Below are 59896 nucleotides of genomic sequence, written 5' to 3'. Positions count from 1 at the left end.
CGGATCAATACCAGCCTGTTGAAATCGATTCTTTACTTCAAGTTCTGCTTTTGTTTGCAATGCTGTGCTTTTGGCAAAGACAACAACCAGGTCTCCGGACTCGCCGCTCCTGTGTCAGCGCAGAGCAGGCACAATTTGCTCCCCCTCCCACCTCTTGTGTTTAGATGGTGCGCTGTCAAATGACGTCACTTAGACGCTTTGGGGGTTGTTAAGTTGTTTACATATTATTTATATTTTTACCAGCTGTTATTGTTGTTGAGAATTTTAATTGTAAATTTTGTATTATGGTTTCTCAACAGTACTTGTTTTAATTTGTTTACTGGTTTGCACACTTTGTAATATTTTGTTTTTGTTTTAAAAAAAACAGATTACTAAACCACCACGGCAGACCCAATGGCATTTTCATGCTTCGCAGCCTCATTTATTCTTACAATAATCACACGGTTGCTGTAGCAGTATATTGAATGTACTGCTACAGCAACCGTGTATTGCAAGGCGGAAAAAAAATTAGATATGGACAGAAAGACAAAACGAGGAAGTCCTATGTGAGCATTTTAGTTCAAGGATCATATTTGATTCTTGAGCTAAAATGCTGTTGTTTTACACATCACCACCAACAACAACAACGCAGAACACGAGGTTGTTTGCAACCAGCAGGCGTGGAAGTGAGCCGGGGCTCACAGGCAGCTGGGCAGGCGGCCGGCAAGCAGGACCACGCAGCGTGCTGGCCTCTGTTGGAAGAGAGGCTGGACCGGACAGCACGCCCCCCTCGGGCGTGGCAGGACCCCCGCGCACCTCCGTCTCCAGCTTGGAAGGTCCCACTGACGCGCCAGCCTCCGGCTCACCCCGAACCGGTCCTTCCCGTACGCTGTCCACCCTTACAATAATCACACGATGTCTCTAACAGTACATTCAATGGCTGCAGCTCGCCCGTTGCCAGCCGCACACATCACCAACAACAACAACACAAGCAGAGCGTATGTTTTAAGCCAAGTCATTTTCTAGTTTCGAGTTGAGTGAGTAAGGAGTATGGAGAGAGAGAGAGGGGTTGTACAAGAACAGGAAGAATGAGGGAGCAGATGGTGAAGTTAGGTGGAAAAAGAAGTAATTTTTCACAAAGTAGTTTTTCATGTATTTCATGAATGCTTTGCGTGATTTCCAGTAGCACACCGAAGAAAATGTAAGTGAATATTCTAAACAGAGCATGTTGACATGAATAGCAGCATTTTACAGGATTCATAACTCTCAAGATTAAATTATTTATTTATTTATTTATCAAAGATACATAATTACACATTGATACAATGAACAAGGTGTCTATAAAAATTACACATGGTGTAAGAAAAACATTATAACATACAAATCATTGTTTTATGATACTCTGACATAGTTTTAAAAGCATAAGAATAAAAGATTTAAAAAATCATGTTCTTTGATGTTCACATTACATGTATCACATTTTTTAAAGCATAACGTAGGGAGCAGAGTGTTCACAAAAACAGTTTTACAGGACTTACACGCGATTACTTTTTCCACAGTGCTTGTATGCCTCTTGCAAAACTATGCACTTTTCACCATAAGACACAATACCTCACGATTATCTAAGACCAGCCATGAAATGTCCGTCGCTTCATTACAATCATTTGTCCCCGCTGCTGCCCTCAGATCCAGTCTTCCGTACTGGGGGTAAAATGGCTTTTTTGGTAAACAATATCTCAAATATCTCAAAAAGCGATGTTGGTGAGGGGACCAGAAACACTGGGTTGCAGAGCAGTTGGTAAGGACTTGTATATTTCAGGAGAGTCTGCAAAAGCTGTTTTCTTCGTGCTCCTGATTGGATATGTGGAGCCCGGCTCTGATATCTCACTGGTGGCAGCTAAAGGTAGGCACGGCTTGGAGGCGGAGTTGGTCTCGAGCACAATCTTTCAAACGAGCCTCACGGCATTTCCAACACGTTCTCACTCCCAACTCGTCAAATGTGTGACGCATGGTCAGGCTCCCTCTGCTTCACTTATCGACGCGCAGGGTACCCCCCTGGCGTCGAGAATTGACGTGCAGGGTCTTCCTATTGAATACTATACTGCTCCCTAATCGTTGTTTATTGACGACAAGAGATTTCCGCGGAAGAGCCTGTTGTTCGTATATTTATACATTTCCGAAATCACATTGTAGTGACGTGTACTGAACACAATATATTATATAATGTAAGCAACTACCTGAGAAACAGCAGATACAGCAGATAAATAAATTATAGGCCATTACTTTTGTATCGTTTATTGCATTTATGGAGGGAGAGGTGTATGCTGGGTAATGGCACAGCTAGCGACCGGGTGACTTTATTCACCTGCTTCGGCTGTTATCAGTCCATACAATGGGCGTTATTAGCAGAAATCAGTCCCATAGATATGGGCCATCCACCTGCTAGATTGTTCAGAAGGTTGTTATCATCCATCCAGATGGAGGATCACTAACAGGAGCGTGGGAAGACTCCAGAATCCACTCTGGCTGGAATCCGGTGGATACAGCAGTGTTACAGGTAAGACCATTTAAACGGACAGCATTTATAGAATGACTATTAAAAGTCAGCGAGTGTCAATAATGTTAATGTGGTTATGTTAGTAATACACCGAGTGCTAATATAACAGCTTTAAGATGCATTTGTAGATATTATTACGTGTTTTACCGTCTTTATGGTGCTAGCTTAAAGTTACGGTGTAAACGTTAGCTTATATTGTAGTAAAGCTGTTACTGTTTAAACGATGTTAGCACAGAAATATTAGCTTCTGTCATGACTGATGAAGTTACTAATTAATAAAGTTTCCATTAAAGTGATTAATCGCAGCCACAGATTGACAGTAAAGATCCAGATTAGCTTCAATGCATCTGTAATAAATATGTGCAAGTTTCAGTGCTTCGTTGATACGTATACTGACCCAGGGTCAGTGTAAAATACAATCCTAGCTGTGTGAACAAAGCCTGGCTCCTTTAATCCTGCATGACAAACCTCAGGATGCAGGTTATTATTACTCTTTCCTGCTGGCACACCTGTCACACCTGAGAGTCAGCTAGAAACTTACAGTGACGTGGAAAATCATGCAAAGACTGCCAGACTCTGTAATACTGTAAATGATGTGTGACTCAGGTTAACAGTAAACTTTAAACAGTACCTCTGTGTCTCTGTGTGTGCTGAACATTTAGGATTGAGTCAGGCTGCATTGACTGTGGGACTTTTCTGTGTTAAAAGCAGGTTGAAGACGGCTCAGAAACATTTGAAGATTAAAATTTAGCATTATGGCGGCTGGTGGTTTGTAAAGCCTCTACTCAGCTGTATTTTTGTTACTAATTTATGTTTGTTGTTGTTTAACACAGATTTCAGAAGAGCAAAGATGAGCACTGTTGCTTAATCCTTAATAGTTTAACTGGATTGGAAATCAAAAAAATCCAGATTCTTCTTCCACAGAAGTTTCATTTGTCAGTGTGGGACTGCTGAGTCACCTGAAGAACTCATTTCATTCTCCACGATGTTGATTTACAGAAATGTTTCACAGGAGCTGATTCCTCCCAAAGGGTGAACTAGTGTGTTTCCATAGATTATCTCTGTATGAATGTACTTCTTAAATGAAGGCAAGTGTTTGTCCTTTTTTGTTCCTCAGGTACAGTACGTGATATTAAGGGCAGGCGGTCATCACTGGGGGAAGAAAAGAAGCAGACGTACTTCCAAGAGGGAGCTGCAGTGAGGACACAGCCTGGTCACTAAGGTCAGAGGTCAGAATCTGAAACAGCTCAGGTTTATATTCAAGGGGTTATAAAAAAAATTGAAATGTATTTATAAAGAAACCTTTAAATAATATTTCACATAATAGTCATAATTATGATTATTATTAGAAATATCAAACATTTAAGTGGATTTTCTGTTACACGTATTGTCTTACCCCTGCGATAACTGGCAGCTTGTCTTTGTCCTGTATCAGCTGGGATAGGCTTCATCCTCCCGCGACCTTGAATTGGATACATGAATTATATTGAATTGCATTCCAATTATGTAATCTGATCATTTACAAACTCAAGGTATCCAATCAAAATGTAAGTAATAATGTTAAAAATGGGAAAGCAGAAATAAGTGTGACATGAATGTAAATGTGTTAGCTGACATAGAGGACAGCTACATGTAGTCTGAAAAACCTTTGTTGTCAAGTTTGCAGGTCCATCAGCACGAGACATTCTTACATAGAAGAGTCTGTTAAAGTCTCTAACTCAGTGAAGCATTATTGGTCCCGTCTGTTTGGATAAATATAGTAAACTGATGTATGTCCATTTATTGACACATTTTCTCAAGTGCTTATCCAGTTCAGGATCACAGTGGAGCTGCAGCTGGATATGTTCAGTAAAGAAAACTTACAAAGGTTAACAATAAACCTGCATCTCTGTATGCTGTTGTCCACAGGATGAGAAAACTGGAAGACTGTGGAACATGTTAATAAATGTTTGTGTTTATCCCTGTGTCTTTCACAGGAGGCGCTGAAAGGTTTCCCTAATAGTTCCTGGTGAATCAAAGCAGAACCATAAAGGTTGCTGGACTGCATGATGGCCTTACCCCTGAGCAGTCATCCTGTTAAAAGAGGAACCAGTTAGAAGCTGTTTTCAAAGTAGCTGAGCAGATTTCATCTCAAGTAAGCGATTAACTGTTTGTTTGTTTGTTCTGCCACTTAAAGAGCATTTAAGGACGTCTTTTGAGTGTCCAGTTGAATTAATTCTACTGGCTCTCATGGTCATTTGTGATTATGGACATATTTTTCATGTACATCAACCATTTAGTAAATTCTATCTATTTAGTAATATCTGTTAGCTATAAAATGTAATATAAATATAAAAATATCTAAATATCTCCTGCCCCTTATATTTTAATGATGTATGACCAGACGTCTGTTATCGTGTTACATAAGCATTCCTCACATATCAATGAGATACAATCCTACTGACACAGCAGAGGGATAACGACGGCTATTTAACATCGTTGCACAACACATTCGAGCTGCATGATGCAGACAAAGTGACTAAATCATCTTTTTGTGGTCTATTGTCTTCAAACCAGCAGACAAAGCCAATGGCAGAAGATGTTTGGAGAAGAACTTCAGGCCGTGTACTGACAAGGTATTTTTTTCTTGTTATCAAAAGACATTTGGAATGACGGCTTCTACAACTGTGCTGATGTAAAGCTTACAGTCTAAGAAGTCACAGTGTTGATATTCAACACAAAGAGAAAAGCTCACTTGTTTGAATTTATTTACAATCATAGTTTTTATAAATTCTGACTGTAAACAGCTTTTACAGCTTTGATATTGTTTGACACTCGATATCAGGTGATGGTATTTAATTTAAAGGTTTCTATGTCCCAATGAGCCATTTACACTGACCAGTGTCAGTTTGACTGTAACACATTCATTATTTAGATCCAGCATTTCTAAGAGAAATAACTGAATGTAAAAATGGCAGCCCTCAGACCAGGTTTATTTGATAGAGATATATGCATGCATTATGAAATTTATGTATCCCAGATCATTTTTATTCATCTTGTCCTGGCAGACCCACCCCTTTCTCCCAAGTTAACTGCAACCCAAAAGAACTAGTGGGGCTATTTACACACTCACAACCAGTAGGGGTAAAAAGAGCCACCAAAAACCTGACAGCCTGCACAGCTACAGATGTGCTAAAAGCTAAAAGAGTTAGAAGCTCTGCTTGTGGAGAAACCCTTGGAGAAACTTTCTAAGCCTAACAGAGGACAGGTACTCCTGCCCAAATAACATGATATAACCCCACATACAGCCCAGCCATAAAGTGAACCAAGTCATTTGGTTAAAGACAGCATGTCTTGCAGACCAAATGCATGTAACCAGCCTGCACCAACCTAACATTTCTTCCTCCTGAATTAAATGAATGAATGGATGAAAGTTAAATGACTACAAACCTAAAGCCACTAGTTCCCACACTGGAGTTCCCTGACACTGTGTTAACTGTACTGAGCTTATATCAACAGTTGTAACAGGCTAAGCTACGTGAGAGACTGCATTGAACGATTGTTTCTATCTTAATGGTTTCAGCTCATATGTTCTTTTTCCTTTCTGTAGATCAAAGCAGCTCGTGCTCTTTCTGCTTCCATTTTGATGGCAAGAAGAAGAAGAAGAAGAAGACTTCAGCGAAGTGGCGTTCATGGTCTCAGTGGACAGTCATGGTCACATACTGCATGTGGTTTTAAAAGCAACATGTCTGTTCACCACAACAATCGAGATGTGTAATATTAGTGCAGCTGCAGTTTGTTCTTGAACATCAGTTCTGTTTTCTACTTTGACCACTTAGACCAAAAAAGTGTTGTTTTCAGATTCTTTCTTTTAAATCTGTAAAGCACCTGCTCATTTTTTATTACAATTAGTTTCACATAAATAGTAGTGTTTCCTTTATGGTCTTTTAATGCTTACACTAGACTGTACACGTCTACATTAGAGACATATCTGTTTATGAGACTGGGCTGCTTGACTACAATTTGGAAATGGGTGCAAAATTGTGCTATTGTTTGTTATTTAATATGATTCAATTCAATTCAATTCAATAAAACTTTATTGATCCTGAAGGTTGACCCCGAGGGAAATTCGGGTTAAGGCCAACACAGGACGTGTCTGACTAAGCAAAGATTAATCTGATCCCATTTCTACCTGTCTCTACTGTTTCAACTGTAATTGGCAGGATATATATTTATTCCAGCTCTCATAGGGCAAAGGAATGACTCAGACGTGTCAAATGTTCTTTGACTTGATAAACAATTTGAAGTTCACAATTTTCTTACAAATAAAACTATAATGACAAACATGAACAGCTGTGGTTATTTCTGAGACATGATTTTTTTGAATGTGTTCATATTTAGACAGTGTGCATTTGTATGCTGAAACTGTAATGGTGAACCTGAGGTGATGGTCAACACAAGACAAATATATATAAATATAAAACAATACTGAAGTAATGTCTTTACCCTGTGCAGCGTGTGGACGCTGTGCACACAATCACCTTAATCACTGTAGTAAACATGCACCGCTAGCTCACGTGACTGACTGTCTCCATGGTTACATCGTATATTATTAGCTATGCAAACAGCTTCCAAAGATACCGCCATAGCTCTCTGCAGCTGTAACACTTTCATGCTTTTATGTTTTTAAAGTCATGCTAGGCTGTTGCTATGGTGGTTGCTGTGGACTAGGGTGGACCGCGCGTCCGATTCCTGTTATTAGCTGTCCGCCGTAGGAAGGCTGCGTTCCATTTAGAAGTAGCGGCAGTCTGCCGTAACTCGAACTCAAACCCCGCTTTGTTCTGTAATTAAAGGGCTTTTACAGCCGTTCATGACACACACGCACACACACATAAAGCACTTTGCCTCACCATGAGAATGCAACTTTACTAAAACCTTTAAAGTATCTGATATAGGATAGAAAAATGAAGCAATTTAATGATGAAGACTCTGGGTTCTGTAGTTCACGTTTTACAGTCCTGAATGACTCTCTGCACATCCAAATAATTTATTGAAGAGGAGTTTAGAATGCACTTTAAATTTAGACTGTTGCTGTTTAATTTTTTACATTGTTACTGTGTTATGTCATGATAAGGTTTACCTGCTGGGGGTTTGATGGATCAGCTGGACAATACAGTCAAAGACTTCATCCATCATATGCAAGAATCCTAGTTGGATTTTTGTTTTCACTCATATTTTAGAACCAAATATTGAAAACAACTCCGACAGACTGGATACCTGGTCAGGGTGTACATTACCTTTCACTCAAGCATCCCAGGACAGAGCCCTGCCCCACCATGAGCCTGGGTGGATATGTGGTTATAATATAAAATGACTGATACTGAATATGAATATTTCATGAAAATCAAATTATAATATGAATTCCTAGGTGTTTGTTATATCCAGCAAGAGTAATATGTCAGACATATGTCTGAATTGCTAACCCTAACCCTAGCTCAACAGACCACAATGCCCTGGACTGTCACTATTATTACATGCTGTGAACATAAGTAGCTTTGATCACAGTTTATGTTGTAAAAGAGAAGGAATATTGAAAAAAAGATCTACATTGTGATATTATTTCTTCCAAACTGACCAGAAACATGCTTGTCAGACTCTCACAGCACAGGATCAGACTCACTGTGCATGACGGCTCAGGCCAATAATGTTTGTTAGATTGTCAGTTGTTTAGTATACTTCTGTACAGTTAGGGTCACCATCTCTATTTCAGTATAATTAATATGCAGAAAACACTAAAAGTTGATTGTCTTCCAATATTCTAGCATAATTAAAAAACTTTGACTTTGTTAGTACATATTGTTACTGTCCTAATGCCAATATGATTCTTCATAACTCCTGCTTTGAAATACTGAGCTTTAAAATTGACCTGATGAAAGATAATTTACAGTGGCAGTCTGTCAGGATAATTCTGACTGTAAGATCACTGTATTAATCTGAATCCTTCTGAAATGTGCTGTGAATGAATGCTGATGCAATTCACTGTGTGAAAGCTGTTAATAAAATGAATCTGTGACACATGCAACACATTCACAGAGGAAGAGGACACAAAGGGAGGACACGCAGAGGCTGTGTTAAAGTCAGAAATCCAAATCTTTAGTCAAAAACAGGCGTCGGTTACAAACAGGAAGACAAGCAGTCCATCAAACAGTCTACAGGGTCAAACATACAGAGAATTTAAACAGCAGTAAAAAATAACTGGACACTGAAAAACTTAAAGCAATGTGTGATGCAATAAAAGGAAGCAGTGCAGTATATTCACTGAATTACAAAATTACAAAAGAGAAAAACGACGATTTCTAAGGTTTGATTTCTAAATGCAGGTAGAGTGTGGCTGGTAAAGATGGAAACATACAGAATGTAAACTGTGTGAGTTTGGTGAACTTTGTTAGTAACAAATGAGGTAAAAAAACAACCCAAAACAGACAAAACACAGAAAGAGGCTCTCAGTATTCATTAATAATTAGAAAGCATCTAAACATTCTGGTCGTGGATTTTTACAGTCTTAGTTCCGCTCGCTGTCATCATTATAATCATCATGATCAATGGCGAGGTCCTGAGGTGGGCGGGGCTGTCTCTGGTGATGAAACCATGAAGGAACACCATCTGGCACGTGTTGGTGAAACATCCCAGTACACTGGTGTAGTTTCCTCTCCAGCTGTTTGACATTTGACACTTCAACATTAAGGGGAAGAAGAAGAAACAGTGTTAGGTCAGGTGACCACATGGTTTCTAAAAAAACTGACAGGAAGTAACCAGGCCGTTAGAAATGGATATCATGTGTTTATAGTTACTGTAGTTAGATAGCTCTACTTACCAAAAGCAAAGCTGCTGAATGTTGCAGGAACATGCTCATGTGTGGTGGTCATTCAGTGCTGCTCCGGCAGGTTAGACAGTCCAAGACTGATATCCTGCCCATCTGAGAGTTTGAAAACATACATGCAAAGATTTAATTGTATTACAGTCAAAGTTGGATGTTCGTTTTTGTCCTTTAAAAATGTTTGTGTATTTGAAAGCACTAACATTTAGGGATGACTCGGATCGTCTCTCTCTAAGAGTATCTCCTTTAAAGGGGAGACAAGTGTGTCCACTGATCCACGTCACTTTACCTGGATGATGACTCCTCTCTCCCTCACCCAGAAACACTCCTAAAATAACCAAGCAAATAAATAATACTGAAGATTTACTCACATTACAAAAACATCAAAAACATCTCCCTTTGATTCCATTACTCCATTCCTGCTAAACATCAGGCAACAAATGTCCCAGTAAATCACAGTAAAATGTAAAGCACATGTTTTCTCTGCTTTGTCTAACCTCTGCAGAGCCTCTGTCAAGAAAAACATATCTGTAAGCATAAAACAAATATACATTTCATAACACGTCACTGGACAAACCTCGGTCAGTTGATTTCCTCTGTGCAGTGCAGACGAGCATCAGTCAGCAAGTCAAGGTGGTGAGATGGACTGGTGCTCTTTGTGACTCTGCTAGTTCTTCTGAGGAAACACCACCGTCTCTCCACACCGTCACCATCTGTGAGCACAAACTGAAGCTCTGCTCTGTCAGCATGTAGGAAATCACATATCACACACACAAGGGTGAAGAAACATTAGAGCTCAACTTTGGATACTTTAGATCTAAACAGATCAAAGTAGCTCTTAGTCTCAGCAATCAGACAAACAATGATACCATACTGATTCTGTATGAATACAATATGGTATTTTCAATACAGGTGTCAAATTAATGTATTAAAACTAATACAGATATATGTATATATATTTTTGATAAATTAGTTTGCTAAATTAGAATATATTTTTATTTTTTTTTCATTTAACAATTGCAACTGAAAGAAATTACATATTGAACAAAAATATATTGTCACATTCTGCATTCTCAAATACAAATTTCGCAAAGTAAATTTTTGATTAACAGAAAAAATATGAATTAAAAAAAATAATTGTATATTATTAAAATATTATGCAACAGTGACCAAAGTCAGAATCATCATTACAGTACTGTGGACTTACTGCTTGCCTAATAGTGATAAACTTCAGGGGAGATAATTGATGACAGAAAACTGTAAACAACACTCTGAAGTCTGAAGCTTCTTTTCTTGTTTCTGTGACCTCAGCACGCTGACAGACTTGAAGTTGCTAAAGATTTTAAAAAGTGATAATTATAAGGAAGAAACTTCTCTTTTTCATCCGTTTAATCAAACATTTGATGCCTCAGCTGTCTCAGTCCTATAGCATTCTGCAACTACAACTAACCTGAGGAGGCTTGGATTTGGCTGCAGGTGCCCTTGTACATCCTTCTCAGCAGCACACATGTGGGTACCATTGAATCACACTTCTTCCTGAGCTTTGCTTCATCACAAGACTAAAGGTGGCATCCCGTGTCACGGTCTTATCATCATCCAATTGGAGAAGAAACATTTACGGTCATCCTGGTTTTGTTTTCTGATCCTGCAAAAAGACTGAGGACAACAAAGCCCAGAGAACAAGAGATACACAACATCCAACATTCAGACTCAACAGCCTCCATAAATGAAGAGCACCACGTTGGTCCAGTTATACTAGATATAAGCATACTTCACATTACTGTGTATGAATAATAATCAAGAGACAAACTGTGAAGATGCAGAGCATGATGTCCCATCATCAGACTGTAAACAAATATCCACCAGGCTTCTTTGTTGGCAGAGGTGATGATTCTCCCATCAGGGATCAGTAGCGTGTATTAACCTGTGGTATAAGCAGCAGTCACTGAAATGTTACTGTTTCAGATAAGAAATCTAGCACATAAAAGTCAAGATGGGAGGGATCTCTACAAACTGACTTACCTCTGCGAGTGTGAGGCTGTTCCTCCAGCTTCAACAAAAATCTGACTCTCCAGTCACAGACAAACAAAAAACTCCAGCTGGGAGATAGAAAACACTGCCTGGGTCTTGCTGGATGTTGCTGGTCAGAGTCCACACATTAGCAGAGTGCTGCTTGGTCCCACTGACCCATGTGGACAGCGACTGTGGAGAACTGTTCTGGAAAACGGAAAAGAGAATTAAAATGACAAAAAGCCAAACAGGATTTCCACAAAGACTCTCTTAGAATCAGCAATCAGAAAATCATTGGTTCATATTACAATTAAATATGACCAGGCTCCTTAAATGTAAGCAGTTAAGATCTGATTTGATTTACATCCTTCACAGAGTGCATTTGTCCAGGCTGTCAGGTAAACATAGAATTAATCTCAGGTAACATGACTCACAGTAGAGATTCAGTAAGAAAGATTGCCAGCTCTAATATTATTACCTCACCAACAGCTCAGATTTCTAGAAGTATTTTAACAAATGTCAGTCTATCGATTCATTTTCTTCTGAATATTCAATTCATGTTCACAGTGGGAGGGTGGGGGGTATCGTGGAAGTTTGTAAATAAAGTCTGCAACACAGAAAGAGCTGTGATCAAGCTATTTATTACTGTGCGCAGGAGAGCCAACACACATCAAACATCACAGTTCACAGTCATGTCAGCTCTGCCACAGAAGTTGTGCTCCTACTCCTTTATGAATTCCAAGGAAGAGAGAGGAAGTTACAAACTGATCATACCACACTTCACACGCCTCGCTATGAAACCTAACGGATCAATGGTTATGCTGTTTTGTGCCCTTGGTCTTATCAGCACCTGTAAAGGGAGTTGTTTTCTCAAACTGCTGATGCTGAAGTAAGTTCATCTAGTTTTAGAAACTTTCACTGAACAGTCTATAACAGTGTCACAACTAAGCATATGCATAAGCACTTAAATACTTTAAATGAGAATAATAGAAAATTTCTATTACAGGAGCTAGAGCCTGTCCCAGTAGTCATAGGCAGAGCACACCTGGACAAGTACCAGTCTGTCAGAGGACTAACAGAGAGACAGACATCAGAGTAACAAATCTATTTAAAATTAATGTAAGCTTGCTACAGCTGTATGTATGAACATGTGTTTCTGTGCTCTCAGTCCACCTCTCAGGAACCTGGAGTTCATTTTTAGTCTACTTTAAACAGACCTCACAAAAGGCTGATGTGGCTGGATCAGTAGTCTGATTTAAGTACGATACCTTTGGCCAGGGATTAATCTGGTACATCGCTTCACTGCAGTCTTACAAATTATCCCCACACCTGAATAAAAAATATTGATATTTACAAATAACAGATTCAGCTGATGCAGCCTGACTCAATCCTAAATGTTCAGCACACACAGAGACACAGAGGTACTGTTTAAAGTTTAGTGTTAACCTGAGTCACTGATCATTTACAGTATTACAGAGTCTGGCAGTCTTTGCATGATGTCCACGTCACTGTAAGTTTCTAGCTGACTCTCAGGTGTGACAGGTGTGCCAGCAGGAAAGAGTAATAATAACCTGCAGCCTGAGGTTTGTCATGCAGGATTAAAGGAGCCAGGCTTTGTTCACACAGCTAGGATTGTATTTTACACTGACCCTGGGTCAGTATAAGTATCATACAGTTTAAACGAAGCACTGAAACTTGCACATATTTATTACAGATGCATTGAAGCTAATCGGGATATTTACTGTCAATCTGTGGCTGCGATTAATCACTTTAATGGAAACTTTATTAATTAGTAACTTCATCAGTCATGACAGAAGCTAATATTTCTGTGCTAACATCGTTTAAACAGTAACAGCTTTACTACAATATAAGCTAACGTTTACACCGTAACTTTAAGCTAGCACCATAAAGACGGTAAAACACGTAATAATATCTACAAATGCATCTTAAAGCTGTTATATTAGCACTCGCTGTATTACTAACATAACCACATTAACATTATTGACACTCGCTGACTTTTAATAGTCATTCTATAAATGCTGTCCGTTTAAATGGTCTTACCTGTAACACTGCTGTATCCACCGGATTCCAGCCAGAGTGGATTCTGGAGTCTTCCCACGCTCCTGTTAGTGATCCTCCATCTGGATGGATGATAACAACCTTCTGAACAATCTAGCAGGTGGATGGCCCATATCTATGGGACTGATTTCTGCTAATAACGCCCATTGTATGGACTGAAAACAGCCGAAGCGGGTGAATAAAGTCACCCGGTCGCTAGCTGTGCCATTACCCAGCATACACCTCTCCCTCCATAAATGCAATATACGATACAAAAGTAATGGCCTATAATTAATTTATCTGCTGTATTTGCTGTTTCTCAGGTAGTTGCTTACATTATATAATATATTGTGTTCAGTACACGTCACTACAATGTGATTTCGGAAATGTATAAATATACGAACAACAGGCTCTTCCGCGGAAATCTCTTGTCGTCAATAAACAACGATTAGGGATCAGTATAGTATTCAATAGGAGGACCCTGCACGTCAATTCTCGACGCCAGGGGGGTACCCTGCGCGTCGATAAGTGAAGCAGAGGGAGCCTGACCATGCGTCACACATTTGACGAGTTGGGAGTGAGAACGTGTTGGCATTTCAGGCAGCCTCAGGCCGGAAACAACATCCGGTCACTCGCGGTCAAAATCCACGCAGAGCTGGTGTTTCGCAGGGATCAGGTTAACACATCTGGCTTAAATCAGAGTGTAAAAATATAAAGAAAAACAAAAAGAGTTTTAAAACACGCAAACTAGCAAAATATCAAAGGAGCATAACATAACAATAACAAGATGATATGAGATACCTGATGAGGCCATGATAGGTGATGTAGACATGTAATGTATAAGCTTTTACGGGATTTAAAGTCGAGCTTATATATATTTTTAAAGTGTATTGTACATGGGATAGGCTCCAGCGCCCCCCGCCACCCTGAAAAAAGGATAAGCAGGAGCGAATGGATTGACAGATGGTGTATTGTACATGTTACAAACCATTGTGATATTTTTTTTGAAATGAAAGGATTGACAGAATGGTCAAAAGGAAAATGCAAAAATGTAGTTAGAGAGGAAGATTAACACCTACCGACTGATATGCACATAGGGAAAGCGACGCCAGTTGTTGTTGATCCCTGGTTTGCGGTTGTTGCGAGCTCGTTTCCCGCAGGCTCTTCTGCACTTCGGGCATAGCGATGAGGCTCAAAACACCCCTGTCAGACGAAGTAAAGGCAATCCGAGGTGTTAGCGGGCCAAAACTGTCCCCTGCTTTTAGTTGATAGAAATAGATTTCACTCTCTGTGAGGTTGAAGGCATAACCCCAAAATCCGCCGGAGCTGAGACGGAATCTCTCTTGCATAGGGTTAGCGGGTGTTAGCTGAACCCTAGAAAGATGCATTCGTGTGAGTAGCTGGTTACAGGGGTCTGAGCGAGCAGGGTCAGGTGTGGCACACATGTTGTTTTAAGAAAAAGAGAGAAAAGTCTTTTTTTTCTGGTAGAAAATAAGAGTTACATTTAGGCCTATATGTTAAATTATTTATCCTGAGTGAGAGCCAGCCAGTGAACCTGTCGCAGAGAAGGTAAAACGGACCTGTACCCGATTGGCTAATCGGGGTCCCGCGGAAGCCGCCTATTTGAGTTCTGGCAGCGGGCGAAGTTAGGCACGCCTCGGAGGCGGAGTTGGTCTCGGGCGCAAAGTTTCGAAAGAGGTAAGCAGCATTCGGGAGCTGAGCCAGAGAGTAGGACAGTGGCTTTTCTCTGTGCGCTGGATGTGAGACGGCGCGAGTAAGAGGGACGGACAACTTAGGCCGTGCGCTAAATTTGAGAAAAGAACACCGTAAAATCCAATTAGTTCCCAGAACTCAAAAAAATTATGGAAACTCGTTGCCTGAAAAAAAATTGAGTAAAGCTTAGCTAAAAATGACTAAATTAGAACAACTTATTTATTTTGAGTACTCTGTACAAGCTCATTTGTTCCCAGAATTCAAAAAAATTGGATCAAGTTTACGTAAGATGACCAAGTTAGGGCAACTTACTCATTTTGAGTACACTGTACAGCCTTGTTAGTTCCCAGAACTCAAAAAAATTGAGGAAACTCGTTGCCTCAAAAAAACTAAGTAAAGCTTACTTAAGATGACTGTTAGGACAACTTATACATTGCAAGTCTGCAGCATTAAGAATAACTTGATATTTCTGACTGTACAATACTAATTGTTTACCTACTGACAAACATTTCAAGTTCAACTAAATGAAAAAACAATTTGAGGTAACCTGAATATGATTAAAAATAATTAACAACAATTTTTGTAATGATGTTAAAATCAGCCCAACTTTTATTTTCAAACACAACAAAGTATAACAGCCAACATACTGGACACTGTTCTGCTGAACAACAAACAATTATAATCTTACAATGAAACAAAGTCTCAGATGTAATTATTCTGAAAATAAGTTTAGGCCTACCACAAGTTTGTTTTGTACTTACATTACTTATATAATCAAAATAAAATATTTGTTGTTCTGTCACAAGTGCAGTCTCTAATTTAAACAACACATTTGTTTTCCATTCCAACACAGGAGCTGGAATGTTGTATTATTTTAAGGATGCTTGTTTCCAGTCCAGGCATTACTGCCTGAATGACTATCATGGATCGAGGTGATCCAAATGTAGGTGCAGAAGAAAGTCTTTAACTTCCCTTAAGTACAGTGGCAGTGGATGTGGGTTGGAGATGCAATGAGCTTGAACCTGCAGGCGACCATCTTCACTGACCACACCATCTGTGACGGAGGACTCATCTCTCCTGTTGTCCTGGAAGCAAACAATCATATTTTTGGGAACATGAACTTAATTGCTTTCTTAAAACATTTTTTTCTGCATTTGGTATAAAACAGACTCCAATTTAGACGATCTCAGGCTCCCTCCCCACCGGAGAGGTGACATTCAATGTCCCAAATTGTCAGTCTGGATAGCCCTGACCACCACCCAACATACAATAATGTCATGAAAGCATCATTTTAAAAAGCGCTATGCAAACATGGCCAATAACTTTCATTCTAATGATGTGCAAAATGATTTGGGCACAAAACAAATTTTGCTGTTAGAAAACTTGCAGTCTTCACTATATACAGTGTAGACCCTCTAAACTAAGTTTGGGGGATGTGATCTTTCAAGAAATGCAGACCAAACTGTTGTTGTTTGTTTACTTACACAGCATGTCTTGTAGAATTAACTGTGGTCACCAGCAACAGCATAGTGCAGTCATATCTCAAGTCTAATAACAGAAGACAGGAAAAGATCAGTAAAGAAACAACTTCCCCAAACCAAAGCACAAACAAAACAATAAGTAAAACAGGCTGATCTAAAGTATGATTAAAGTTCAGACTGATTAATATAAATGTCACTGACAGTTGCTAATATATTGGAAAACCAAAATACTTACTGATGTCTTTCTGTCCAACAACAGGAGTGCTGGTCCCGAGCCTCAAAGACAGTAAGAAGCAAGCAGAGGGAGAAAAAACAGAACATTTTTCAGAAACTGTTTTGATCCTTAATGGCTGTGCAATCATTGTAACATAGAGTTTGCTTATGTTGTTAAATAAAGGCTAGATTTGACATTAATAGACGCCACAGATGTTCAAAAGCTGCCACAAAGCATGAAAAAAAATGGACGTCTCTGAAAACGTTGGAGCATTTTTGCAAATATGTGATGTCTTGATAAATCGAGCAGATATTTAAACTTTACACAGCTACATTCTCGCCTGAAAATATCTTAAAAGTTTATTTTGTGACCCAGAAAAAGCAATAAGTTTTTCAGCGGCGCTCCTCCGCCATTGCCGCGCTTACAAGTACGCACAGGCTCCGACAACCATGGCCGACAAATGCGATCCTCCTTTTCCCCAGACTACCCTTTCTGGGTCACAAAATAACCTTTTAAGATATTTTCAGGCGAGAATGTAGCTGTGTAATGCTCAAATATCTACTTAATTTATCAAAATATCACATATTTGCAAAAGTGCTTCCAGGTTTTCGGAGAGCTCTGTTATCCACCCCCCACCCCCCACACCTACCCCACCCCTAACGGCTGCACCTCCCGAAGAATTTTGTCTGGGCTCTTATCTCACTTATTTATTTCAAACAATCAACAGAAAATTTCACCACATAGTTTTATGTAAGGTTTTTAAGGCTGTGGTGTTAATTTTTAAGTAACATGAGCCCAGCGGCAGCAGCAACGCTAGGCTAACACTAACTAGCTGGCAAGATCTCCAAAAGTTGATTCTGTTCATCTGGACGTAGCGTTTTGTGGGAGAAACGTTTCGTCACTCATCCAAGTGACTTCTTCAGTCTCAGCTGACTGCAGGTTTCCCAATCTTATAAACAGTACATTTGCATAATGACTGAAACCAGCCCACTGAAGGAACAATGGGCTGGGAGGTCAGTTCCTTAATCATAATTATGCAAATTCCCATGACCATTGATCAACAATCACTGACCAAAACCCACTGATCAAAGAACACTGATCAATGGCCATGAGTACCATTCACAGAGAGTTGGGGAATGGCTGCAATCACAGCGTTGTAAGATGGCGAAAGATGTACCCTTAGGCCCCCTCCTCGATTCAGAGATGGTCTTTCCCTTTTCACGTAAATGGCCTCCTTGACTCCGCGCTCAAACCAGCGTTCTTCCCTGTCCAGGATGTGAATATCCTCATCGTTGAAAGAGTGTCCACTGGCCTGTAGGTGTAAATAGACTGCAGAGTCCTGGCCTGACGAGGTAGCTCTTCTGTGTTGTGCCATCCGCTTCGCTAGAGGTTGTTTGGTTTCCCCGATGTATAAATCCTGGCAATCCTCCTGGCACTTAACAGTGTACACTATGTTATTCTGTTTGTGTCGGGGGACCCGATCCTTGGGGTGGACCAGTTTTTGGCGCACCGTATTTTGGGGTTTAAAAGCCACAGAGACCCGGTGTTTAGAAAAAATGCGTCTCAACTGTTCCGATACTCCTGACACATATGGGATCCCTACAGGTTTTCGCCTGGGCAGTGGTTGTCCTTCTCTCCTGGATCGGCTGGAGCTTTCTTTAGGTGCCTTCCCAGCTTTGACAAAAGTCCAGCTGGGATAACCACATTTACTCAGGGCCTTCTTGATGTGCTGTTCTTCTGCCTCCCTGGCCGCTGTGTCAGTGGGGATGGTGTTCACTCTGTGTTGTAGCGTCCTGATGACACCCAGTTTGTGCTCCAGTGGATGATGAGAGTCAAACCTTAGATACTGATCCGTATGCGTAGGTTTACGGTACACGTCAGCCTTTAGATGTCCCCCATTACTGATGGAAATCTCACAGTCTAAGAAGGCTAACCTGCCACTTTTCATATCCTCCCTGGTGAATTTGATGTGCCGGTCCACCGAGTTGATGTGACCACATCTAGCTAGCAAGATTTTAAACGTGGCGCTAAACTAAGAAAAGCCACAAAATCAGTTTGAATAAGAGTAAACATTTACTCACCAAGTCAGTGTATCAGGTAAAGATCCACAGCAATGACAACAATAATATCTTGAGCTGACGCTTCTCCAGGTTTGATCAACATATTCCATAAAAAAATGCACCGTGAACATGCGGACTGATCCGAGAGGGAGGAGGACGGTAGTCACGTGGCATTTTCAAAACACATCTTTCATCCTTCCGCACTGAGAAGCAAAACTTCCAGCTTACTTAGTTAAGACAACTCAAATAAATTGAGTTTATCAGCGGGTTTTTTTTCTTCATAAAAAGTACTGGTAACTTATTTAAATTGAGTTCTAAGAACAAATTGAAAAAAATTGAGTTCAGCCTATTTAATATTTTTAATTAAACACAATATTACATTTTACAGTGAAGGATAGTTTGAAGAAAAAGACTAAGGGTTTTTTAAGGGTTTCCTGTTATCGAAATATAAGGTTTTGGGGGGATAGAGTGGGAGTCCCTATCAAGTTATTCTAGGGTTTTTTTTTTTGTGTGTGTTTTGGAGAAAGACGGAGGGTTTTTCAGGGTTTCCCTGCTTGTTTGCCTAGGGGTTTGGTGGGAGCTGCGGTGTGCTGAATTTGAGAAAGAGGGATCGTTTGAAGAAAAAAGACTAAGGATTTTTTAAGGGTTTCTTGTTATTGAATATAAGTTTTGGGAATAGAGGGGTCCCTATCAAGTTATTCTAGGGGGGTTTTGTTTTGTGTTTTGGAGAAAGACGGAGGGTTTTTGATGGGAGCCGCGGTGAGCTTATGCTTGGGGGATTGCGAGAGTTTTTGGCGACTCGGTCTTTGATTCTAAATCTCCTTGTTCGGATTAAACAAATGCAAATAAATTTAGATAAAGTTTTCCCCGCCATACTGAACTCCCGCCATACTGAACTCCCGCCATACTGAACGTTACAAAAGCACAAGTTTAACTAAGCAATTTTACTCTGGTTTAAGAAATTTTCACACACACACACACACGCACACACACACACACACACACACACACAGTATGGGCCCAGACACAGGCATGCGCACAGACGCGCGCACGCACACACGCACTGACCCACCACAAGATGGCGTTTTTTAAGCATAAAAAGTAAAAACGTTTTTAATGGCTTACAAATAAAGAATGCTATTTGATATAAAAACTTTATTTTTTAATAATCAAATAATTTATTTTTGGAAAATTAATGAGTTATGAACTATCATAATTTGATGAATATTATAATTTCATATTTTTATTACTTCCTTTATTACTTCCATGAATAATTTATTGGGGTCATAAATGACTCAGTTTGACATAAGGGGTATAATATCCCTCCTCACTATCTATACTTTTAATATAACTTAATCCAAAAACACAAAATACTTGGTCACACACCCACGACTGTGAGATTTGTAATATATTGTGATAAATCAGTACATCAAAGGGATAGCTCAGGTTGTGGTTTGGAGATAAAGTTAGAGAGTTGAGATTGTTTGGAGATTGTTTGGTGAGGAAAAAGGCAAATGATTCACTGTTGCGACTCAAAAAAGGAATAGCCAGAAGAAGAAAAACAAGAGGTTATCTATATACAGAAATTACATTTATAAATTTTTTACATTTGCTGCAAATCCAGAAGGATAAAGGAGATTACATATTAAAACCAAACATAAGAACGTTTATAACTTGTTTGGATCGCCTGCTGAACAATTTGTAAATTTCAGTAAAAGTGTGCTTAGTAATTTTAAATGGAAATTTTACCTATCATTTATTTGTCATTTATTACAGCACACGCAATGAGGATCATGCTGGTCGGAAAGAACGAAGCCAAAAAAAGACTGCTGGGAAATATTATCACTGAAAAAAAAGAGTTTTGGATTCAAAGTAGTCTAACTAAAGACTTTCTGGTAGCCAGTGGTGAATGGAACAGAAACCCAATAACAGTAGTGAAATGTCCAGACTTGTTCAGGCTATCTGTGGAATCTGTGAGACAAGAGCTGAAGAAGTGCGTGAGTCTTTGTCCTCCTGGACCAAATGTCCTGATGTTAGTGAAACCTTCGGACTTCTCTGAAGAGAACAGAAAAACTCTCAAGTTCATCCTGAGTTTGTTTGGTCAAGACGCCTTTAAACATTCAATGGTTGTCTTGACACACAATGAAAAAGTGAATAACACAGTGCAAAGGCTAATCCAAGATTGCAAAGAAAGGGTGCACAGATTTGGTATTGATAAAAAAGATTTAAAAAAAGACAGACAAGAACTGATGGAGAAAATTGAAAAAATCCTGAGTGAGAATAGAGAAGGATATTTAACTTTAAATGAAGAGGCAGAACTTCTGAACCTGGTGTTGTGTGGTACAAAAGGAGTTCAGAAGACCTCAGTAATCAATGCTATTCTGGGACAAAGAAAGTTTGATCCACCTGCCAACACATCAGAATGTGTTAAACATCAGAGAGAGGTGTGTGGACGTTTGGTTTCCCTGGTAGATCTGCCTGCCTTGTATGGAAAACCTCAGAAGGAAGTGATGGAAAAATCACTTAGATGTATCTCCCTCTGTGATCCTGAGGGTGTCCATGCCTTCATCCTGATCCTACCCGTGGGTCCCCTCAGTGATGAAGATAAGGGAGAGTTAGAGACCATACAGAAGACATTCAGCTCTAAAGTTGATGACTTCACCATGATTCTGTTCACTGTGGACTCAGATCCTACAGCTCCAGCTGTTGTGAAGTTTCTAATGGAAGACAAGCAAATCCATGATCTCTGTGAGAGCTGTGGAGGAAGATTTGTTGTTCTCAACATGAAGGACAAGAAAAATGTTTTAAGCAGTGTAGAAAAAATTACTCAGAAAAAAGGCAAATTGTGCAGCTACACAACTGAAACATTTACATATGCACAAATAGAAAAGATCATAGAAAAAGAGAAACAGATCGCTGATTTGGAGGGTGAACTTAACGACCTGAAAACAAAGACTACAGTAAGCTGTAAGTAATGCAAACCTTTTTTTTTATCATAGAAATCCCCTTATGTTGATGATGTAACCATTTACCTTTTAAATTATACAATTCAAACTATTAGTATTCAAGGTATCTCTTTCCAACTCCTTTAACAGATGATGAAGAGATTAAGAGTCCAGACTGTCTCAGGATTGTGCTGATTGGAAAGACTGGCTGTGGAAAAAGCACTTCAGGAAACACCATTCTCGGAAGAAAAGAGTTTATATCAGAAACATGTTCAACCTCAGTCACAAAATTTTGTCAGAAAGCACACAGTGAAATAGATGGTCGTCCTGTTGTTGTGGTCGACACTCCTGGATTGTTTGACAGCAGTTTGACCTATGAAGAGGTTAATGACGAGATCACAAAATGTATCAGTCTTCTGGCTCCAGGACCACATGTCTTCCTACTGGTTATACAGATTGGCAGATTCACACCAGAAGAGAAGGCAACACTGGAACTCATCAAAAAGGTATTTGGAAAAAATTCTGAGAAGTTCACCATTGTTCTTTTCACAAGAGGAGATTCACTGGAACACGAGGAAATGACAATAGAAGATTACACACAAAAAAAATGTGATCATTCCTTGAAGAAGCTGATCTCTGACTGTGGAGGAAGATACCATGTGTTCAATAATTATAATAAGCAAAGTCACTCACAAGTGAATGAGCTGATCACAAAAATTGACAACATGGTGAAGAAAAATGGAGGTAGCTGCTTCACCAATGCGATGCTGCAAGACGCTGAAGCAGCAATAAAGAAGGAGATGCAGAGGATTCTCAAGGATAAGGAAGAAGAGATGAAGAGACAGCAGGAAAAGCTTCAAAGTACATATGAGGAAAGAATCCAGTCCATGAAAAAAAGAATGGAAGAACAGAAAGCAGAAATTGATCAGGAAATAAAGCTGAGAGACGAACAACTCAAAAAACTGCAGGACAGCATCCGCATTCAGTCTGAAGAGAGGAAGAAAGAACAAGAAATTAGAGACGAAGAAGACAGGAAGAAAACAGAAAAGGAACAACTTCAAAGACAGGAGTGGCAACAAAAAATGCAAGAACTGGAAAAAAGACTAAAATCAGAGTCAGAATCTAGGGAAACAATTTATAGAGATCGTGAAGTGTACAGAGAAAAAATAAGAGTGCAACAAGAAACTTGGGAGAAGGAAAGAAAAGAACTGAAAGAAAAACGTAAACAAGAAGATGAACAGAAAGAAAAGAAAATCAGCGAGCTCCAACAAAATTACAAACAAGAAAAAGAAAAAATTGAACTAGAAAGAAAGGAAAAAGAAGATAAAATGAAAAGAGAACAGGAAGGGAAGCTTAAAGACTTGGAGGAGAACTATCAGAAACAAATTGAGAACATGCAGGAGAAGTTTAAAGAAGAGGCCAGAAAAAAAGCTGAAGAATTCAATGATTTCAAAGAAAAACAGGAGAATGACTTTGCAGCACTGATTTTAAAACACATTGAAGAGGTGAAGAGTCTGAAGGAGCAATATGAGACTGACATGCTGGAAAAGAAGAAGGAATATGGAAGATTAAAGAATCTGTCAGAACACAAAGAAAATAGTCTAAAGGAAGAGATGGATGACCTGCTGGGTAAACATAAAGGGGAAATGGCTGAGTTAATAGTGATACTCCTGACTCAAAAGAAAGAAAACAAGGAAAAACTAAAAAAACTACAGAAATCGTATAGAACAGAGGTGGAAAAGTATGAAAAAAAACTTTCAAAAGAGAACCAAGAAGAAGAGAAGGAAAAAATTGGTAAACTACAGAAGAAACAAAAAGAGGAAATCAAACATTTGAAAGCAAACCTAGGAACTAAAAACAAAGAGGAACAGAAAACACAAAGAAACAGGCTGTCCATCAAACATGAACAAGAAATGTCAGATATGAAACAAAAACTCTTAGACCAACAACAACAAAGAAAGAAGGAAGAATTCTATAACTTACAAAAAGAACATGACAAAAAACTGAAGGAATTTAAACAAGAGCTTCTAGCTGAAAGTGAAACAAATCAGAGAGAAAAAATGGATGCACTATACACCAAACACGAAAAGGAAATGGATGAATTGAGAAAGGAATGTGGGATGCAAGATGAAGACAGTATCAGAGAAGAAATGGATGAAATGCAGAAAAAACATTATAAAGAGATGAGTGAGTTGAAAGAAAAACTTTGGACTTCAGAGGAGAAACAGTCCTGCTTCGTCTCATAAATAAAACTGCTAAGTCAAAAAAGAGAGCTATTTTAAGCCTGGAAGAATGCAACACATAACAAAACTTAAACCCATGAATTGTTTTCTTTGTCTTTTTTACAATCTCTTGTAACATCAGGTAATATCACTGTCATAGATACAACTTGGCCAACTTTCAATCTGTCCTAAAGAGGGAAGATAAGTTTAGACAAGTCCTAATTTGAAATTAAATAATTTCACTAAATTACATGGTCTGTTGGTACAATTAACTGCACAGAGTCATATTATTTTATTTTAATAATATTTTATTTAAAATGTTCAAAAAAGGCACCAACACCACAAATACAGTCAACAGCTGCAAGTTGTCTAAGTTAAAGCCTAACAGTTGTCAGTTTTCTTAGCATATGAATGCCATATAACATATAATTATCAAGTATGGGTTAATACCATTTGAACAGGAGGGTTACATAATGATCCCACCCCTACAATGGCACAGTTGTTGCATCTTTTGTATCAGGCTGTTTATTTCTGTTAATCTGGACATCTTAACAGAATTCTGTGGGAACTGGTTCAGTATTGGAACTGCGCAAAGAACGTGCTGTGTACACCTATGTTGTTTGTTATGTTTATTTCCATTACACTAAATGTTATTGTGTAGTATTGTAAGTGTACATTTATTGATGCTCTACTTTCAAGAATTCCCGTCCAGTCCCCCTTATTACCTTCATATGTACAAACAGTGCTGTCTTACCTTTAGTTCCTTAAGGACCATGTTTTATGCTTTGCCTTTTGGATTTCATGTTTTGAGACCAAAGATAGACCCAGAAAACATTATGTACACTGTAAATGATACTGTTTATTGTGAAAGAGATTGAAATCCCCTGGCTCATTTCCATCCAAAAGTGAAATAAAAGGACTTAACATCCATCCTTTTTATGGGTAAAGTGACACAGAGTGTTAAAACAGTCTATCTATATGTAATTCTGCTAATAGTAAATATTTTTTAATTCTAATTTAAAACTCAAATATAAATGCAATTTATATGATCAATGAGAAATGTATTTTGAGTAATAGAAATTATTGGAATGCCTACATTTGTGTGCATTAGGATAAGGGGAGAGAGGGCTTAAGTGGCCAGTGACTGCATTGTCATGACAAATGATCCCATTTATCATACCTAACCATTTTGTGGACTTTTTTTTTCTTTGCTTTTTAAAAAACATTTTAAAAAATGTGAGGCTGGCTGCAGGAATGTGGAAGTTAAGAAATGTGACTGAATAAGAGAAATTATACTAATTTTTTTGTGACTGAATGAACACAGAATCATAGTTTATATGTGACTTTGCCAGCAGTTAATCATGAATAATTCTAATCAAAATACAATCAAGTATAGGTTTAACCAACATAATGAATAAGAAAATATAACCTGAGTAATAAAATGATTTTAATAACACGCCTCTCACTGAAATTCTTTATGAAGTTGTTTGTGCTAAAGATGATTGTGCTTGGAGGCTGCGTGGGAGAAGGATGGGAAGACACTAATCTTATAGAATGTCTGACTTTAACATATACGTTTTAAAAAGAAGTTATATGGAAGATATTGTAATTGAACTACAGAGTTATGAAGAGAAAAACGTATTCATGAGTTAAAAAGAGATCAAATTGGAATCACAAAGAGTTATGATTCTCATGTAAGATTGAGTTAATAAATCATATTGAAGTAAAATGTGTAAACTGAATGAAACATGAAGGAAAGTATATTAATATGTTATTGGATATATTTATATGGATGTTATAGAGTTAATGAAACTCATGTTAAAGTACAACATAGAACACATGGCATCAAAGTTTGAACTTCAAATCATTTATGTGAAAGATCAATAAAAGATAAAAAAAAAAAAAAAAAAGCTACAGGGTGTGACTTAAAATGGGTGTTACAGACTGGAAATAGGAATGCTCGAACTATGTACAATTATACACAATACATTTATACAATTATACACAATTATTGTACATTTTATTGAAGGGAAAATCAACTTAAGCAGCGCCGATGGTGGTGCTGGACAGATGGAACGGCTCCATCTCATTCTCTAGTAACTGAGAGAGGCTTCAAAGGGTGACAAACCTGTCGCTCAGGATGTAAGAGAATTATGGGCGTATTCTACCCAAGGTAATTGAGTGGACCAGATAGTGGGATTCTGTGAAATTATGCAGCGGAGAGTGGATTCTAATTCCTGGTTCAACTGTTCATTTTGACCATTGAACTGAAGGTGAAAGCCAAAAATAAGGTTTATTTTGGCACCTAGGGCCAAACAGAAGGTTCTCCACACTTGGGAAGTGAATTGGAGCCCTCTGTCACAAACAAATTCTGAGGGTATGCCATGAAGTTGGAACACATGGTCGGTAAGAATTTGGGTAGTCTCAGTAGTTGTTGGTAACTTTTCTAGGGCAATGAAATGGGCCGCTTTGGAGAACCGATATAGAAAGGATTACTGTCTTCCCAGAGGAAGCTGGGATGCTGGTGACAAAATCCAAAGCAATGTGAGACCAGGGTCTATGTGGGTTGCTCGGCGGGTGAAGTAAGCCAGGTGGGTGCCAATTGAATTCCACCAGAAATACCTCTTTATTAATTCTGTAGTTCTACTCACTCCCAGGTGGCAAGTAAACCTCGCCGTGTGAATCCACTGGATTACAGCCAACCGCGGGAGCGAATGAGGAGGGCCACAAGTAATTCCCGGATGTACTTCTCCATAGCCTCCCTCTCAGGATGAGACAGGTTATAGAGACAGCTGGTGGGCAACGGAGCACCAGGAAGGAGGTCAATGGTGCAATCATAAGGTCAATGAGGGGGCAGTGACTGACCTCTATCTTTACTAAACACCTCCTGTAGATCATGACATTAAGGAGGAACGGTAGTAAGATCAGGGGAAGAAACAACCGGTGGAGGAGAATTAGAGGCCTACGAGGGTAAGGCGGATTTAATGCAGTTGGCAAGGCAAAACAAACTCCAACTTGCCACTCTCTTCACTGTCCAATCAATGTGTGGATTTGCTTTTGCAACCATGGGAAACCGAGGATTACTGGCACGTGGAGGTAAGAAGTGGTAAAAATGGATATATTTTCCTGATGATTGCCTGACGTGGCTAATTTGACAGAAGCGGTCTGGTGAGTAATCATGGCGAATACCTCATTATTTAAAGCAGTGTCTGGAATGGGAGGCTAGAGCTGAGTGAGAGGCAGATTCAATGATTAAGCTACCTCAGTGTGCATTAAATTTTGCTCTGCTTCAGAATCCATGAGAGCATGAAATGAATGAGCCTTAGCACTAGTTGTCAAGAAAAGGGTCAGCAAAAGATGGGGTTTATCTGCTTTAAAAATACAGCCCACATGTAACCCCGAACTTACCGGCAGCCGAATCGTGCGCTTACTGCTCAGTAAAAACACTCTCCAATTGAAAACGCTGTTCCCGGCCACCATTCATCGGTTTAAGATGGGCTTTATGTCCTCCAAAAACTGCTCACACTGTCAAGCCTATACACCGGACAATTACATGCATGCTCTTTGGTTCTGTCCAGCAGTTCAGAAGATTTGCCGAGATATGTGAAGACTTATCAACGTGTCTGACATGTAACATTCCAACTTCCCCTATAGAATGCTTGTTAGTCAACTTAGATTATGTGACTACAGAAAAGAATATAACCCATATGGTTTTCACTGCCCTATGCATTGTCAAGAAAACAGTCCTCATGAACTGGAAAAATAAAAATAATCTTAATTTTAACCACAATAGAAATTATCTAATAGATCACATTAGTCTTGATACAGCCTCCTTGCCCAGGTGGGTTCCAGAATGTCGGGGTGCCTACTGGAGTCAGCAGGGGAACTGGCCCCTTCCTTCCCTTCCCATCCCCAGCTGCCTCGCTCTTCCCGCTCCACCACAATCACCAACACTGTTTGTATGTGTCTATATGTCAGGTCGGGTATTAGACCCCACCTCTCTAGGGACATCTAGGCCTATCTCCCCTCACGACTCCCCCTGCTGGTGGCAGACACCCTCAGACATCGATCAGTGATTCTTGAGATTAGGGACAAAACATGTCCGCTAGATAAAACCCAATTTTGGGGTTAAAAATATGGATAGAAGTGTTAACCCAACTTACTAAAAGACAAACCAAGGCAATGTTTATACAACAAAAGTATGATTTTGCATTTGTTATACATATATATTTTTATTTTAAATGGTACAATACATTAAGAGTACCTTAAAAATCCATTGTCCAAAAGCAGGTGTGATAATATTAAAATGCAGAAAAAAAATTAAAAGTAATGTAAAATTAAATATCATGACTCTCGTCACTAAGTATTTAAGTCAATGCCTTAAATAATATCAAAATATGCAATTGAAAATTTATTTTTACATATTTTTAAGTGATTAAAATTGTGTCCAGAGTTTTTGTCAACACCATGAGATTTTTTTTAAAGTACAAAAAAACCAACACGTTCTCACTCCCAACTCGTCAAATGTGTGACGCATGGTCAGGCTCCCTCTGCTTCACTTATCGACGCACAGGGTCGATAAGTGAAGCAGTGAAGCAGACCACTCCCTCCAACCTCCCAGCTGCTTTCTATAAAGATGGCTCCCTCATCAGGAAGCAGCCTACAGGTCACATGACCATCCAGCATGTTTCCAGGTCTGATGAAGGCCTCTACAAGTGTGACATCAGCGGTCATGGAGAGTCTCCATCCAGCTGGATCACTGTCACAGGTGACACACTCACCTGTCTGTGTTTCTGCAGCTTTCAACATTCACAATGTGACGACAACTTAATGACTGTGTTTGCTTTATTTTAGACAAACACACCACCACACCTCCATCTACATCCACACCTCCACCTACATCCAACTCTCCTCCTGGTTCCACCTCCATCACTCTTCCTCCATCACTCTCTTCTCCTGTTCTCTCTGTGTTATCATGTGTTGGATCAGTCTGTGTTGTGGTTCTACTGGTGTTACTGGTTCTGCTGGTGAGACGATGTGTTCACAGGAAATCTGAAGGTGAACAGCAGCTACTTTTCATTGTTTTTGCAGACACTTCTTACTATGCTGTGTGCCTATTTGGCTAATAATATTACTCATGTTGTGAGAACCTGTTTGCTTTGTGCTCTGTGGTGAAGTGTAGCAGTCTGCATTGAAGCAGGATGTCACCTATATAATGCCCCAGTTCTCTGTGGTCACTCTGTGGTTCAAAGCAGAGACACTGAGGAGAGAAAACTGTGCAGTTTCTGTGGTTTTTAAACGTTATAATGTACTCTCTTCATAATGTTGCATAAAAGAATATAATCAAATATTTTGCCATAGCTGTATTGCAGTGGTGTGTGGTGAGCTTTATAGGAAGCCAAGCAGAGACAACAGCACCCTCCAAATACACACCGTTCTTCCTCCACTGTTTAACACAAATTGGACCAGATTAAAACATAATAAATTTTCTCTCTTTCATATATTTTATTTATATAAAACATATCATTTTTGCTCTCTGTCATATATTTGATATATTTGCTGACAGCTCATGCCTTCAGTGGTGTAGTGGTCAACACATTCAGGTAGCACATGAATGATTCCTGCTTTTATTCCAGTCAGAGACACAAATCCTCTTTGGGAAAGTGTCAGGAAGTACATCCGGGATAAAACTGAGGAAAACTCTGCTGTTGGGCTACCATTCTGCTATCATTCCCTCTTCACTCACCACCAGCGTCATTGCATCCTTTCTCAAGATTGCTTTAGTCACTCCAGTGCTGAAAAGAATCTTCCTTACATCCTAACAATTTTAACAACCTCTTTCTGAATCTACCTTTCATCTCTAAAATACTTGAAAAAGTAGTTGCGCCTCAACTTCATTCACATCTGGTCAATAATAACATCTATGAGAGATTTTAATCTGGTTTTCGCTCATGTCACAGTACAGAAAAACTGCTTTACTTAAAGTCACTAATCATCTTTTACTCAGAGCTGACTCTGGTCTTCTCAACATTCTCATCCTTTTGGATTTGAGCTCAGCCTTCGACAGTATCTCTCACTCTGTCCTTCTATGCAGACTTTCCTGTCTTGGCCTCTCTGACACACCCCTAGCCTGGTTTCAATCATATCTCCTTGATCGCTCCCAGTTTATTCTACTCAAATCATTCCGCTCTCTTCTCTTGTGTGTGATTTTTGGCTTGTTGTGTCTTTTCTGGAACTGAATCAGCAGACCTGGATGAGCATGTCCAAATGCAAACACTCATCAAATTTCAAAGTTTATAACCACTTTGAAATTTGATGTAAAGGCCATAACCTGTAAAGGCCTTTTGTTGTGGGGCTGGGGGTTGAAAAAGTAAGAGTTTTTGAACGGGACTACCTACAGAAAGTGACAATGAAATAAATTGCATACCTCAGTATAATGTTTTGTCTCACTTCAATTACTTCGTGTTGCATGTTGAAGCTTTAATAATTATTCATTCACGCTATATAAATCATCATCAACACACCAACTGGTTCAACATGTCAAAAAACATTTGATTAAAAAAATATACAGTACTGAAAAATAAAGAAATAAAGACTCCTAGGAAACATTTGGTCCCCATGGGTGTGAAACTTTGTTAATAATTAGCTCATATCAAAGTGAAATGAAATTTAACCGTCTCAAGAGCTGTTGTTTAAGTGAAGTAACAGACAGAGGTGCCTATTTCACGGAAGGAAAAGTTAAAGTTAAATAAAGCATCGCAGATCAGAGAGGAAACGTCTCACAGTGTAAAATGAAACCAATTAATTATTGCCCTAACTATGAGAACAATTTGTCACTCTTTTATAATTAATCAGTGGATCTTGTACAATACTAGATTAGTGATTGTCTATCATCTAAAAATGTAATTCACATTCAGATCATCACATACAGTGTCAGTGTCTGTAATTATACTGTAACAGCTGATTTCTACATTTGTAGGGTTCAAGAATTTTTATTCTTCACAATAGATTTAATCAAAATACTGACAGTGAGCACTTGGTGCCACTAAAAGAAGACATACAGAAATGCCCTCACAAAAATACTCACACTAAAACCAGGTTTATTACAGTCTGTCCTTAAAAATTTACTGCTACATTTGAACTATGAATTATGAAATGGAGATAGAAGTGTACTAGTGCAGGCCTGATTGACAGTCAGACTTTTCACTTATAGGAAAGAAAATGTAAAGATAGTAATTTAAAAATGACTAAAAAATGTGCAGCCAAATTAAAACACTCTAAGTTATCAGACAGTTTCAAAGTAGCTGGTTTAGACTGTTGATCTGCTCATGTTATTTATTCAGTCTCTTAAGCTCCAGCTGAAACTACTCTGACTGGTGTTAGTTATCCATTGTTAGCCATCTGTGATTTGAATGCTGGATGATTCTGTGAAGCTACATTAGATTTTTTCTCTATTTTTAACTAGACCTCTGATCACACACACACTCAACTCTACTCACTGACTTGGAGGATCAACTCTCAGGTAGTATAACACAGTGTGAACACATGAATGTGTATAAATAAAGATCTGGCAGAAGCGAGAGAGCAAAACAGACTGTTGTCCATCTCATCGTTTACCTGTTTTTTTTTTCAGGACCTGATATAATCGCTCACTAGGATGTGTTACACATGTTTTTGTATGCTCAAGAGTTCAGAAGAGCATTTTATCCTCAGTAGTTCCAGTGTAACTTGCTGTTTGGGGGAATTTGCAATCTTCAATAATGGCAATGAAAAGTTCTGTTGATTTTGTTTTGTGTTACTTATAGAAAGAAATTTGGAATCAGCCAAAATCGGTATTGTTACTTCAGTGCGTGTTAGTAATGTCTGTTGTATTCCAGTTTGTTATAATCCCCACACCACACAAGTCTCAACCTCAAATTTATTAAGTGTTGGATACCTGGAATTTTTTCCACGGAAGGTCTGAACAGAAGGAGGCAAGGCATTACACTTATTTTGATAAAATAGGTTGATTTCTTTGAACACTATTTCTTTCTATGATATAGATTACATCATGTTACTTTGTAACAATTATTAACTTATTACTTTATCACTTTTAATATCACTCTTGATCTTGATTTGATTTACAATATAAATCTATTTGTTCTTCACAAGTTAACAATTTGACAAGAACCACATTTTGTTACACTATTGCAGTGTTCAGAGTTCAGACATGGGTTGTTGATGAAAATTTAAAGTATATAAGCAAGTTACATAATTAACATTTATATCATCTGGATCATGTTGTCTTTTCTTTGTTTTTATTATTTAGTCTGATGATCTACAGCTGTGAAAGGTGAGACAACATTATCTCCTCCTCTGATCAAGGTGAGCCTTGCTCTTTGTAAATACTAGAAATCATTAACAAGGCAGCCTGATGATGAAACGTGTAAAACACAGTATGCATCTATAAATGTGTGTGTGTCTGTGTTTTACATAAATGTGAAAATAATATGTAAGGCAAAAACAAAAGAATCAGCATTAATGGATTTGAAAGCTACAATTTAAAACAACATGATTTAAAACCAGCTATATTGTCATTGTAAGCACAGGCATGCAATGAAATTGCAACCACCGGTGATTTTGTCATGTCCATCTGTGTGGCAGGCAGGATGTAGGGCCCAAATGCTGGACTCATAAATTAATACATTAATTAAAAGAGGTAGCTTTATTTTGACTGTAAATAACTCTACAAATACAATACAAAACTCGAAACTATAAAACTAAAACACTAGAAAATAAACCAGGAACTGAGAACCAGGAATTAACTCGGAACACAGAGGGAAGAAACACAGCATAGAGAGGATATGAATATAACAGAGAGAAACACAGGACTTCTATACACAAGCAGGACAAGGAGAGGATGGGGAACAGGACGAATGAGACCTAAGCAGACACACTGCACACAGGACAGGGACCATCAAAATAAAACAGGAAACACACAACAGGCACAGAGGCAAACACAGAGCACAAGGTCAGGAGTAACAAACTGCAACATGAGACAACTGATTGGGGAGTAAGAAAATAAGCATCAAGACAGAACTAAACCTACACTGTGAGGGGCACAGAAAGAAAAACCAAGAAGCAGAAATCTCAAAACAAAGAAGCCGCTTTTTTCTTTCCAAGCTCCCTAATTACCACTGATGAACTTTGTGCATACAGACAAACAAATAGTCATATCTTTTGAATAAAATAGTAATAGGATTATGTTCTATACCATCACGGATAAAGTAATACATAGGTAATAAAAGACTTTAATTCTATATTCTGTATTATCTATATATTTCTAACTTTTATAGTGTATATTTATTGTTTTTTTTTTTTTTACATGTTTTACCAATAATTTTAATGTAGTAAAGAAAAATATTCAACAATACCCATTTCCAGTATTGTTATATTATTGCTGTAAGTTATAAGTTACGCTGCATCTTTTTGTTCCTACTCTATTATTTTCTATGTATACATTTTCAAACTGTGGCAGAAATAAATATTTTATCATGATAGAAAAGATAAATACTGAGGTGATCGTGAACTGAATGTTTACTTAGACTCATCGATGAAGTGATTACAGTTTATTTTGGCCATAACTCGAACATAACTGAATGGAACTGTTATTTCTATTCTCGGATTTTATTCAAAGATGTTCTTCTCGTAAAGTAAAGCAGCGTTTAATTCTATCCTGCATGATTCCCAGGTTCGTCCTCGTACCTTATAAATGTAACACTGATCTCAGATCTGTGCTCGTCATCAGCGCATATTTAAAGCCCAGGTAAGTCACGTAACGCGTGACACGCACCGAAAGGGATCCACTGTGGTCAGTGTGTGTGTGGGCTTTTTTTGTTGTTGTTTTTGTTTTTTGTTTTTTTTTTGCTCTATTTCAAAACTTATAATTAATTTAATTGTGACAAGGAGACAATTTATTTTTGTTATCCATATAAAGTTCCGGTGTCCCGTCCCGCAGACCTACTTCTGAAATGTTCACTGCAACGTCTGTATCGCTCATCAGGAATGTGCTGTCAGTCTGCCTCCTCGTTTCAATACGTGCAGGTAAGATTGATCTTTTATTTCAAACAAAAAAGCATTTCTTCTCTGTTTTAGGAGTGCAGAGGGGAACGGCCGAGGCAGCTTTTTGGCCACTCAACTCGGTTCTGTTTGTTACGCTGAAACGTGTTTGTGTGTAGTTTCTTCTTTTGACACTGAGACACAAGCAGTTAATTACCGGAATAAATGTGCCGCTGAACATGTACGATTATTTTTTTGTCCGAGTTTTTGTCTTGATTTTATTAAGTCTTGCAGTTTAGCAAGTGCGTCACAAATTGTTGCGTTATAACGCTTCCGCGTTGTGACGTTGTAACTTCCCTTTGAACGTCCTATTTAACAATACAAGCACACTAGGGGATTTAAAGATTTAAACTAACTCATCTCGAGTGAGCTAAGTTTTCTATGCTTTTTTACAGAAGAAATAAAAATAAACAGATACTTTGTAAGTAAAAGCAACAACCGTTTGAACTTTTGGTATATTTCAGGTAAAGTGTTTTAAATCTGCATCACTGATTTGTGTCATGAAATTCATTCTGCATCTTCTTTCTGCTGCAGTCGTATTAGCGTATTAATGACAAGCCAGGCTGCTGAAGCAGCAACGCCTCTGTGTGGGCTCACTGTAACATCTTGACGTCTTAAAGTTGGTTTCACCAGAATGCACAGAGAACAACTATCAGTTAGTTGCCATATGTCTGCGTTTATTTCACTTAAATCAACACTGACTGCTAAACGCTGAAAGGGAAAACAAAATTGGGCTTAAAGTTATTAACTTAAACATAAATATTTAAGGTGAGAAGAACAAATCAAACTCACCTCAGTCGCAGTCCCATGCACGCTTTAGTTGTGAAGCGAAAACGCTGAAATCAGAGTAATGAAATGCGAGAGGAATGAAGTAATGGAGTAAAAAGTGTGTGAAAGGCAGCGAGGTCCTTATATAATTTGTGTTACCCGAGTTTAATTAATGACAGAAACTCAAGAACCAATCAGTGATGTCAAGAGAGCAATCAGGGTAAGTATGGTGAGGTGAGGGAGAGTGGAGAAAAGGGTAAACAGAATAACAATCTTTACATGGTTATATAGTCACTGGTTGCCAGCCCAGGAGCTCATGTGCGTCATTGTTTTAGTTTGTTAAAAATTTCTATTCCTCTTATGGTCAAATTTGGCTTAGGTTGTTTTTTTTATAGTACAGCTCCAGACCCAAGTGACAGCAAGTCAAAATGGAAAAAAAAACTGTCTGTGTTCAGCAGTAGTCTTTATTCAATTTTAAAATTGATATGGAGTCTATGTGACATTAAACGTTTGGGTGGGGGGTTAAAGTCTGTGAGAGGAGGACAGAGAGGGAGGGAAAGAGAGAGAGAGCAAAAAGAAACAGATAACAGGGGATATGTAGTCAAATTCTCCAAAATTATAAAGCTGCAGCTCCTGTTTTACATACATATAATAATTATTATACTTATATTGAGTGAGGAGTATGGAGAGCGAGAGAGGGGTTGTACAAGAACAGGAAGAATGAGGGAGCAGATGGTGAAGTTAGCTGGAAAAACAAGTCATTTTTCACAAAGTAGTTTTTCATGTCTTCCATGAATGCTTTGCGTGCTTTCCAGTAGCACACTGAAGAAAATGTAAGTGAATATTCTTAACAGAGCATGTTGACATGAATAGCAGCATTTTACAGGATTCATATCTCTCTAAACATGGCCGGACAGGATGGCTGCTACTACATCGATGCCACTACAAATCTGTTTTCCACTCATGAAATTGGGGTTCATGATGCTCTGTGCTCAGTCTCTATAATAAAGGGAGGGTTTGTATGAATTCAAAAACTTAATAGAAGCTAATTCTATTGCAAGTTTGCTTTGCGTACAGGTGTGTGTACTGGAAGGATGATTTTAATAGTGCTAATAATGCTACTTCAAGAGATTGATTTGGTGGACTGCCTCTATGTGATCAAGAGACTGAAATAATGTTGTACATGTTTCTCATCGTATCTCCTTTGCTACAAATAGTCCTTTAACTGGACTAGACTGGACATGTGTATGCATGACATAAAGACTGGGAACTGAGCCCCCTAAATGTTTGAAACTAGAATCGCCCCTGGTAAAAAGGATTGCTGTGACTGAGTATTAGAGCCACATGAAAAAAAAAATGTTTTGAAAAAAAGTTGAAACGTGAAGATTAAAGTTGTTATTTCAAGTCAAACTGCCACAGCAGCTATACAGCTATTTACAAAAAGACTTTGTAAAAACATACATCCTCTTTATTCTACAAAACTGCATCATTATCCTTTCATTTTTCACAAATCTGATCAGCTCTTCTGAGTTTGTGTGTTTTCCTTCTGGCAAGATTCATCATTGGAACCTCAAATTTGGAATAATGGTTTAAAGTGTTATTACTGAAGTCAGAAATCACACACCAAAAAATCCCCTTTTCTCAGCTCAGAAATGTTTAGTTTTATTTTAAGCTCCCAGTGTGCTTTCGCTCCATTTTCCATCTATTAATTATTTGCTCATTAAGTAAACTGGATCCTTCTCATAAATCTTTTTTTTACCTTTTATATAAATGAAATTGCTAGAGGAAGGATTTGGATGCAATTTGAAAATATAAAACTTTTGTTAAAATATTTAGGAAATTTGGAGCAGGAAGTAAAATGGAAGTAAATGCAAAACCAATTAAAAAGCATCCATTTCAGTGGCATCTCTCTAAACCTCACATTGATTGGCTGTTGTACAATAAGTAGAGACTGACTTCATCCTCTCTGCTCTGTTTTGTTTCCTCTTTCAGACCAGAAAATCATCACAGCTGAGACAGGACTGGCTGTCACTCTACCATGTCGAGCTCCAAACAACAACATCTTAGTTGTAGAGTGGAGCAGAACTGACCTGAAGTCAGAGTATGTCTTTTTGTACCGCGATGAGCAGTCTGATCCAGAAGAGCAGCATCCATCTTTTAAGAACCGGGTGGATCTGCAGGACAGACAGATGAAGGATGGAGACGTGTCTTTGATTCTGAAGAATGTGACCATTAATGACGCTCGAGCATATCAGTGTCGTGTCTTCATGGGAGATTCACGCTCATGGAAACCCATCAACAACGTCACACTGAGTGTTGTTCCTCCAGGTGAGTGAGTAGAGTTGAGTGTGTGTATGATCAGAGGTGAAGCTGCTTCCTGGTTGTTGATGTTTGTTTCTAAAGATGTTGTTGATGAGACTTTGTAGAAAGCAGCTGGTCTGAGTGATGTGATCAGAGTGCAGTAGATAATGTCTGACAGCAGTTTGAAGAGGAAATGGATTCTGTTCTGTTCTTCACTCATCACCTACCTGACAGCTGACACCTCACACCTGTTTCTCACCTGCAGGTCAGACAGGAGGACACACAGAGGATGGAGGGAAGGAGGCTCGAGAGAATGAGGGAGGAGGCAAGGAGAATGACTTTAGCCAATTTATATTTTGCTTGATAGTTTTTCTTGTATATGTTGGGATTGTTGTTTATGTGATCTCCATGACACATAAACAGAAACAGGATCCCTATTAATCTCATGCTGAACAGCAGCATGCAGAAAAGCCAGGATGTGTTTTTCAAGCAGTACTCTCCTGCAGCTTGTCCTCACTCTCAGTGTTCAAGCTGAGCCTTCAGGGAAAGACAGATGACAGAAATGGACAGGCTCGGGAACTGTATCCTGGGTAGTCGCCTTCATGATGTTGTTCATGTAAAACCTACAACATGACCAAAAGGCGCACACCAACAGGTAAAAAGGAGGAAAATGCACAAAATAAATCAGCCATGAGAAGGCCAGTAACAAGGTATGATACAGAGAGAAGCTAAACAAAGGTGTGTTATTAGGAGGGGTTGAGCCATTAAAATCAGAAAGAATTATTGCTTTCATTTTTCATTTGTAGTTTTAGGAGCTCCCAATGCTCAAAATTTACAACATTTTCACAGAAACTGTAATAATATAGTTACATGTTCTACCCTGTAGTTGTACTAAACTGTGGATGTTAAAAATAAAAAATCATTCCGATTTGATATAGTTTTTATGTCTTTTTTATGGCACAGTATTTCATTATCATACTTCATGTTCTAGTGCAGGGGTCCTCAATCCCAGTCCACGAGGGCCGGTGTCCCTGCAGGTTTTAGATCTCACCCTGGGTCAACGCACCTGAATCACATGATTAGTTCATTACCATGCCTCTGGAGAACTTCAAGACATGTTGAGAAGGTAATTTATCCATTTAAGTCAGCTGTGATGGATCAAGGACACATCTAAAACCTAGGCCGTTTCTCAATTCTCAAGTACACGAGTACGTACTCGCGTTCTCGGCCAGTACGTACTGGCCGAGAACGCACGGGAGTACGGACTCGCCGAGAACGCGAGCACGGACTCGCGATATGTACAATTGGAACACCAGCGTACGTGATGATGTCACAGGTCCGGAGTCTCTACTGCCGTCCCCTCTTAATTTAACTGTGAGTAACATGTTATGAAGCTTAACTTTAATCACAGCCAAACCGGTTTACTCAGGAACAAATAAAACACTGAAATAAACCAAACATTAACATTTAGAAGTGATCTAAGTGACTTATATATCATTTTTAACCTCAGTAGTGAAACCTCTATTAATAAAAATAGTGTACATGTACATACGTGTACATACCTTAATAAAAACAAGCAGGTGAGATGTTAGAACGCTTTGATTTTTATTTTAGTGGACACTCAATACTATAGACAGCTGCTGGGGTTTCTTTAACCTGAGTAGTGAGAAGACCGCGAGCGGTTTGGGGGGGGGGGTTGAAAACGATGTGCCGGGAGTCCGCTGTTGAGTTTTGGACGAAATGCATTCTGGGATATTTAGCTGTACCAAGTCCACACAAGTCACCACCGATGCATGCTCGATAAAATGGGCGGATCGAGAACACATCCGGGACTTTTTCGCGTTCTCGGCTTGATGCGTACTTCGAATTGGAACAGTACTTGGTCTCCGACTGATGACGTATCACGAGTACACGAGAACGCAAGTACGCACAAGTACGCATATTGAGAAACGCCCCTAAACTCCTTGTTGCTGCTTCCAATCTGCAAAGCACTCCGTTCTGTAAAAGACTTCCACAATTTGACTTTCAAACCCAAAGGCAACATCTACCCCCCCCCCCCCCAGGAAAACCTGGAAACATTACTGTGAATGTCCATAAACAGGGTGCACCTTTAAGACCGATTGTCTGTATGATCAACTCTGTCACCTATAACATCTCCAAGTTTCTGGCTTCGATCCTCAACCCGCTGGTGGGCAGCTCTGAACACCACATCCAGAACATCCTGGATTTTGTTGAGAAGGTGAGAGATGTCATTATGGAGGCAGATGAGACTATGGTCTCATACGACGTTACATCTCTCTTCACTTGCATCCCAGTCACGGAAGCGTTGGAGGTAGTCCGTAAGAGATTACAGGATGACACCAACCTCAGCAGCAGGACCACTCTCAGCATCGACCAAGTGTGTTTGCTTTTGGAACTGTGTCTTCATTCCACCTACTTCACATACAAGGGTCAGTTCTACAGGCAGAAACATGGGTGTGCCATGGGCTCCCCAGTTTCACCCATCGTGGCCAATTTGTACATGGAAGAAGTGGAAAAGAGGGCTTTGCTATCCTACCCTGGAACACCGCCAAGCCATTGGTTCAGATATGTGGCTGACACCTGGGTAAAAATCAAATCTCAGGATGTACCACAATTCACGGATCACATTAACTCGGTGGACTGATACATCAAATGAAAAGTGGCAGGTTAGCCTTCTTAGACTGTGAGATTTCCATCAGTAATGGGGGACATCTAAAAGCTGATGTGTACCGTAAACCTACACATACGGATCAGTATTCAAGGTTTGACTCTCATCATCCACTGGAGCACAAACTGGGTTTCATCAGGACGCTACAACACAGAGCGAACACCATCCCCACTGACACAGCGGCCAGGGAGGCAGAAGAACAGCACATCAAGAAGGCCCTGAGTAAATGTGGTTATCCCAGCTGGACTTTTGTCAAAGCTGGAAAGGCACCTAAAGAAAGCTCCAGCCGATCCAGGAGAGAAGGACAACCGCTGCCCAGGCGAAAACCTGTAGGGATCCCATATGTGTCAGGAGTATCGGAGCAGTTGAGACGCATTTTTTCTAAACACTGGGTCTCTGTGGCTTTTAAACCCCAAAACACGCTGCGCCAAAAAATTGGACCACCCCAAGGATCGGGTCCCCCGACACAAACAGAGTAACATAGTGTACGCTGTTAAGTGCCAGGAGGATTGCCAGGAGGATTGCCACATCGGGGAAACCAAACAACCTCTGGCGAAGCGGATGGCACAACACAGAAGAGCTACCTCATCAGGCCAGGACTCTGCAGTCTATTTACACCTACAGGCCAGTGGACACTCTTTCAATGATGAGGATGTACACATCCTGGACAGGGAGGAACGCTGGTTTGAGCGCAGAGTCCATTGTTCCTTCAGTGGGCTGGTTTCAGTCATTATGCAAATGTACTGTTTATAAGATTGGGGAAACCTGCAGTCAGCTGAGACTGAAGAAGTCACTGGATGAGTGACGAAACGTTTCTCCCACAAAACGCTACGTCCAGATGAACAGAATCAACTTTTGGAGGTTCACAAGTCGTACATAAAGCCCAACATCTCCCTCTAGTGGTCATATATAAACCATGTGTGAGGATGGTGTTAATGTAAAATGTGAATCATAGTGTTCCACAATGCAGGAATTCCAGCAACACTTCCTGACCCTGATGAAGGTGAAAGCAGAAATGAGTTTTAATATTGTAATGTAATTTATATCATTGTTCATTTTTTTAGCAGATCAGAAAGAAGCTGGAGCAGATGACATCATTACTCATGTCATGTACATCACCATCAAGATATCAAATAATCAGAAACAGCCAATCAGATGAAGTTGAGGTAGTATTTTGGTTTCCATGTTTTCTTTCTGAAGGGTTCAGTGTCGAGGTTCATGCCATTTTCAGCTCCTTGTTTTCGTAGTAAACATGTTTAACAGTGCCCTTGATTGTTGGATTAAAGTGAACAAAACTTGGGAGTCTTTGTAGAATAATTTGCTTTGGAATTTTAAGTTTACATTGGGAGAACTGCAGCTTCTGGGACTTAATGTGTCTGGTTGGTTTGATCTTCATCTTACAGTGTGCAGCTCCTTAAGGCAACTGTTGAATTGTCACGAAATAAATAAACTGTAGTGGAACCTCACTCGTGTCTATGACATGTACTATGAAGATGGATGCTGTGATGAGAGCATGAGGGTGGGAATGGATGTTTGTATCTGTGTGTGCCTGTTTGTCTGTGTCTATATGTCAGGTTGGGTATCAGACGCCACCTCTCTGGGGACATCTCAGGCCCTCCAAGGTTTGGAGGCCCATCTCCCCCCACCACTTCCCCTGCCGGTGGCGGACGCCCTCAGACATCGGTGCGTTGGTGGTTCTCTGTGTCCGGGGGTGGGCGCCCAGGTACCCACCGGCTCACTCCTTGGCGGCTGCTTATTGGGGCCTGGAGCCTGGGGCTCGCTCGGGCCACTTTGGGGATGGGGTGCCCTCGGCCTCACGGCCCGGGGCTCGGTCACTCAGGCACAGCTGGCTGCCGGCGGAGCTCACGGGCACGTCACTGCAACCCCCCCCTGGCTTCTGCTCCGCGGCTGCTGAGTGACCCCTCATCTGGGACTCTCCTCAGCTCTTTCTGGGATAGTGGCGCGGCTGCCCCTCTGTTGGCCTTCCTTGGTCTCTTGTGTTCTGAGGGCCTCTGGATGTCTGGAGTCTTGATCTCCTCCATACCTGCTTCATGCCCTGGAGGTCGGGGCAGTGGCCCCCCACACCCTCTAGCAGATCATTACATGAAGGAACCTTTTAAAAACAAGCGCGTTCATGCTCACAGGTGTACACACGGGTGATCACACACACAAACTACACCCTTTTTGGCTCCTACCTCAAAGCACACTGTGCGCTGTCGATCTCACGTGCTGCACAATAATGTTTAATATTTAGTATTTACTGCCATATTCCCATATATCATTGTGATCTTGTTTATTACTCTCGTTTTCTTCTGCTTGCTTTCTTTTTTCTTTCTCAACAGGTGATCCAGGTGATCGATATATGTATTTTTTGTCTGCTTATTCTGTTGGTTTTTGTTTTTTGCCCTTTTTCCCCGTCCCTCTTCTTAGCTGTTTTTCTTTCCCTCTTTCTTTCTCCCCTTTCTTTCCTCCAGTCAAGTCTGTCCCGTATTCAGCAAGTGAAAATAAAATAAACAATAAAAAGTTGAATCAAATGGACCATTACGGCAAGGCTGGGATGGTCCATTTGGTAAAGTAAATCCGTTGGGCATCTTTCTTCGCCTTTAGACAATAATTCTGATGGCAAAAGAACCAAACGGGACAGGTTAAAAAAAAAAAAAAAAAAAAAAAAAGGGTTCAATTGGGACTCACTGTGTGCCACCACCCAGCCAATGCCAACGTCTTTGGCCTTTTTTATGGCCAGATTCATGCAAAAGTTTCCCACCACTGGGCCTAAGAGATTCCTCCCATCCACCAGTGCCGTGGCTGCACTCTCCTTTTCCACCACTGGCTCACCATCCTTGGCACAGATGCCAGTTTGAATGTCCTTCACATACATGTCTGTTAAAAATATAGTGAGTACACATAAATGACACACAGACTTAAATTTAAAATTACTGCTGATAATCTCCAGCATCATTGAGGAAAGATTCTTAGTTTTTGTGCAAATAAGACACAACGATATGCACAGTGAGGATCAAACAATGAAGCAACAATGATGAAAACACAGTTTTGAAGGAGGCTGACCCATCATGTTGAGTCCATGGCTGTAGTGGCCCCTGTGGTCTCCTTCCACCAACACTTCAGCTAGACTGCGAGCATGATGCTGCTTGGCACCGACTGCTGTCATGCACCTCTCAATGAAGCCTTTGACCTCCACATGGCTGATCAAACATCTGCATAAGGAACGTGATATTTAATAAGCAACATTTAAAAAAGTAGAGTAAAGATGATGATGTGACCTTACTGCTTGTTTGGATATTGCATGTAATAAACACATTACACATATTACTTTTTTATCAGTCATATCAAATTCAACAGTCGACAGTCCAGTTATTTACTCTATCATAAATTGCTGATTTTGCTTAAATTACAGTTGATCTTACCTAAAAATTTTAATTATATCATATATTATATAAAATGTATTGCTTTTATTTTGTAAGGTTAAATAACCATCACCATCTTGGTTTCTTGACTTGAGTATACATGGATGAAAGGGGTGGCTAGCTAATTTTGTTAGAATGGTGCAGTGGTACTTCATTTATATAAGTGTATTAAATGCAATGTAACTTTTGTGCAGTGAAAGACAGACATTTAAAAAGCCACAAAAAGTTCACGCGCCACACTCTGCAACTCCTATCAATACTTAACCATAAAAACATTTATTCATTATTTATTTCCACAAGGCTGGGGTGTATCATATATAAAAAAAAAAAGGAAAAAAAAGAAAAAAAAGAAGATGGATGCTGTGGTGAGAGTTGCTTCTCGAATGACTTTGGTGCAGTTTTACCCAGAATAGAACCTAGAATGAACCCAGGTGAATGAAGAGTGAATCTGACTACCACAACAATGTGGTGGTCAATGAATGTTTGTTCCAGGCTTAAATAGCCATTTTATCACAGATGAGCTGGATGAGCCACTACTGAGGGAAGGGAAGGACACACGCCACACACCGACAGAGAGAGAGAGGGGGAGAAATAACAGAGTTAAAAAAGAAGGAAAGGGTGGGACATGACTAGAGATGTAGACACCATGACATATTTTCCTAATTTGATGCCATCAAAACCTGAGATCACAATATTTAAGTTTATGCTTTTGTTTTCTTTGTCTAAAATTTGATATTTCTTCCAATAATAATAATAAAAAAACACAATGTAATCACTTGTCTGTCACAGTGTGTTTGCCGAGTGTTGTTCACTGTGTGCTGGACTGTGTGTTTGTGGTCTGTGGTTAACTGAAGCTAACAGCTCTGCAGTCGTCCAGCATCCTGTTTCTGATAGGAAGAGAACACTTCAGCTGTCTGAAACTCAGTCTAAGAGATTTGAGAAGAGGAAGGTCAGATAAAAATGTTTTCATAATTCAATTTATGCTTTTAATGCAGGTGGTCACACTGGTTTCTTAAATACCCTCTTGTCTAATTCCCATAAATACTACTATGTTGTTAAAAAAGTTTTTGTTTTTTTGTAAACAGTCTCAGATGTTGTCACTATCAGGAGTGAAAATGGAGCCAGCAAAAGAGTAAAACAAAAGAAAGATCAGTCAGAAAAGATCAGGAGAGAGCAATGATCTGTGGCCACTGCCTGCTAAATCATTATGTTTTTAAGGGTTTGTCTTGTTGCTTCTTTATTTAACTCGTTAGGAGGTGAAATTTGTTCACAGTGGCTTCCTGGACAGATAAAATCCATCACTTCTGGCCTTAACTATCAGAGTTTACTCACATACAGGTCCACCCTGTATGGACTATGATGTAATGTGCACTGTAACTTTCCAGGCAGACATTCAGTAATCATTCACTAATCGATAAGCCCTAAAAAAAGCTCAGACAGGGCAAATATGTATCTGGTATTTGTTAGCTGGATAAGCAGCTAGAACTAACTGTTATTATGAGGTATTTAAAAAGAAAGACCGAACAGGCCAACGATCTTTAACTCTGTGCTTTCAACCTCTCTGTATTAAAAACCACAGCAGCTACTTTTCATTGTTTTTGCAGACACTTCTCACCACACTGTGTGCCTGTTTGGCTAATAATAGTACTCATGTTGTGAGAACCTGTTTGCTTTGTGCTCTGTGGTGAAGTGTATCAGTCTGCACTGAAATGAGATGTCACCTATGTAATGCTCCAGCTCTCTGTGGTCACTCTGTGGTTCAAAGCAGAGACACTGAGGAGAGAAAATTGTGCAGTTTCTTTGGTTTCTAAATGTTTTCATGTGTATTGTTCATAATGTTGCATAAAAGGATATAGTCAAATGTTTTGCCATAGCTGTATTACATTGGTGTGTGGTGACCTTTATAGGTAGCCAAGTATAGACAATGACACCCTCCAAATGCACACTGTTGTCCCTCCACTGTTTGACACAAATTGGACCAGATTAAAACATAGTAAATGTTATCTCTTTCATATATTTTATTTATATACTGACAGCTCATGCCTTCAATGGTGTAGTGGTCAACACGTTCAGGTGACATCCCTGCTTTGATTCCAGTCAGAGACACAAATCCTCTTTGGGAAAGTGTCAGGAAGTACATCCAGGATAAAACTGAGAAAAACTCTGCTGTTGGGCTACCATTCTGCTATCATTCCCTCTTCACTCACCACCAGCATCGTTACATCCTTTCTCAAGATTGCTTTAGTCACTCCAGTGCTGAAAAAAATCTTCCTTACATCCTAACAATTTTAACAACCTCTTTCTGATTTCTAATCTACCTTTCATCTCTAAAATAGTTGAAAAAGTAGTTGCACCTCAACTTCATTCACATCTGGTCAATAATAACATCTATGAGAGATTTTAATCTGTTTTTTGCTGATGTCACAGTACAGAAAAACTGCTTTACTTAAAGTCACTAATCATCTTTTACTCGGAGCTGACTCTGGTCTTCTCAACATTCTCATCCTTTTGGATTTGAGCTCAGCCTTCGACAGTATCTCTCACTCTGTCCTTCTATGCAGACTTTCCTGTCTTGGCCTCTCTGACACACCCCTAGCCTGGTTTCAATCATATCTCCTTGATCGCTCCCAGTTTATTCTACTCAAATCATTCCGCTCTCTTCTCTTGTGTGTGATTTTTGGCTTGTTGTGTCTTTTCTGGAACTGAAACAGCAGACCTGGATGAGCATGTCCAAATGCAAACACTCATCAAATTTCAAAGTTTATAACCCCCCCCCAAAACTGTAAAGGCCTTTTGTTGTGGGGCTGGGGGTTGAAAAAGTAAGAGTTTTTGAACGTGACTACCTACAGAAAATGACAATGAAATAAATTGCATACCTCAGTATAATGTTTTATCTCACTTCAATTACTTCGTGTTGCATGTTGAAGCTTTAATAATTATTCATACACGTTACATAAATCATCATCAACACACCAACTGGTTCAACATGTCAAAAAACATTTGATTAAAAAAATACAGTACTGAAAAATAAAGAAATAAAGACTCCTAGGAAACATTTGGTCCAACTCTCGAAAAGCCATCAGTAGCTCCATTTATACAGATTCCAAAAGGCTTGAGTTTGTCATAGGAATCAACATGCCACATGAAATTTGGTCCAGGATTTACATACGTGCGTCGCATTAGGCGATTTCTGCGTCGTTGCTCAACAACGTAAGGGTCAAGATATTTCAGTAAATGTCTCACAGTACTCTGCGTGACAATATAACCTGCCTGAATGCAGTTCAGGTGGTGTAGTTTGTATCCATGGAGCCTCCCGTGTCCCTCCAGTTGATCAATAAGAAATCCTGCCACCTCAATCGGATCGGACTCATTCTTTCTCCTTGCCTGTACAGTCCCATGCGTTTTAGGTTTCTTCGAAGTGTCCGCATGCTTATCGCAATACTGTCCAAACTGCTCAACAGGGCCGGCCCGTGGCATAGGCCGTATAGGCAAATGCTAAGGGCGCCGTCCATCAGGGGGCGCCACGCCAGTGCCACAAATGTTGGAAAAAAAAAAAAAAAGTTGGTACTATTATTTCTAAATACAAAAAATAATCCCACATTAATTAAAATGCAAAGTAAAGCTTATTTAATAGAAATGTTATTTGTTACAACATTACGCCCCCCCCCCCCCCCCCCCCCCCCCCGCACGGTGCGCCCCCTCCCTTCCCGTATCATGGTTCCTTTTGGACGTCACCACATCAAAAAATCAACACAAGATGTCAAAACGGCCAAAACTGTCAGGTGCAAAGGGAAGAAAAAAGAGAAAAGAAGAGGAGGAGAAACGAGAAAAAGACAGAGGTAGGTAACGTTAGCCTACATGAAATTATTTGTCTGAATGTGATATTAACCTAAATTTTTAGCATTAAGCTAATGTTACATGATTCGCTAATTGCTAATCAATAAATAGCTAGTTAACTGTTTTAACGTCAGTTAATATTGTGGAGGGGGCTAAATTGTTATGGAAAATAATAATGTAACGTTAGGTAATTACAGTACTCCCACCTTTCCCACCATTCCTCATTTGTATTCATCTTTTAAGCAGGTGTTTTTTGTTTACATTGTTATTGCCTTCTGGTTAGCTAACGTTTACCCTGCAGGTAATAGTCACTTTTTCACCCCTGTATATATTATAGTTGTAAGCCTAGTTGTTAAAGTGCACATCATTAATGTTAATTAAGCAATATCACATGAGAGGGAATGCTGTTTTTTAATATGAGCACTGCTGTGATTCGGTCAAAGATAATCATAACATAACATTCTCATATGATATTATACTGTTACTTTGCATTCTGCTATTCAGCATTTCAATGTAATGATGACAATAAATTGAATCTAATCTAATTTGCATATCAGTTAACATCATACATATATCTCTTTGGTTTTTCATTTATATTATATCATTTCATTTTATTCCTGGAATCATATGTTTTTATTATTAGACTTTAATACTCAGTGGTGTTACATACTCCTCTCTTCAGATGCACTGTTGAAGTTTCTAAATCCCACCCCTGGGCCATCTACCACATCTGATGCACAGACAACGGCAAAGGAGATGTGTGAAGAAATGAATGTGGAGGCTGAACTCAAACAAAAGCGATTGAGAACCACCAAAAGGCACTTTGGTTATGAGTCTCCAGATGAGCCCATACAAGATGCACTTAAAAAACATGGAAACCACATTTTTTAATGTGGTAGTGGATACAGCCATCTCTTCACTTGATGAGAGATTTCAGAACCTTGGAGAGGTGAATGACAAGTTTGGAGTACTCCTCAATTTCCACAACTTACAAAAAGAAGAGCTGCTACAGCAGTGCCAAACACTGAGTACTACTCTGACCCATGACAGCCAGCCGGACATTAATGGCACAGAACTTGCAATGGAAATGCAGAATTTCCCACCATTGCCATCAAAGAACATGACAAACATGGAACTCTTGACCTTCCTGCATGAGAAGAAGCTGGCAGAAATTTACCCCAACATGTGGGTTGCTCTGAGAATCTTTGCCACTCTTCCTGTTACAGTGGCTGCTGCTGAAAGAAGCTTCTCTAAGCTCAAACTCATTAAAACCTACCTGAGATCTACTATGATGCAAGAACGTCTCAGTGGACTTTCCATCATAAGCATAAATCATGTGGTCTCAAATCAGTTGTCATATGATGATGTTGTAGATGACTTTGCTGCAAGAAAGACTAGGAGAGTAAGGCTGTAGCAGGTGATGTGAGGTTGATGAGGGGGTGGTGTACAGTAATTTGTAAGTCATTCTAGTTAATGCAGTATTAAAAAGCACAACTAGAGAACTCTGTAGGATCCCCTTTTTTGTAATATAGTTGTTAAAGTCATACTGGTTTATTTAATATCTTGTTTTGTGCAGTGCCTTATTTATATTGTATTTTTAATTTATTTTATCCAACTTGTTGACACGTTTTATTGTGTTTATGTATGTAAAATTTATTGTATTTCATATATTCATTTTTTATTTTTTGTATTCATTTATTTATTCATATATTTTTTTATCTTGTTAATTATTCTGATTGTGAATTTGCTTTCTTTAAGTAAAAAAAAAAGGTCAAAGACAAAGCTATTCGGTTTCTTGTGAGTACAAACACTACACTGCCGATGTAGGGGGGCGCCACCTAAAATCTTGCCTAGGGCGCCAGATTGGTTAGGGCCGGGCCTGCTGCTGCTCAATAACAGCAAAATCTCCCCATGCCTCAATCCAAGCATAAAATAGAACTTAATTCCATTCCATTGATCTGCACTGTCACCCACTTCACGATGTTTTACGGCAATATATCATGCTCGAACAATAAAAGATATGTTATAACGTGAAAACTTTATTGTTCAAACAAAATAATTATCATGTTCCTGCAATATATTGTACGAACCTGATAATTATGTATATTGTGATAACGTGATATTATGTTGTTCAAACGTGAAAAGTATATTGTACAAACATGAAAAGTATCTTGTTAGAACAATAAAGTTTTCACGTTATAACGTGATATAGCCTACTTCTATATTTCTTTTGCCTGGGTGGCAGCTCTACACTTCCGTATCAGTTCTTGACGAGAGGGGGGTACCCGGTGCGTCGATAAGTGAAGCAAAAGGCCAATGACCAAGCTTATTTGACGAGTTAGGAATGAGAACGTGTCATTTCAGCCAGTATTTCCAGCATATTTGAGGAGAGAACTTACCACACCCGTAAATCAAATCGTTGAGGTTTCTAGCTGTAAGCTGTTAGTATATATTTTTCTAAATGTTAATAAATATATAAGCCTTGCGTCTCTGACAAAAGTTTTTCGTAGTCTTAAGCTATATTTTTGATCGGTAATATTTAATAGCAGCGATGATTCTGCCATCTTAGGATCATGTTCTCCACCATAATCCCCACCCCCACCGCACCCTTTCTCTTTCACTCTTCCCCGTGTGACGGCGCAACACGAATTCGGTCTTTAAGTCTGTTGATAATTCGATTGATCAGGAGAATGGATCATTGACCCCTCTGAAATCTGTGAAAATCCCATTAAATCCCATCATCGGTCAAACTCAAGTAAGTAAACTTTCTGTTAATATTTCAGTGTCACTCGTTCTTTTTTTCGTTTGTTTTTTTCCCCAGTATTGTGAGCTTAAAATGTTCATAAGAGATCAGAGGATTCAATAAAGAAGCACTTACAAGTATTAGGTATATAGGACAGTACCCTACCCTAGTAAATAAACAGTTAAACCGGGTTAAGATGGGGTCTTTTTAAATAATGACGCATCAGTAATACAGATAGCCTATTTGGGGGGGGGGGGGGGTAGTTGGAGATCAAAACAACACAAAAGAATTTTGACATTTAATATTTAACGGTCCCCTTAAAATAACGGGATCGTTAAATAAGTGACACTGAAATATTGGTTGCTCTTAACTCCACCCCCAGTTAATGCTTTCACTTTCACTCTTTCCCGCATGACGGCGCAACACGAATTCGGTCTTTAAGTCTGTTGATAATTCGATTGATCAGGAGATCAATCGTTTCAGCCAGTATTTGCACGGCATTCGAGGAGAGAACTTACCACACTCTATTGTATGCTCCAATAAAGAAACACTAAAAAGTATTACGTGTAACAGACAGTATCTTAACTTTTTTTTTATTGTTTTAATTCTCCTCAACAGATGAATAAGCCTCTGATGTTTATTAACATTTTAACATTATGGAGACTGCAGTTCCAGGTAAGTTAAGTCAGACTTTATCAGTCTGCCCATTTTTAAAAAAAAGAAATTGTTCATATAACTTAAACCTAGTCCATTAAGTTCAAAGCAAAACTTGAATATTTATAGCGAACACCAACAAACTCACAGCTAGGCTTCATCTATTACTTTTATTTATTTATAAAATTTGCCATTTTATAGACCTTTTCTTGACTGTTTATCTACAAACTGCATTTCATTTAAATCACGATAATGTAAAAATAAATAAATTCTATAATCTCTTTGAATCTTTAAAATATTAGATGTATTTTATAATCAGCACAGTGCATGCTATCACTAATAAACACCTACTCCTTTTTCTTATACAACACAGATTTGAGGTTTACACAAAATATAGGTTGTGAACAGTTCTGACTGAAGTTTTCTTTTTAGGACAGTTAACATGACCTGCCCCCCTCAGTTTCTTCAGCTTTTATAAATTGACAGCTAAATAATACTACCCAAAATGTCAAAACTTACTAAACATTAAAAACCCAAAAAGGAAATCCCAAAATCATAAATATATTTTATTTTATCCTTTATAACTAATAAAACACTAAAATCCGGGTAATGGAATGGAATCCTTTGTCTCTATTACACATTAAAACAAGAGTCACTTTTGTGACACAAAGAACTCTAACTCTGACACATTTGCTAACTCATTAACTGGACTTTACTGTACACTCCTTTGTGTGAGTCTTGCCTATTTCTTGTTTGATTGTCCCTCATCACTGACCTTTTTATTAACTTTATTATCATTGATAACATAGAATGATGGCTGTGCAAAGGCACTAAGAAATCTAGGTGCACATCTCTTTAGTTTTTGATTATCGTTTATTAGCTTTGTTTTAAGGATTTACATTTTAAAAAGTTAAACCAGGTTAAGATTTATTTATTTTTGAATAATGAAACTGGGGCATCAGTAGTAGAGATAGCCTAATTAAAAAAAAGTTGGAAGTTGGAGATCAAAATAGCACAATGGAGTTTTGACATACAAAATAATCTCCACCCCCACTGCACTTAAGGGGGGGGGGGGGGGGAATCTTAAAAGTTATGTTGGGATTGTGTGCCAATGCAACAACTTTAAATGCTTGACTTAGTTTATAGATGTAAGATTTAAGAAAGTCAGTGCTTCTCAGAAACAAGTTTCTGCATACAGGGCTCATCTATAATCTAGTTCTGAAAGCAGTCTGGCTTTCTTAAGGTGTCTGTAACTACCAAAAAGAGAAGATAATACACCTTAATATAAAAATCACTCTGTTAGACCAAACAGTCACAACTGAAGTAGCCTGTTTCAGCTTTAATAAAAATATACAGTATTACAAAACATAAGCCACATGGTCCTCATTTAAGTAACAGAAAAAGAGTCAAGCAACTCCAGCTGATGGTGTAACTGAGTCTGTGAAACAGGGTGAGGTCATACTGTGGCATGATACTCCAAGCAGACCTCAGCTAACCAATAAAAGTAAAACACAGTTTGTACTTAGCATGTGTAGTCTATTGAGACTGTACATGGTAAAATGTGATGAGATTTCTAACAAACTGATGTGATGGGATGGAGATTATTATGAGGGCAAGCCAAATTATTTATTTTTCTACATAATCGCCATTTCAGTCGATGCATTATTTTAGATGCTGTGGCAGTTTTACAATGCCTGTGCCATACCAGCTCAACCAACCTCTTTGCCAGAGTAGAATCGCCTTTCAGCTGGCTGTAAACTGTCTACACCACTTGCGAACGTTTTTGACATCCATGCACGACTGCCCATACACATACACAGTCAGTTGGCAATGAATTTCAACTGGTTTAATGCCTTTTACAGTCAAAAATTGAACTTGGCACTGCGTGAACTTGGCACTTGGTGGTAGCATTCAATTTGAGCTGTATTTTTAAGGGCTGCCAACCCAAGATTGAGCATCCCAGTGAAGCTTCACATGCTTGTTTGGGAGTGGCCCAAACAAGCATGTGAAGCACCGATCACAACAGTGTGGCCAACAGCCATAGAACAGTTTCTCTATGTTCCCACCGCTTTGGAGACCTTACTTTTGGGGTTGCCCTATAAAGCTTTTTGTTAAAACTAGCAGTTCATTAGTGATTGGTATAAAAGTTTAATCAGTAAAGGTTTTGTGTCATGTATGACTTGGAGAACTGTATTACAGATTATGTGTAACGCAGGAAAAAGAAAGCATGAATGTGTAGCTTTCTGTCTTTATAGTTACAGGTGGTCCCATAAACTGCAGCAGAAGCTGTGAAATTCTCCCAACTGACAGAGAGTCAAACTGAACCAATTCCAAAAATTTGTTTTTACTTTGTTTTTAACCTACTAGGACCTGCCGTCCACATATGTGGACATCACATTTTGGGTTATTTAGACCAAAATACTCAATTTTGCTCTTCAAGGGCTTGATATCCATTTACGAGGACATTATACTGCTACTGTTCTATCAAAATTTTAAATGAATATCCTCATATGTGGCTCTGATTTTTCTTAAAAACAAAAATAAGGTAAAAAAAAAAAAAATCTGGTAATTCTTTGTTTTTACATTTATCGGGCCCCAATATGCCCAAATATCAAAGAGAAATTAAAAATGCATGCTGTGGAAGAGTTCGGGTCTTAGGAGGTTAATTGGTATTTTGAAAGGTGCAAAAATTATTGTTTAATTTTGTGCTTTGATGATTTATAATTTTAATGATGACATCTACAGGTTGACTTCTTTCAGGCTGGACACCCATTTAACTGTGTTGTAATAATTGTCATTTCACTTTGATTTGCTGTCTAGGTAGTCAAGTGGGGTTAATTCCTATTAAAAGGCATCTCTACACTGCTCAAAATAAATAAAAATAAATAACTATATCACACTTTTTATATATGACACTGTTTAATCAAAGTATAGTATTGATCTAGTCAGTTAAGTAGCAGATGAGTTGTTGATCAGTTTTAGCTGCTTTGTTTTTTTAATTAAATTAACAACTGTTGCACTAGATGGGAAACAATGAGACAACCCCCCCAAAACAGGAATGATTTTACAGTTGGACGACACTGACATTTGTTCCCTCCATCTATTTCACAATTCAATATCACCAGTATCTGCTCCTTTGTGCCAGAAGGAGCAGGATCAGGACTGCAAGAGCTACAAGTTATCTTCAACAGGACACTGGTGTTAACCATTTTTATTTCCATCAAAAGATATGGCATCTTTTCATTCCCAGCATTATCCAGTCCATATTGATATAGATACCAAGCATTATCTTTTTTTTCTACTGAGATCTGGTTTGTTTTTTAAAGTGTACCTTTAGTTATTTTTTAAATTTTTAACGTTATTTTGGACGGCAAAAAACTTTAACAGTCTTGAGCTTCAGTCTGGAGCCAGATTAAGTTATTTTAGTGTTATTACAATGTTAATGTTAACAAAATGTCTTTTCAGTGCCTGAGCTGAGAGTTGTTTTGCTGGGGAGCAGCTGGTCTGACAAGAGTTTCCTGGGGAACTTACTACTGGGAGAGACCATATTTTCCACTGAAGAAGAACTCAACTTCTTTGTGAGATTCAAAAGAAAGTTTAATGAGACAGAAATAGTTCTTGTTAACAGTCCAGATCTCCTTCATCCTAACATGACCCAAAAAGAACACGTAGAAAAATTTATAGAATTCTCTTTTCCTGGACCTCATGTGTTCCTGCTGGTTCTAAAGCCTGAAAACTTTACAGAGGAGCATAAAAAGAAGCTGGAATCATTTTTTGAAAATTTCTGTGATCAAGAATTTAAACATTCACTAGCAGTTATAAAACAACAAGCAGAAAAATCACATTCACCAAAGACCTTTCAGCAAAACCTACTGTTAAGAGACACTGTTGAAAAATGTAGAGCCACATTGTTGTGGGACGAGAACCTTCTGCAACAGCAGCTGTTATCAACCATGGGCAGCATAGTGAAGGAGAACAATGGAGATTATCTCAGTTTGGATATTTACAAAGAACCAACAAGTGGCATTCTGAGTGAGCATCAAGCAAGGAGAAAATTAAATCAAGGAGGGCTAGTCGATGAGAGCTTGAATCCTGTTAAGGTTACTGGTAAGTACAAGAATATATTTCATAATGTAATAAATACAAAATTACCATATTTCAATTTCAATTTATTTAATATGCTGATGGGTGGTAGAAAATGTATTAATTATTCTATTATGGGACATTTGTTCAGCCTTGATATGATTGTTGAGTGACTTTTGACTGAGTTGACACTCATGGGAGAAATGTCATGCAGCTGCAGGTACATCAAGGTCTTTAGAAAGTATAAGTACACAACTAACAAAACTATTTAGATACACATTTATAAATAAAATTATTAAAATATGAGGTCATTATTTGTTAATAGAGCTTATTTCATATTTTAATTCATGGTTGATTCAGCCACTTCACTTCATTCACTACTTAAGTATTACATCCAAAGTGAGGACTATACTACTGAAATATAGGTAGGACCACAGTCTATACCAGAGTTTGTTGGAGGGGGTTTCAAATTGAAAGAAAACTGAGTAGTTGGAGCCACAGGGTAGCTTAATTAAACCCTATAAAAGTTTTTTTCATTTAACATAAAATATGAATAAGGTTATCACAAAAGAACAGTAAATATTTCACAGAGATTCAAAAACACCTGTCTCTGTGAATCTGTCTGTTTAAACATTGTGATCAAAGTTCCCATCATAATAAACTGATAATGTCTCTGGGATGATTCACAGTTTAGAATTCCTTTAGTTAATTCATGAGGTTTGACTTTCCTCTTATTTGTAGTCTGTCAGCTAGCTTTAGTGAGACAAATCAGTGCCCAGTTAGGTTTAGTTCAGACCTCCTAAATTAAATAAAATAGTGAGGGAATCTGGTGCTGTTCTTTCACACAGGTGAACTGGGCTTAAATTAAATAAATACTGGATGGTCTCCTTCTCATTCATTGAAAAAACAGAGCTCTTCTGGGAAAGAAGATAATCAGGTTAAGATGCCTCTTCATCATCAAAGAGAATCACAAATATGTGGGCATTTCCATAGAATATTAAAACCCCAGCATTGAATACCAAATATAATGTCCATAAAGAAAAAAAAACTTCAAATACTGCTACAGCACTATTTTTGTTACAGCTATTCCTTCAGTATTTCTAACTTTTTACAAGTGTACATTAATTGGTGCATCTAGGGTTATATTTTTAGATGCACATATGTAGTAGTCATATTTATCGTACTAATTACATTGGACTGAAGTAACTCAGCTTCAAAAACAAGCAAAGGGACAACTCATATTTAAAATATACATTTATTCAAGCAGAAAAAAGCAAAAGGTTAAAAATAAATATAACAACAGCAAATATAATGTAAAGTCAAGTTCATATATCTGCAAAGGCAACTAGAGGCTGCAATGCTAACATATGAATAAATAATATGACTATAAGACTAGTTAGCCATGATAATTGACTTAGCTAAACTCACCAAAAAACAGTTCCAACACAGTTACTCCTGACATACACATTCCTAAATCTCCTCTTTCAATCTGAACAGGATTGTCTCAAACTATAATTATGCCCAATGAACACAACTTGTTTTCTTAACTGAATGAGCTTCTAATTCCATAGCATTCTATTTGATTTCTCTTACAAAGGCCAAAGAGCTATCTACAAAGCTATCTACTATCTAGAGCTGCTGCTTTTCCCCATGGCCTCTCTGTGTTGACTTGCTGACCACAAAGCCTAGTGTGTCATGTATTGACCTGCCCCAGTCTCCACATTGACACTTTAAATAACTCCATTCCTGCCCTGGATTGGTTCTGTGAAGGATGTAGCGGTACCCTCTAAAACTTCTTTCTGTGTTCTTTTTCCTAATCCTCAAATGATGAGAGGAATCTCACCTTCTATCATTTAAGCTGAGCTGGACCCCCTTTTCCTGAGAGGAGTCCTACTTCTGCAGAAGCCATCCTTCTGGGTGTCACTTCTGGCTGCAGTCTTTCTCATCTCCAGTCACTGACCTGTGAAAGCCTCTTGTAGCACCCAAGGGATGAGTTGTCAGCTGGTTTGGCTACCACACATGTAGGAGGTTTTCACTTCTTCCTTGGCATGCTGTTCCCACCCTGTACTATACCAGCAGCTTGGTGGGGTAGGCAAATACACCTCCTGGGTTTGTTGCCTCAATCTGTTGCTCAGGCTGAAGTCCTCTTGTCTTCCTAGCTGATTGATTGATCGATTGATTGATTGATTGATTGATTGATTGATTGATTGATTGATAATACTTTATTCATCCTGAGGAAAATTGGGTTATGGCTGCCAGCCTTGTCAGTGCCAGCTGCATCCTGACATTCTGGTTGACATCCTGCCACTACACACCTTCTCTAGGCTGTAGCTGATTTCCACCACCTTTTTGGGTCTTCCTTCTTAAAAGGTCTCTGACTCCAGGCTTATCAGGTGCTAAAAGATGATTTGTTCAAGCCCATAAGCACGCAGCGATGCCAAAAGGGACCAGAATCCAAACATATTGGGCACCAAGTGTTGATCTGTGGAACCAGCACTCTAGTACAGGAAATCTGAATTGGTTCTCTGTTAAAATAGTCCCAATCTCTGATCCTAAGAGTATTATCCAGTAAGCAATGCAGAGCATAGGTCGAGCCGAGGGGTGAGGTGAGTCAAACAATTCTATGCTCTGGATGTCTACCCTGCCTACTCTGATAAAAAAAACTGTAGTGCTGAGCACAGGTGGGAACTAACTTAATACAAATACTTTGTTACTGTACTTAAGCATAATTTTCAGGTATCCGTACTTGAATAGTTTTTTTTTTCCTGACAATGCTTTAGTTTTACTACATTTTTAAACAAACATCTATACTTTCTACTCCTTACATTTTCAAAAAAGGGTAATTATTTTAGGTTTTACAAATTTGAGGGGAGTTATTATTTCACACTGCAAGCCTTCAAACCTCCGATTTGAACCTATTTATACTGAACCGATTTGTTCTGAATGTTGGTACTTTGCCACCTCTGATCCTAAGTAGCCTTGCAGGCCCAGTCCTATCAGGTACTACCAGCGACATCCACTGCAACAGCTCCCCTCTAAATCAGTGCTCTTGGAATATGTGTGGGTTTAGTTTAGAGATGGACCGATCCGATATTATGTATCGGTATCAGCCTGATACTGACCTAAATTACTGGATCGGATATCGGAGAGAAATAAAAAAATATGATCCGATCCGAAGTATCACAAAATCACCTCACAAAACACGCTACTTGGCGTAACCCAGCTCGGCGCATCGGAGCAGTATGTGTCACGTGATAGAGCGGCTGTTGTCTGCGAGACCTGTCCGCGGGCTGTTGGAGCATTTGGAGCCTGCTACATGCTTCCTAACTGCAGCATTGCATCTCTATCATTTCAAAACTATCCCAGAGAAGTAAAGCAAGTGTGTAAGTTTCCCTGAATGTTTGCATAGTATTTCTACGTTAAGCTTAACAACTGATATATTTAGCCACAGCTGAACTGGCTTTCGGAGTTCCATATTGAGGTGAAAAGGAAGCGATTTGTCCCGTACTTCAGCTAGAATTAAAAAATAGACACAAAGCTGGAGTTATTCTGTCTTTGCTGCGCAGTTGCATCTATTTCTCTCATTCACTCCCTCTTCCTCTCCTGTTATTACTTCAAACATGAAAATGATCAATGATCAGCTGATCAGCTTTTCTGCCGCAAGTTCCCTCTTTCTTGTTTGTTTACCGTCCACTTTGTGCTAGAAAGAGGAGACCAGCAGATAAACAACAGCAGCACGTTTAAGCGTGATAAGCTGTTGTTAGAATGTATTTAATATTATTTTCTAGTATCAGCTGATGTTTGCTGGAGCCACGGCTGTAAAAGCTGCTGATCATGATATCCATTTGGATATGTGGTGAGAGGGAAACATGAAAATGAAACCAGGAGATGTCCTTACTGAATCATCAGAGCTGAACAGGTGATGTAGAAACAGGTTTACCTTTTAGGTGACATGAATGAGTTGAAGGGAAGTTATACAATACAATACAACTTTATTTGTATAGCACGTTTAAAAGACCAGCGGTACACCAAAGTGCTTTACAATAAAAATAGGAAAATTGAGACATGATTAAATAAAAGACTATTAACAAAGTACCACATATGTCATCAGGTTGAGGGCACTAATTATACGGCAAAAGAAGGGAATATAAGAACAAAGTTACTAAGAACAGATATAGCTAAAAGATAAAGTACATAAATAAAAAATTGAACCAAATATAAAATAGGGACACTAACTAGATGGAAAAGCTATGTTGAATAAGTGAGTTTTTAAACGGGATTTAAAAGATAAAATGGAGTCTGACGCACGGATAGTAATAGGACGGTTGTTCCACAGATTAGGTGCAACAAGGGCAAAAGCACGGTCACCCCTAGAATTAAGTCTAGATCTAGACTGAGCCAAGAGTTATTGGGCTGAAGACCCGAGGGGCTAAATTATTTATAATTTTAAAGGTGAGCAACAATATTTTAAATTCAATGCGATATTTTATGGGTAACCAATGCAAATCAATAAGAACAGGGGTGATAGAGGCATGCTTTCTAGTGCCAGTCAGGAGGCGAGCTGCAGTATTCTAGACAAGCTGAAGTCTGTGAAGGAGAGCGGAGTGAAGACCAAAGCAGAGAGAATTACAGTAATCCAATCTAGAAGTCACAAAAGCATGAATGAGCTTTACAAGATCTTTATGAGGGACATAGTGCTTAGCCTTAGCAATAAGGCACAGTTGGTAAAAGCTAGATTTGATTACTGAAGACACTTGTTTGTTAAATTTGAAAGAGCTATCCAGCAGGACACCTAGGTCACTAACTGAGTCAGAGAAAGAAGTGGAAAGGAACCAAAGGTATCAGCTAATAGGCCCCTAGGGATATGGTTGCCAAACACCACAATTTCCGTTTTCATTTCATTCAGGATAAGGGAATTGCCCGAAAGCTATTCTCTGACTTCTCTCATGCACTCGAGGAAGCAGTGCAACGAAGGAGCAATGTCGTCATCATGTAATTAAAAATATATTTGTATGTCATCGGCATAGAGGTGATAAGAAATGTTATATTTTTCAAAGATTAAGCCTAGGGGGAGCATATATAATGAGAATAACATTGGGCCAAGCACAGAGCTTTGGGGCACACCGCAGCACAAGGATGCAGTTGAAGAAGAATAAGTACCCAAGGTAACGGAGAAAGACCTGTTCAAAACTTATGATTTGAA

At 38.9% G+C, this 59896-nt stretch overlaps 1 protein-coding gene and 4 long non-coding RNA genes across 5 annotated transcripts; 2 read left to right on the top strand and 3 right to left on the bottom strand.

The window, feature by feature from the left end:
- Positions 1-4618: 4618 nt before the first annotated feature.
- LOC134624726 (uncharacterized) lies at positions 4619-6445 on the top strand. The gene is made up of 3 exons (XR_010093630.1): positions 4619-4670; positions 5093-5151; positions 6126-6445. It is a non-coding gene; the product is annotated as an uncharacterized LOC134624726 (long non-coding RNA).
- A 2327-nt stretch (positions 6446-8772) lies between these two features.
- Positions 8773-10110, bottom strand: LOC134624720 (uncharacterized). Its single transcript, XR_010093624.1, has 4 exons — positions 9970-10110; positions 9596-9720; positions 9390-9491; positions 8773-9247 (listed from the first exon to the last, which is right to left on the bottom strand). It is a non-coding gene; the product is annotated as an uncharacterized LOC134624720 (long non-coding RNA).
- A 495-nt stretch (positions 10111-10605) lies between these two features.
- LOC134624721 (uncharacterized) lies at positions 10606-13527 on the bottom strand. Its single transcript, XR_010093625.1, has 4 exons — positions 13464-13527; positions 11415-11609; positions 10843-11316; positions 10606-10725 (listed from the first exon to the last, which is right to left on the bottom strand). It is a non-coding gene; the product is annotated as an uncharacterized LOC134624721 (long non-coding RNA).
- A 2352-nt stretch (positions 13528-15879) lies between these two features.
- On the bottom strand, positions 15880-16962 carry LOC134624730 (uncharacterized). The gene is made up of 3 exons (XR_010093635.1): positions 16890-16962; positions 16658-16721; positions 15880-16258 (listed from the first exon to the last, which is right to left on the bottom strand). It is a non-coding gene; the product is annotated as an uncharacterized LOC134624730 (long non-coding RNA).
- Positions 16963-20712: 3750 nt separating this feature from the next.
- LOC134623860 (GTPase IMAP family member 8-like) lies at positions 20713-24419 on the top strand. Its single transcript, XM_063468868.1, has 2 exons — positions 20713-21895; positions 22024-24419. The coding sequence occupies exons 1-2, from the start codon at positions 20713-20715 to the stop codon at positions 24117-24119; spliced, it is 3279 nt and encodes a 1092-aa protein (XP_063324938.1). The 3' UTR covers positions 24120-24419.
- The last annotated feature ends 35477 nt before the right edge of the window (positions 24420-59896 follow it).

This window comes from Pelmatolapia mariae, linkage group LG3_W (genome assembly GCF_036321145.2).
Source record: "Pelmatolapia mariae isolate MD_Pm_ZW linkage group LG3_W, Pm_UMD_F_2, whole genome shotgun sequence".
Lineage (NCBI taxonomy): Eukaryota > Metazoa > Chordata > Actinopteri > Cichliformes > Cichlidae > Pelmatolapia > Pelmatolapia mariae.
Note: the sequence above shows the minus strand (reverse complement) of the source record. Positions and strands in the feature narration are given on the sequence as shown.

Coding starts and splice junctions, on each gene's coding strand:
- LOC134623860 (XM_063468868.1), top strand. CDS start 20,713: ATGAGGATCATGCTGGTCGGAAAGAACGAAGCCAAAAAAAGACTGCTG. Junction 21,896..22,023: donor AACAAAGACTACAGTAAGCT/GTAAGTAATGCA, acceptor CTCCTTTAACAG/ATGATGAAGAGATTAAGAGT.